This window comes from Pinus tabuliformis, chromosome J, assembly GCF_031772625.1.
Source record: "Pinus tabuliformis cultivar Carrire ecotype Pingquan chromosome J, CPIR1, whole genome shotgun sequence".
NCBI lineage: Eukaryota > Viridiplantae > Streptophyta > Pinopsida > Pinales > Pinaceae > Pinus > Pinus tabuliformis.
In genome coordinates this window covers 1,424,649,018-1,424,721,106 of record NC_142295.1, presented here as the reverse complement: position 1 = coordinate 1,424,721,106, position 72,089 = coordinate 1,424,649,018, and the positions used below count along the sequence as shown (strand labels likewise).

Sequence of the window (72,089 nt, the reverse complement as noted above, 5' to 3'; positions counted from 1 at the left end):
TTGTGCCAATAGATGCAATTCAACAAAACTGAAATTTTGACCCACAAATTGCAGTCAAACTTGGTAAAATATCCCTTGGTCAACATTTGTTAAACCCTGCAATAATCCTACCCTGAAATTCGTCCTCTTTTCCAGCCACACGTGTGAGAAGAATTCTACTACCCAATAGTTGTACGAACCAATAGGTGAGAGGTCACTTGTATTTATACAAGTCATTGAGGGTGAAGTGACCCATCCATTAGGCTTCATGAGCCTACATGATGATGTGGCCAACCTGAACAATTTGCACGTGTGGGCATAAATTCAAAAACACACTTATGCTTGTCCAAATTAGATGATGTTTATGTCAATTTTGGTCCTCTCGAAAAGAGGAAATTAATGCAATCATCATCTCCATCAAATGAGTTGTGGCAATTATCATCTCCATCAAATGAGTTGTCCCAAGGTGGAATTTGGCCCTAGTTGCCAATTCTAACACTAAGTCTCTAAAATAAAAGCCTTCCTTGAGGATAGAGTCAAAATTTATCCAAAGGTCTACAAAACAACAATAAAATTTTGAAGAGTGATGTTGGGTTTCCTCAATGATCACCCTAAGTGTAAAAATGTGATCAATAGTCTTGTACTCAGGTCAAAATCCAACATGTCCTCTAGCTCTAACTTGCCTCTACTTAAGCTCCATAGAGAGCCGCAAGTTGAGGGATGTAGCATAGAGCTTCGAGAATGCGTGGCCTACCATGATCCTATTGTAATTGTTGGGATTTGAGCCAAGGCCAAATTTGTGTACCAGATAAATGATGTGTTGTGACCATGTCATTGGGAAACTTGTACAAACCACATGGTTGAAGAGATCATCCAAGGAACCAAAGCACGAAGATCATGCTTAAAGAGCTCTCTGGAAACCATCCTCATCTACTTCTTTATTGTTGTTCATCACCCAAATGGCCTCTCTGATGTCACTATCAAAGCATAAGAAGCATGAAGAGGGCATTGAGGTAACCTGAATCTTGGGCTGTCGCACGAGGTTGTAGAGAGTGGATACATGGGAGAACATGGATATGGGGTTAATGTCCAATTTGAGGCATGCAAGCATGCGCCCCCTAGATATCTACATTCTTATCTACATGTATGCACCTAACTAAACTTAGACAAGAGAGCAATCCATGATGGAAGAAGTAATACTTAGTACTTACACCTTTGAGAAAGATGTTAGAAGTAATACTTACACTCATACCTTTGAAAGATGAGAATGCAGCAGAGATCAATGCTAAAGTGTTGATGGTTAGTAGCAGTGTTGTGGACATTGCGATGTTATCGCGATTTTTTGCGCTTTTTTCAACAGAACGATTTTATCAACCGATTATATCGACGATTTTTTCGAGATGAAAAAATCAAGAGTTGAGCGATAATAATCACCAGGAGCAGCAATAGCGAGTTTTTAAAGCAAATTTTTGGTTTTTTTTTGGCTCATTTTGCAGATAAAGGGCAAGAGTGAGAGCTAAGGAGGAAGAAAACTCATCTACAAGGGCAAGAGAGGACAAAGGTGAAAGAATTTAGCATCCCAAGCAAAAAAATCAAGTTTGGACCAAGTTTCTTCAGCAGAGCGTGGTTTTCAGATATGGGCATCAAATTTGGCCTTTTTTTTGTTTTTTTCTTGTTTTTCCTTGGGTTTCTATTACCCATTTATTTCCCATTATTTTTGTTTGGATTTGAGTGTGTGTTTTTTGTCATTTTTGTTGCATTTAGTGGAGAGGGTTTTTTTTGGTCAAAAATACAAAATCTTGATTTATATTTTATTTGTTTAATTTCTTCTTGTGCCCTAGTTTTTTTCCATCATTTTCGCTTGGGTTTGAATGTGTATTTTTTGTCATTATTGTTGCATTGAGTTGAGGATTTCTTGTTTTGTCAAAAATTCAAAATGTTGTATGTAAATGTTAATTTCATTTGTTTAACTTGCAGTTCTTCTTGTGCCCTAAGTTCAAACTTCAACTTCAATCTTACATTAAAACTCAAGATTCAACAAAGTTACAAACATGCCAAGGAAATTGGACCCTCTATGGGAATTTGGTGAACCTGATGGAGGGTTTGACATAACAGATTTGAGTTGCAAGTTATGTAGGCATCATATGACAGTAGGGGGGAGGGTATACAGATTGAAGTATCACCTTGCACAAGTTTCTGGACATGAGATAGGGCCTTGCTCAAAAACAAATCCAAAAATCATCCAAAATGCTCTCAAATCATTAGAAGAAATATAAACAACCAAATTGTCCAAGGCATCTCTGAAGATTCAAATAGCAAAGAGTAGAGTGTCAAGATTGGGAGGTAACTATGAGAGTGGTATTGGTTCTACTTCACCATCAGCATCTACACCCAACCCTGTAGCTACCCCATCATTTTTTCCTAGAACCACACTTGGTGTGCAACCATCTATCTCATCAGTTATTAAAAAAGAGAAAAGAAGAAAGAAACTGACAAGTTGTTGGACAAGTTTCTTCTTTGAAGTGATATTCCTTTCAGCGTTGCTAGGAACAATCCATTTTTCCAACCCATGGTTGATGTTATTGCATTTTGTTGGCACAGGGTACAAAGTCCCTTCATATGATGACTTTAGAGGGCACATTCTTCAAAATGAAAAGGTTGAATGCACTAAGAGATTGGAGGAGTTTAGGGAATCATGGGCACACACAAGATGCACTGTGATGTCAGATGGTTGGACCGATTAAAAGGGTAAAAGCCTTATTAACTTCTTGGTTAATTGTCCCAAGTGGGCAATGTTTATGAAATCTGTTAATACATCTGCACATATCAAAGATGTACATTTATTATGTGATTTGTTGGATGTGTTCATTCAGGAAGTAGGTCCACAACATGTTGTTCGAGTCATAACGGACAACGCTGCAAATTATATCGTCGCTGGCAAGATGCTTATGGAGAGGCATCCTAACTTATTTTGGACACCTTGTGCTGCACACTACATTGATTTGATGTTAGATGACATATGAAAATTCCTTTTGTCAAAGATATTGTTGAATCATCAAAAAGCATTATGAAATTTATATATAATAATGCCTTTGTGCTTCATTTGATGAAAACATTCACCAACAACAAGGAGTTGGTGCGCCCTGCCATTACACGGTTTGCCACCAATTTCATATCTCTTCAATCTCTCTTGAATTCTATGTGGGATGTGAAGAGAATGTTTCTTTCAAAGGAGTGGCATGCTTTGACATATAGCCGCAAACCAGAGAGAGAGGCCATATGCAGGTTAGTTTCATACCAAGAAAGCTTTTGGACAGGAGTGCATGAGGTGTGTGGCATTACTGAACCTTTGGTAAAAGTTCTTCAATTAGTTGATGGAGACAAGCCCGCAATGGGCTACTTGTATGAGGCCATGGATAGGGCCGAAGAATCCATTCGGAGCTACTATGATGATAAGGGCGATGAGTGGTTTGAGAAACAACAACTCCTATGGGAAATGATTGATGAGTGATGGAACAATAGATTCCATCGTCTCATTCATGCAACAGGGTCTACCTGAACGCTGCATTTTCTTACTCCTGTGGTTTCTTATGTGATGATAAGGCCATGGATGGATTCTTCACTTGTGTTCAAACTTCAAAGGATGGTGCCATCTCCAGCAGAACATGCAAAAATATCCAAAGAAATGGAGATATACAAAATGGCAAGTAGCACATTTAGCTTTGACATGGTTGTTGTGGATAGGAAGACTAAAATGTCAAGTAAGCTTTAGCTTGTTTCAAATTTCATTGTCTCTTCAAGTTCATACTTTGCTTCTTTCAAATTTCATTTTTTTCTTATGTTTATCTTATTTGTTGTAGATGCATGGTGGAGAAGTTATGGTGGCAGAGTACCCAATCTCCAAAGGCTTGCCATTCGAGTTCTCAACCAAACAGGTAGCTCCTCGGGATGCGAGCGCAACTAGAGTGTATTTGAAAAAATCAATGTTTTACGACTCCGACTCCGACTCCGACTCGACCGAGGATCGACTCCGACTCCGACTCCGAAACGGTAATGACTCGGCCGGCTCGATTTCAATGACTCGGTCGTTGTAAAAAATACATTAAATATTTATTTTTTTTATTAAAAAACATAATTTTAAATATTTTAAACGTAATTTTAAAGATTTTCATTCATGTTTCCAAACACACAGCATTATAATATAGATGGAAGACAACTTTGTATCCATCTGGCCCACATTTGCCAAAAGAAACCTAGCTGCAGGCACCGAGGGTATCAAACCCTATTACAAGCTTTAAAGGGGACATTTACCCTTGACGCTGGGGGTTTAATAGATTTATTGTTGTTAATCATATATACTGATATTTTATTTACAGGCCTAGAGATGAATTTTTGAGGGATTGGTGTGAGTTTACATTGAGAATTTGTCATTTGTGACTATCCCTGTTGATTTACAGGCCTGATTATCTTTCCTTACCCTGGCCACTGGCTTATTGGGCATTATCACAGGTCTAAAAGGCTTATTTCTCTTTTCTGCAGCCTTGTTCAGCCTTGTCTCCCTCAGCCACCAGCATCTACAGGGTCTCTTCCTTAATGTATATAGTACAGGGCCAATAAATTTGTAATTGCAGGCTCAGCGTTGCATTCTGAAGGGGTCACATTGCCAAATTGGAGTCCAACATTCATATCCAGGCTGATTCAATGTTCACTGTACCATATCTTAGGCCTGGTGTTTTCCTTTTGTCTCTGAAGCTCATTGTTAGTTGACTTATGCGATAGTAGATAGCATTATTTCTCTCTTTGTGAGTTATCTTTCAGATGCATTAATTTGTCAAATTGAAAAATCACTCTTAACAATAGCAATTACCTATCTCATTATATTGTGATTTCACTTGTCCTTCTTGCTGTCATAAAACGTCTAAGTGAAATTTCTACACACAGTACACATTAAGAGGCATCCAATTCCTATATACATCAGGCGGTTGTCAATTAATTAACTTAAGGACATTCGTTCATGATCATTGTTTGAACATTTTCTCTGGTCTGTTCTAACATCATGATCAATACAAAAGGCTGTTACAATATCTCAGCATTCTGAAGCTAACAGTGGTGAGAGCATGCTCCAATACGTCCAATTTGCAATATATAAGTCTCTGTTATGAATTTTTTTATCATTTACGCTGCCCAGCCGTCCCAACAGTGACTCGGCCAGCTACCCGGCCGGGTTGACCGAGTCACATATGACTCGGCCGAGTCATTGGATGACTCGGCCGAGTCATATGTGACTCGGTCAACCGAACCGGGTAGCTGGCCGAGTCACTCCCCAGGCCTTTGACTCGGTTCGACTCGGCCGAGTCGGAGTCGATTCGGCCGTTTTGTAAAACAATGGAAAAAATACACACCAAGAAGCGCAACAAATTAAAAATTAAAATATTCCAAATTTCCAGTGAATTTTTTGAATTTATTAAATAATTTTTTTTTCTAATTATTAATTTATTAATTTATGACCCGTGTACAGGTTGGAGTCCTAGCGACTTAATGACATGGTTTACATCTACTACAATCTTCGATTGAGATGGGGCAACTTGAAAGAACACCTAATGTGGAGGCCATTTCATTGGATGGGATTGACACCACTACTACATGGAGGGTTGACGCCGAGAGGCCTATCATGGAGTCAGCCTCTGATTGGTTGGAGCAGGAAGTAATGGAGAGAGTAGAGGAGGTGACACCACCTACCTTTGTAACCAGTAGAAGATGTGGTCTACCTCCTATAGCTCCTAGTTCTTCAGCTTCTAGAGCACAGCAAAGTCCACTGCCAGCCCCACCGCCTTCTTCATCTAGAGGGAAAGTTGTTACATTTTCTCGCAAGAGGGGCAGAGGAAATCAGTAGTATTAGTTATTTGGTTCATTTCATTGTATATGACATTATGACTCATGATATGAGATACATTATTATATTTTTTGTTGATATTTTGAGGCTGAGTTGGGACTCAGGACTTAGTATTCAGAACATGATTCACTATTATGTGTGATGTAGCACTAGACATGATATTGCACATCTTATATATTAGTTTTTTTTCATATTTATGTGTCAATGCATTTATTTTATTGTGGATGCTTTAAATATTAGAAATATTGAAAAAAAATTAATATTTTTATATTTTGTGATTTTTTGCCGATTTTTACCTATTTTTTCACGATTTTTCCGATTTCGGACCCTCACCGATTTAATCCCAATCACTATGTTCGCAACATTGGTTAGAGGTAAAAAATTCTTACATCTTATCAGAAATGATGAGGTAAATTTTCCATTGATTGCCAAAACCAAAAATAGTTATTACTAGCACAAAGTCGACTGATCTGCCTATAGAAATTCAAGATTTGCTGAGTCAGTCTTTTGATATTGTTGTGGATAGCTTACCTAAAGAACTGCCTCCAATGAGAAGCATCAGCCATCATATAGATCTCATTCCAGAAGCCAATTTACCAAACAAGGTAGCTTACAGGATGACTCCAAAGGAAAATGAAGAAATCGAGAATCAAGTACAAGAATTGTTGAACATTCAACATATGGCTAGTAAGAGAATGTTTGAGTCCTTATACAGTTCCAACAATGTTGAGACCTAAGAAGGATGGAGGTTAGAGAATGTATACACATTCAAGAGCCATCAACAAGATCACAATCAGATCCTTTAAGGAATTACCATTTGTCAACTGACATGACATTGTTGATAATTGGTTTGGAACATGTTGCTGCTTATTTGAAGGAAATGAACTTCTTCAGATAAAAACATCAATTCAAGGCTTTCCAACTAAATGCAACATGAAGGATGGTATTTTGAGTGAGAGCAAAGAATTTTTTAATAGGAAAAAGTGGAAATGTCTTTCATATTAGGATGTATATTTTCACAGCCATTAACTTGATGTAGATGAAATCTATAAGAAAAGCTTAATGTCCTTGAAGATGGGTGAAGTGTTCACCCAAAACATCGGACATACCAGTGATAACACAGCATTCCAGAAGATTTCATCTACATCAATGTCTTTCATGTCATGATGCTATGAAAAATGTTAACTTGGTAGAAGGAAAGGTGTAGAGAAATTAAAGAAGAAAGAAAATTACAATACTAACCATGATGTCTGTGTTTCAGGCTCTTTGCTCCTGCTGAGTAAGATGGAAAAGGCTAATCCCATCTGTGATCAGGAATTGGAAACTATAGTATGTGCTAAGGAAAATGGAATGGGTATTCCAGCATCTGATTTTCTGGTCTCTCTCCTATTGAAACAAGTTTGTCGGGAATTGTTGCTGACCCAACTTTTCAACCTTTAGAGGAGCAATTTATTAGAATTCCAACACTGGCAGATTCTGTACAGAATCACAGGGAAGATTATTTTATTGCTGATTCTGGTTTGCTGCCAAGTTCCCACAATACCTTTAGTAGCAATAACAATTCAGAGAATGCTTCTCTTCAGCAGCTTCAAATCACTACAGAACCTTAGAAAGAAAGGACAAATACAGTAGCTTTTATCTTGGAAATCAGTTCATGAGTTTCAAATACAATATAGTGGGTTGCAGTACAGTGTTCTTCATGTTTCTCCTTGATTGGATCATATCCCAATGTTAAAGGCAAACCTTTGCCAGCAAGTGAAAGCATTCAATTGTTCAAATGCAATACAACAAGAAGTGAAGTAATTGATGGACCCAATGATGTTTTCAGGAAACATACCCTTCAAATGATTTTTGTAAACCAACTCCAGGCTAGTGCAAAAGATGAGTCATCATACTGGACAGTGATACGTAATCTGAACACAAAAAAATTAAGATGTTGCAAGTGGTCCATCTAAATGTAAAAGCATGGTTTTGTAGTGGTGATTGCCGAGAAAGGACCCTCCACTTAAAAACGTTACATGGATGACAGCTTCAGACGTATCAAAGCATGGTAGCAACATTGATGAACTCGCGGACAAGAACCCATGAAAAAGTCTTTTGTTCAGGTGGATCATTAATACATGTTTGTTTTCTGTTTTGTCATAGGTAGGAGTAATTTTGGGTTCACAAGTTGAGGAATTTGTATAAATTCATTATGCACCCATAACCTCCTCCATCTCACATAATGAGCCAATGGATAAAAATTTACTTGTTTAGCATGTATTTAGGGGTGTTAGAGTAAGCCTAGGAATTGGTTTTCATTTCTCTAATAATCGAAGATCTCAACAGATCTATTGGGTTCGAGTTATCTTCCTCGTGGTGTGTAAAACGAGTTGTAAGCATTGTTTATTATAGGATGGAATGCGCACGGGTTTAGAGATAGTGGATGTGTTCAATTTTTGCAAGCTCTGTTGTATATTTGAAATTTCTTATTCTGGTTCTTGGTTTTTCTCTTCACAATTACTCTACTTTGAATTGGCTGAATAATCAATCTAACAAAGAATTAGAGATTCAAAACTCCGTCCAGCTTGTCATTCCAAGTGAAACTGAGGGCCGCTCTCTGCCCAGCTCGTCATTCCAAGTGAAATTAAAGGCCAAAATTCTACCCAACTCGTCATTCCAAGTGGAATTACGGGCCAAAACTCTGTCCGGCAGTTTATTTATTCAAAATTGAAGGTCGATCTCACCCAATGAGTTTAACCATGCGAGTTCTGTCAAGGCTGTAGACGCTTGAATGAGAAGAGAATCATGTATTGAAGAACCTGATGTAGCGGTTTTAGAGACAATGAGGGGCGCCGGCCTTCGCGAGTTCGAATGACGCAATGCTGTAGATATTTGTTCTCCTCGAAGGGAAATCAAACACCAAACCTCGTGATCAGGGGTTATAAGAGCACTGGGCCTGTATGAAGAAAGACGAATAGCCCTCCAAACTGGCCGAGAACCACACGATCTTCCTCAGATTGTCCAGGAAAAGGCTGATCCCAACAAATACCAAAGAGCTAGACGCTAAGTGAGACGAGAAATCTAGAGTACGCTTTGGAAACTGGTATGGCAGATTTAATTTTTAATTGATGTTGCTTCTATTAATGAAGGAACAGTTATTCAAAGCCACCGGAAAGAATTTTATTGTGGGTTAGCACAGAGTAGAGATTTATATGGGGTTTGTGTAAATTCAGATTCAAAGCTAAGATCAGCGCACGCTCACACATCATATATATACACCTCTGTGCCACCATTCAACCAACAAACCCCAGTACCCAACTGGCCAGTCAACCAACAGACGGCGGACATGTTATAGGAGTTTTCAGTACCAATTTATTTAACTTTATACAACAAATAACAAGTAAATATGAAAAAAGATCGAGCCTTATACACCATTAACAACTAAAGCTGACGATAAACCAGAAGCGGAAGTAGGATGCTATAGCATAAAAAAGTTCCTGTGAAAATCAAACGAAAACGTGAATCCTATCATAAACATGAGCAGGAGCTCCGCGATAAGCCAGAGTAGTTCATTCTGTCCCGGCGCTTAAATCCACGCCCTAGAACCTATTTAGGAATCAAGGATTCCCAAAACCCTTAAAACCCTAATTTACAAATGTTCACACGTTAACCTACAAGGATTTAACAGGTGACCTCACCCTAAAGCATCGACTTGTGTTGTATATACTGTGTTGATTTAAGCACAATTAAACAGACATTCATTCACACTTACAAGACCCCTAGAATCAGACGATACTTTTGACAGTGAAAGCATCTTCTAATCTCTGACAATCGACGAGATAAGCAAAGCCATAAGCGAGATTCTTGAGCGTCGACTCGTGGAAATCCTCATTTGCTGTAGCAGTTGCGTCGGTGGAGAAGAAAACCCTAAACCCTCGATTAAAGGCATCCCTGGCCGTCGTCTCACAGCACAGATTCGTCACCACTCCCGTTATAATCACTTCAGATTTGCCCTGCTCTCGCAGGTACTGTTCCAGATCGGTGTCATAGAATCCGCTGTAAGTGTGCTTGTGAACGAGTTTGTCGGTCGCCCTTTTGTCGACCTGCATTCAAACGCAAAACCATTGAAGCTTTTGTTTTGATTACAACAACAGCATATGCAGATCTGCTTTAAGGTGAGAGGATCGAACCTCAGGCATTAGCTCGGCTTCCGGAGTGCCGTCGCGAATGACACTGTTCCACCACTCTTCCTGCATCCCATAGTCGGAAGGGTCTCTATGAGAGTGTCGAGTGTAGACGACTGGAATGTTCTGAGCTCGACAGGAGTTGATCGTGCGACGAATCGCGGGGAGAATGGGAGTAGCTAGTTCCTTGAAGTAAACCTGCATGTCTATCACCACAAGGGCCGCATTGTCGGGATCGGGATTGCGCCTCCTGATCTCGTATTTTTCGTATGAACGCGCCATCTTCTGCAATACAACTCGCGAGTCGTCCCAACAATGCGTAACTCCCTGCGTTTGATTATTCCCTGCCTCCGGCATAGCAGGGATTATAGCGATCAATCGATCGTTTGACCGCTTATTAGTTGATCAGTTAGCAGGGACTATAGCGATCCATCGATAATAACAATTTTATTCACGTAAATTTTATCCAAAGTTTTAACATTGAAAGGGCTTCATGTGGCCCGATGCAAAAAAATTGCAGCAATACTATTTTATCCAAAGTTCAAATAGCCAATATACTTTGAAGCCCTTTCGAGGTCTTTTCCACATGTATATCAAAGCTCCTTCCACATGGCTATTAGCATGCAAGGCCCCTTCCAAATGGCTATTAGCATGCAATTCTGGTATGGTAAAAGATAGTCGTCCTCTGCCCAGAAGAGTCTGCAAGATTTCAATTGGAGTGTTTGGACGTGCTCTGTTATCTACATGCTTGAGTCGCTTGAGTCTGCAAGATTTCAATTCTATCCTTTCGACGTAGTTCATAGCTAGTTGCACCAGAGAAAGGCAGTGGCATTGTAGTTTGCGACCTGACAGACCTGGTATGTATCAGACTATCTTTATGTATTTGGGCAAACTTTAGATGCAGCTAACTCCAGAGAAGTACCTTACTTGTTATTTTATGTTATTCCACTAGCTGCAAGGGATCTACCTGCAGAGGATCATGGAGAACCTGTTAATTTAAAGCATAAATTTAGCACCGTGGCTTCAAGGTGAACTTACCAAAACCTTAATCAAAAACTCAACGAGAAATGCATCCATTTCGTTCTTTAATTTCCTCTGCTTTAAATGCATCGTTTTTTTTTTTACTTTAACTGTTTCTATTTACTGCAGGCGATATTAATGATATTGAACATGAAAACCTTACTCAAAAACTCAACGGTAAATGCCTCATTTAGTATTCTCAAGATCTTTAAGGTCTCTGGGAAATTTAAGATAGCAGATAAAGCATTTTGACACTCATTAAACTCAACCATGCCCCGGCCCAAGACTGATGTCATGTATGATATTCAAATATCAGTGAACATGAGAAGAATACGGTGTTCTGGTGCACTCGAGAGAATGAGCCGAAATATTCGGCAAAACTTGGAAAGTATAGTTTTTATTGAATTACAATTCTGCTCATATTTTATTATAATTTAAGTTTTATTTAAATTGAACAAAGCTGTTGGGTGCTAAAAAAATTGATTATATTTCGACCATAGTTGGGATTTCTACCCAATTCTTATCAAATTTGTAACTGACAAGAAAATATATACCGTAGAAAAGTATGTTTTCTACATCTGTGTATAGTAAACTGTAACAAATAAAACATCTTTCAAATCATTAATTAAATGCAGATTGTAATTAGGAGGTTTTTCAATCACATACCTGAACTGCAAGCAAAGGAAGAGACCGGCCGTCTGCACAAATAGAATGGTTCAGAGGAAACAACAGTTCCTGAATATAGCGAGGACTTTTGTGAAGGAGAATCTGGTCAAGAGTGGCGTCTGCAATGACCTCTGTAAATTGGGCACCCTCGTCATTGCATTCGATATTTAGAAAACCGTCGGGAGAGTCGACCAATCTGCCAGCGAAAGGGTAGAAATGAAGGAGCACCTTTTCCAGGCTCCATTTCAACCGCTCAATTGTTACTTCATGCGAATTATTAACAAATCCATGTTGGAAGAAGAGTACATACTGAATGTAGTTGGCCTCTGCTAGCTGAAGATCAAATGGAGAAAGCGAGCAATGCTTTTCTTGTGTTGGATTTGCAGGACAGACTGTGGAACTACTCACTGTGCTTACACTGCCCATGGAGAATAAGTTTTCTACTGCACAGAGGGAAAATTATAGTGCAGATCCAACCGCAGAATTATAGCCAAACCTGAATGGGTCTAGGTTTTATAGCTTCATGTGCCTCTGACTAAATTCTGATCTACCGAAGGTTCAACGAATTACTTTAGCTTTTGGTGGGTTCTTCAATTCACACACGGCACCAACCAAATCCAGAGGTGCTACACATCTATAACCTTGCTAACGTTGCTCCTGCACCGCAAATGAAATCTGCTTCCAGAAACATGTGTCATACATGCAGAAGGGTCACACATATGTAACCTTGCATGGCAAAATGGGGCCACGTAGTATTTTAGAGACTCAAATAAAAGATGGCGGGGTGTCAGTCCTTGATGTGCCCAAGACGTGCAGGTTCCATGCATGTGCCTATCTACTGAGAAGTTGAAAATTGAAATAGGAAATACCCATGCTAATCCCATTCTAATTGTGGTAGAGCGTAGATAGTGAACATCCAATTCTCAGTGCAGTTCCTCTGAATCTGGTCGAAAATCAAATTGTTGTTCCCATGGCAGCCACTACGGCATTTTCATATATCTGCATTCTGACCTACTCTTGTAGCAGGATCTTGCTATCGCCTTATGATTCCGTCGTAGAATCGTCTCCTGTTGCTTGTCAAAAATAGGGGATGGGAATTATCAGTTTACTGGCGTCAACCAGGCAGATACAGACAATATAAGGAATCAATGGATTAGATATATGGTTTCGCTCCACTCCCACCCAGATTCTATTTGAGCACTAGGCTCCTTTTGTGGCCTACTCCTCCACCCCAAGTGCCATTTTGAAGGGTTCAGTCTTCATGCATTTCAACAACAATGCAGCAAACGACAACGCTTACGCATAGGGAGAGAGATTTATGAACCAGTCTCGAATAAAAGTGAACAACATGCTCTTTTAAGTCCAACTGCATGAAAAATATAGGAAATGTGGTAGAGTCCTTTTGACAAATATAGGAAAGTGGCACAGTGTTTTTGAGGCGTGATATTATCATCTTCACATTTGTTTGTATTGACTTGCTTCAATTACAAAACTTTAAGGAATTTTATTTTATTTTTTGATTTCATAGATTTAAAAATAATCACTGAATGCACAATTAACATAGCTTTTATTGTGAATTTGCTTGCCACTGGAATACCTTGGCAGGGACTACAATCTATTCATTGTATTGATGGTATGTTATTTTTTTACCTTTTTAATATTTTATTTCAATTATTAACATTTAATATTTTATTTTATTTCAATTATTAAGATTTAATATTTTATTTAAATAAATAAGTAAATATATTAAAAGATGTAAATATATATTAATTTATGCTTATGAAGTTAGGATTTCCTGACATATTAACGCGATAGCATTTTTGTTTGAGTGGTTACAGTGTAATCTACAGTAAGTGTCTATCAACTGCATTACAGAAGGGGCCATTTCTAATATCAATTCTTGGAGGTTTATTGCTTATCGAAGTAGACCAAGTTTTGCTCTGCGATGAACAGGTATGATGATAGTTTCTAATTATTTCCCATTTATCCAGCTATTGTTATGCTTTGTTTTCTTCTTATAGGGTCATTGAGGTTGCCCTTGCAAAAATTGCAGGTTAATCTAGACTCTTTTGTCCCTGTTGTTTTTTAACTAACTTGGGTATTGGCCCAGATTATATAATTGCCCTGAATCTCAAATTTGCGCAGGTGGGTCTTTTAGTGATGCCATTAGGGTTCGACCCTTCGAAGGGTTTCCCAAATTCAGGATGCTGAGTAATACATGAAACCGGTGATTTGAGAATGGGAAGGTTTCCAAGGAAGAAAGGTCATTGGAATCCAGCCATCGTTTCCTTAGACATTTTGTATTAATATTGGACAAAGATAAAGAATGACTATAGATAATGAAATGTATTTGAAAAACGCGCGAGAGAATAAATATTTCAACATTTTGTGTAATCCAATTATTCTTAATTTTGGTCCCTTTTATTTGTAGCTCTGACTCCCGCACGCACTTACAACTTCCATGGATTACAATTTCTCATAAAACCATTCTGAAGGGTATAAAACCATGTTGAAGGGTATCAAACTTCGGGCTATAATGCTTTGCTAATGAAAACATGAAGAACAAAGCTTTTATGCAACTAATTATGACTCAAAATTTTATATTAAGTGATTTAAAATAGCTTTATATGTATTGAAACAATGACTTAAAATAATAATATTAATTATTTGCGAAATAAAAACTTAATAGAATTTTCATTTGAAATGACTTTTTTCAAGTTCGAATGAATTATATTGGTTAATATAAACCAATACTCAACTATGTTGCATCCTATGTTGAAACATGACACTTTATCTTCACTATAAATCATAGAATTCTTCATTATATTATTCACTTTAAATTCAATGGCTAGGTTTCTGTCAATTTCCCGAACAAATTTTCTGCAACAGCAAATCGCTGGGGGTGGGTGCGAAATCTAAATCAACAAGATTGCAATGCAGTGGTATACCTGCCGAAAAAAAAACAACCATAAAATCAAGAATGAAACTAGCAGCAAATATCATAAATCTAGTATTGGCATTTGAAATTTATGGTAGTTTGAATGTGCAGCATAAATCTGTAAAAATCCAAGGCCCAACGCAGACGTAAAACACTATCTTTTCACCATAGTTGTGGTGACTGAATGGAGCTTTTGCACCATCTCTTGTAACTAATCCTCCTATAGCGATGATTATGGTAATGATTCTGAAAGCAAAAGGTTTCTTGCATTTGAGCACAGCAGCAATATTGTTGTTCATTTTCTGGACCCCGGCAGGGACCAACGCTACAACAGTGGCACCCTTGTTATTTTTAATCGCGTAGTCCTAGAAAGGGATTTTGGGTATAAGTCAAATACAAACACTCTCACTGACTTTTACTTTTATTATCCACCCTTCGCTGTTTAAATTTCTTATTCCTATTTAATGAAAATCAAATCGAATGTGATGTAAACGAAAGTCTTGTAATGGGCTTGTTTATTGTGTTTATTGTAAATTTATCCATCATGAACTTGTAATTCAACGTCACTAAAGTTCCAGAATATGTTCGTTTTATTGTAAATTTATCCTTTGTTTAAAAACTAATAATAATGGTGGGTTTATTGTCAAAAAAAAAATTAATAGGGATTTAATCATATTATTAAAATTGATTTATATTGAAAAAAAAAATATTTTAATTCGGTATTTATTATTATATATATTATATATGTAAGGGATCAAATTTATGTTTATTTTAAAACAGATTTGATTAGTAAATTTGGAATTAAAATAGATCTAAAGCAATTTAATTTTTTTAAATTAACAGTGATTTAATCAAATCATTAAAATTGATTTATACTATTTTTTTTTTGAAATTAGTCTAAATCTATCTTAATTCTACGTATATTACACATTGAAAGGGATCAAATTTATTTTCACTTTAAAAGAGATTTGCACTTCAAGATTTGATATTTGTAAGCACTTAGTGAATTTAGGATTAAAATGGCTCTAAAGATTTTTAATTATTACTTTATTATAATTATAATTATTATTTTATTTTATTTTATTTTTATATAATTTGACTGAACCAAAATGCTTCATAGGACAAGATAGACATAACATTACATCTCTTCCATTCTAATCTAGAGAGTGCCTCTCCTCTCCATGTAACAAGTGCTATATAGTAGGAGAAGTACATATGGACATAATCATGGAAGACAAAAGGATCGGCACTGTGGAGTACTTATTTCCTAGATAGACTTTTGCATAATGGTTCGTATCTTTTTTTTGTATAACAATTTTTTGTTTTTTTTTGCATGTTACAGGAACGGACATTATATGGGGTCTTAAATCTGTTATAAGAAATACCATGTATATGGGTTGTTATGGTATCATCACTAGCTATCTGTCGGAGTTAGTTGATTGGAATTATCTTCATTCCTATTATTTTCCCTCATGGAGTTCATAACTGGTCTTCTTACATTGTTATGTACCTGGTTGTATATGGTTTTTATTTGGGAACTGGCTGAACTATCACACAGGGTTATCTGGGTTATTGACTATTCAATCATGCTGATATTATGTACATGGCCCGTCTAATTAATATAAATATAGCTTTCATGCTCGACCAAAAAAAAAAAAAAGGAAGAAGAAGAAGAAGAAAGTGTTGCATAGTTACATGACATTACATCTCTTCCATTCTAACCTAGAGAGTGTCTCTCCTCTCCATGTAACAAGTGCTACATAGTAGCTACATGACATTACATCTCTTCCATTCTAACCTAGAGAATGTCTCTCCTCTCCATGTAACAAGTGCTACATAATAGCTACATGACATTACATCCCTTCCATTCTAACCTAGAGAGTGTCTCTCCTCTCCATGTAATAAGTGCTACATAGTAGTTAATCATTATCACTTAATTTAAATGTAGCTAAATTAGATGGAAAGAATTGCACACATTAATAATAAATAATTATATACAGATTGCCAATTGTAAATGATTTTACATTTACATTTTATTTGAAGGAAAAAAACAAATAGTATTATAATATTAAAAAATAATTTCTCATCAATATTGAGGGAGACATGGATTATAAAAATAAAAATAATTTGTTTTGATCATTTTTCAATTTGAATTTATCATTTGTTCCTCCAATAATAAAACTGTGTACAAGAAACTTAGCAATCAAAGTAAAAAAACTCCTCAAAGCTTCAAAGCTTTTGCATAGATCGCAGATTATGCTTATGATGGTGCCAATATGGTTGAAAGGAAATGTAATAATGTCGTTCAACATGCAAAACAAGGACGTCTTTAACAAAATAAAACGTCTACCATCGTTACCCCACTATAGTTCTAATTGATTCCCAAGATTTATATTCTTAGCTCTATGCTCGTGGAATTTATGCTGCTTTTATATTTTCTGACGCTGATATTATATAGTCATGGAATGTATATTGCCTCACACAGATCATATTTCTTTGTTTCATAGTTGGACGAGGAAATGTTTGTCGAATTAGAAATCGAAGAGTCAGCTACTAAGTAATGCTTTGCCTTTCACCATTACTGCATTTGACGCCAATCATTGTCCAAGTAAATCTCAGGAGTTTAAATCTTAGTTCTTTGACCTATGATAAGCGTTTAACATATATTTGTTTATCACACTTGCTGGATTTGATTGGACATTGTGCGGCTAGGGTTTGTTTAGTCAATTACATGGATTCCCTATGGGAATCCTTGAATACATTGTCTACCAATTTAAGCCTGATAAGGAATATTTCCTTATAAATTGTACATCAGTCCTCTAAGTTGGGATTGTTCAAATTTTATTTTATTTTGAGTTAGTAAAGCTCAGTGCTCAAAGATAACTCCATACGTAATTCATAACCATGTTCTCGTCGCAAATTATGAGGCCTTTATTGGTTGTAGGTGAATTTTTTGATCACACATTTCTTCACCACCATTATATTTTGTTGTTTGGTTTTGTTCTTGGAAGTCGCATTTGTTTTCGGTGTTGCTAGCAATTTGGTGGAGCCCCTCGCTGCAACAGTGACATAAAAGGGTTTCTTTAGCAGAAGATTTAGCAGTGGAGAGGCTTTGTGTGTCTTGGCCTTGGGGTTAGAAATGGTGGCGGAGATTGATTTCATAGTTGGAGGCAAGAGTGGTTGGAGCATACCCACTGGCTCCTAACACGAGATCTTTAATCAGTGGGTCGAGAGGCTCAGATTTCATGTCGGAGATTCTCTTTTGTTTAAGTATCCAACAAACCATGACTCGATGCTCCTCCTTTCTCGAGATGCCTTCCAAAATTGTAACACGACAAGCCCCCTCCAACTTACAATGACAGGGACACAACCTTTAAGTTCCCCTCCCTGGTCCCTATTATTTCATTAGTGTTGCTCAAGGCCACTAGAGAAGGGCCAGAAGATCATCGTCGTTGTTATGACTCACTGTGATTGTCACTCTAATGTGGCACCCTTATTAGAAATCGATAATTGGAAACTACATGAGATAGGTACAGAAAGGGTCCAAAATAATGGAAAAATTAATGTAGCCTTGGAAGGGGTATCATCTACATGCTAGCTAAAACGCCCTATCCTTGCCAGAATTTGTCCAACAAAAAACATGCAATTTGAATAATTGGTTATTGAGATTGCAATTTTGATATCCTAGGTTAACTTGGAGGCTGAAAAATCTTTAGTCATACCTTGGAATATATGAAACTGCAATATTGTTGTGGTCAGATTATAGGGTTGAATTCAAACAGAGGAAAAAAAAGGTCTTTGAAATGTAGAAAAAAACCATCTGAATATGGGGCGTTTTACTTAACCTTTATATCATGGCATGAAGTTATGAATAAAATGTAACAACACTGGTGAAAATTCCATGTAAAAATATATAAATACCGTAGATGAATGGGACAATTATTCCAAGCTGAATGGTGGGCAAGACATCCTAGTGGGTGTTCATTTGGTTATTTATGGCTAAGGAAATTGGCAAAGGCAATGGCTAAGGCATTAAAGAGACAAAAAGGTATTTTGGTACATTTATTTATAAAAATAATGGAAATTAGGAGAAAATGAAGGTGAAAGGTCACATGTTGCATATGAGGAGGAAATTGAAGGGAAATAATGAAAAATGAAGAAAATAGAGGCCTCATTAATAAAAAGGCTTCTGAGGATCAGTGGGTAGGACTTGGTGAGTTTAGCTTTGGAGCTCTTTCATTATTATCTCTCCCTCTCATACTCTTGGACACTTAGAGTTTTCTTGGAGCACTTTGGCATTAGAGCAAGAAAGGCAAAGAAGGAAAGAGGAAGCAAAGATCAAGCAGGGAAAGGCAGGATCAAGCAACTACATCAGGCTTCATTGCAGGTATCGACTTCCATGTGTATTTTCCTTTGCTAGATTTGGCATGCATGGGATTGCATGTGTTTCTTTTCTACCATGGCATGGGTTTTTCCAGGTGTGATAGTATTTTCAGTCTAGCCTTGCCATTTCCTGATAGCTTTCATGAGATGGGTTCTCTCATTCAGTTTATGTGGGATGGTCGGATTGGATTCGAAGTTGAGTGGGGTGGATCTCCGAATTGACAAACACAAGGTGTAGTGGTCCCTGAATCAGACTGAGGATGCACAAAGCCATTGGCCTAGTAACCTCTAAACCTAATTGTGGGTTGCGATAAAGCCAAATTGTGTGCCTCGATGGGCCTAGGAATCCTTGCTGGTGAATGGCAGGATATACAGTAAAGCCAAGAGGTGGATTTTGTTGACAATGCAACAAGATGATGGAGTTTAGTGGAAAGGAGTCGCCTTCACTAAGTGGGCCCGCAGGCAAATTATGGCGCAAAGTCTATTTTTAGACTATGTCTATTTTTAAACATATGGATCATGGTCTATGAGTTGCAGGATGTTGTTTATGGATGATTGGTCATGTTGGGAAAAATAGATGGACTTCTATTTCTGGTTCACAGCAGGAGTGATCAAAGTCTATTTTTAGACTGCCAGGTTAAAAATAGAAAAGTCAAATATTATTGTCTCATAATAATATTTAGACTATAAACTTTATCTTATCCTCTTGGAGCACTTCAGTTTGAGCTATAGATGTGGCACATGTAGCTGTCAGAAGGAAATACGATTTTCTTATGAGTCAGTTGAGCTATTGCATGCAAGACATCAGTTAGAACTCATGCATGTGAGTTCTGTGGAGTTGGATGTGGAGTTGATGGAGTTGTGTTCAGTTTGACTTGGTTAAACTAGTTGTAATTAGTCTAACTGCAAATAGACTAATGATGAGTTATGTGAATTAATTATTAACTCATAATGCAACTGAAGAATACATCAGTTAACTCAGTGCATGTACAGTTCAGTGGAGACAAGTGTTAGAGGTTGAGATTGCTATTAGTTGTGACTATAGTTGTGCATGAGGATTTGCACAAGCATAGATTGAGTATGCCAATGAGTATTGCACAATATATGCCCAGTAGAATAGCCTGTGCTCACGTGATTTCCAGTGTGAGTGATTCTCAGCAGGGAATGTGCAATAGAGGCAGGCAAAGCAGTGGAGGAGATTTGAACCTGTGACTTGTTCAAGTCTGAGTTGGTTTGTGTGTAACAGGTGGAGATAGTACTGAGTACTTGTGAGGAGTATTGTACTATGTAATGTTACATGTTCTCAATCATTAATATACAAATAGTGTGGGGTTTTCAGCTGTAAGCTTTCCCTGGGATACATACTGTGTTAATGTGTGCATGCGATTGATGTTTCATTGTTTTTGATGCTGCTAAATTGTTGATCAACGTAGAGGAGCTTATGTATTGTGCATGTATTCCGAAATAGTGCATGATCAAGATAATCTCTGTTGAATATGTGTTTATTATTCAAAATTTCTACATGGTATCGGAGCTGTTGATCATCAGATCTACTATTCAGGAAGTGTTTACATTCTATTTCTTCAGGCAGAGTCTGTAATCGGGCCAGGTAGCCTTTGGATTCATCCTTCCTTTGGAAGGTGAGATATCTGATAAAAGCCCATACAGCCAATCTCTGTACGAGAAATACTTTGTTCTCACAAATTCTAGATGTGAGGCGGTTGAGTTTGGAGCTGGTGGAATTCGAATTTGCAGCAGTGTTTTCTTGGTGTCAACGTTGCAATGTCTTTCAATGGATTGCGATTGGAGTATGCTCTTGAGGGCAGCTCGAACTATATTGCATGGAAGGACAGGATGGAGGCGGTGTTAGATGATAATGGGCTGAAGGAGTTCATAGAGGCTGAGGTCCCAAAGCCTACTGATGTTGCCGCAGCTGAGGCTTGGCAAAAGAAGACAACAAAGTGTCGAAGGATTCTGTTGGAGGGCGTGAAGGATCACATTGTGTCCAGCCTGCATGGAAAGGCTTCTCCATACTTGATGTGGAAAGCGTTAACAGATCTATTCCAAAGCAAGAGCGATTAGAGGAAGCTGGTGCTCAAGGATAAACTCAGAAACATCAAATGTGAGAAGGGTGACAGTATGCCCAAGTATCTCACGAAGTTCACTCAGTGCAGAGATGAGCTGGGAAGTGTGGGGGTGACTGTCAATGATGAGGACTTGGTGAGCTTGGCTCTACTTGGTCTTCCGAAGAGTTGGCATTCCTATCAGGACTATGTCAATGGTCGGGATAAATTACCAGGATGGGAGAGACTTTGGTCGGATCTTGTGCAGGAGGAGATCAGGCGGAATACCAGGGACGGATTTTCATCAAAGGGACCTGATGAAGAAAATTGCGCTTTGGCTACCAAAGCAAAGAAGGGGAAGAGCAAGAAAGCTTCTCAGTCTGGTGCAAAAGGCAATAAGGAGGACATGTCCATGGTGAAGTGTTTTCACTGTCACCAGCACGGACACTATGCCACTAAATGTCTGCAGAAGAAGAATAACAAGCAAGATGTTGGATCTGCAGCAGGAGAGGCTCTAGCCTCGCAGTTTGAGCTTGATTTTTCATTGATCGCATGCTTGCTTTCAAGTGTGATGGGATCGGTGTGGTTCTTGGACAGTGGTGCGTCTTTTCACATGACAGGAGATAGAGATTTGTTTTCTGATCTGGAGGACAAAGATCTTGGAGTGCACATCAAGATGGGCGATGATGGTAGATACAGTGCGATCAGTATCGGTACCATTTCTTTTGAGAGGGAGTCTGGTAAACCCTTCGTATTGAAGGAAGTGATGCATGTTCCAGGATTGAAGAAGAATCTTATCTCTGTGGAAATGTTAGAAGACAAGGGATATGATGTTGTTTTCAGTGAGGGAAAGGCTTTCCTGCGCAGTAAGATAACTGGAGAAACCCGGAAGATAGGGGTTCGAGTAAGGAACCTCTATCAGTTGCATGTAGATGGTTGCGCAACAATGGCATGCAAGGCAGAAGGATTGGTGAGCCGGGATGATGGCGAGCTGTGGCACAGGAGATTGGGTCACCTTCACCATGGAGCCTTGAAGATACTGCAGCAGATCACTACAGGGCTTCCTAAAGGCACTCTTGCGCAGTCAGATCAGTGCAAGGGGTGTACTTTGGGAAAGTTTGTGAAAGCCACCTTTCACGAGAAGGATAGTCACGCCACAATGATCCTTGAGAGAATTCACACAGACGTGTGTGGACCTTTCTCAGTAGCTTCGACAGCAAAACACAGGTATTATATGATTTTTTTTTATGATTTCTCTAAAAAGTGTTGGATCTTCTTCATGCAGAAGAAGAGCGAGACATACTCAAAGTTCTGTGAGTTCAAAGCATTGGTCGAGAAGGAGTCGGGGAAGAAGGCGAAGGCTCTTAGGAGCGATAATGGTGGTGAATACATCTCTGGCGAGTTCAAGGATTTCTACAAAGCAGAAGGGATTCGAAGAGAGCTCATAGCTCCCCATAACCCACAACAGAACGGGGTTGTTGAGCGAAAGAATAGAACGATCGTGGGTGCTGCACGGGCGATGTTGCATGATTAGGGCCTACCCCTTCACTTGTGGGCGGAAGCATGCAATACAGTAGTTTATGTGCAGAACCGTTGTCCTCACTGGATACTTGGCATGAGTACACCCGAGGAGGCTTATTCTGGTAAGAAGCCTGATCTTTCTCATTTGAGGATTTTTGGTGCTAACGTTTACATGCATGTGACGAAGGATGCCAAGAAGAAGTTAGAGCCGACCGCAGAGGTTGGGATATTTGTGGGGTACACTGATACGCCCCACAACTATCGTGTGTATTTGCCAGACAGTGGTAAAACTGTTGTGCGATGGGATATAAAATTTCAGGAGGAGAAAGCCATGAAGTGTTCGCTTGAGAGGGAGCCTCACTTGCATGCAGATGAGGAGCTATTAGTTCCTAAGGATGAGCTTCAGGACGTAGATCAGCCACAGGACGAAGTTCATGGAGTGGAAGAGACCACTCATGCAGCGCCAACCATCAGAGGGCGAAAGCGCTTGACAGAAGCTGAGCGACTGGCTCAAGATGTAGAGAAAGTTGTAGGACCACCTACAGCCCAATGCAGGCAGAGACAGTCACCTAATCGGTACACTGGATACATGGCTCTTATGAGCAAATGTGTTGTGACTGAGCCATCCTCTTTCGAGGAAGCTGTGGAGGATCCCACATGGGTAGACACCATGGTGGAAGAGTATGATTCGATTGTCAGAAACAGTGCATAGGAGATTGTTCCTAGACCGGAAGGGAAACCAGTGGTGGGTTCGAGATGGATCTACAAAGTTAAGAAGGCAGCTAATGGGAGTGTGGAGAAGTAAAAGGTAAGATTTGTTGCCCGAGGCTTTTCACAAATAGAGGGGATCGATTATGAGGAGACCTTTGCACCTGTCGCAAGGTATTCTTCCATACGGACGATTCTTGCTCTCTCAGCGCAGATGGGATGGCACATTCATCAGATGGATGTGAAGACTGTGTTCCTCAACGGAGTCATTGAGGAGGAGGTGTACATTGAGCAGCCTGAAGGTTTTGAGATCTTCAGCAGCGAGTCGCATGTGTGCAGGCTCAAGAGAGCGTTGTATGGGTTGAAACAAGCACCACGTGCTTGGTACACACGGATAGACAACTATTTCACCAGACTTGGATTCTCCAAGAGTGAGGCGGATCCTAACTTATACCAGATTGTGGTGGAGGGTAAGTTGCTTATCATTGTACTTTATGTAGATGATTTGATTCTAACAGGTGATGAGCTGTTGATACTTTCATGCAAGGATGATCTTGCTAAGGAGTTTGAAATGAAGGACTTGGGCCTCCTTCATTGTTTCCTAGGATTGGAAATTTGGCAGCACAGTGATGGACTGTTTGTTTCTCAGGGTAAGTATGCTTGGGAGATACTGGAGAAGTTCAACATGCATGGCTGCAAGCCTGTTGATACTCCTCTTCCTGGAGGTTGGAGGAAGGAGGATGCCACTTTGGCAGAAGAAGTGGATGCCACTATTTATCGATAGTTGGTGGGGTCGCTTATGTATCTGGTCAATACACGACCCGATATATGCTATGCTGTTAACCAGCTTTCACAAGCTATGGTTAAGCCTACCAAGCTCTTCTGGAAGGCGGGCAAGCATGTATTGCGTTATTTGAGAGGCACATCGGGATATGGTTTGTGGTACAGACAGGAGGATGAGGTGAAGCTATGTGGCTTCACAGATGCAGATTGGGCAGGGAGCCTAATGGACAAAAAGAGCACATCAGGAGGGTTCTTCAGTATCGGGTCGACAACAATTTCTTGGTACAACAGGAAGCAGAGATCCGTGGCACTCAGTTCAGCAGAGGCCGAGTATATGGCAGCAAGTTTAGTTGCATGCGAGGCTATATGGATGAGGAAGATCCTGGTCGGTTTGTTCGGTTCTTACTTGGAGCCTACTGTGATTTACTGTGATAACCAGAGTTGCATTAAACTCTCGGCTAATCCTGTATTTCATGATAGATCTAAGCACATTGACATCAGGTACCATCATATCAGAGATTGTGTGCAGCGGAGAATCATGTTACTTTCATACATTCCAACGGAGGATCAGGATGCTGATATCTTGACGAATAGGAGCAAATTCGAATACCACCGAGGCAGGATAGGGGTTGCTGCTAATCCATATCTTGTTGAGAGGGAGTGTTGAGAATGCAACAAAATGATGGAGCTTAGTGGAAAGGAGTCGCCTTCACTAAGTGGGCCCGCAGGCAAATTATGGCGCAAAGTCTATTTTTAGACATACGGATCATGGTCTATGAGTTGCAGGATGCTGTTTATGGATGATTGGTCATGTTGGGAAAAATAGATGGACTTCTATTTCTGGTTCACAGCAGGAGTGATCAAAGTCTATTTTTAGACGGCTAGGTTAAAAATAGAAAAGTCAAATATTATTGTCTCATAATAATATTTAGACTATAAACTTTATCTTATCCTCTTGGAGCACTTCGGTTTGAGCTACAGATGTGGCACATGCAACTGTCAGAAGGAAATGCGCTTTTCTTATGAGTCAGTTGAGCTATTGCATGCAGGACATCAGTTAGAACTCATGCATGTGAGTTCTGTGGAGTTGGATGTGGAGTTGATGGAGTTGTGTTCAGTTTGACTTGGTTAAACTAGTTGTAATTAGTCTAACTGCAAATAGACTAATGATGAGTTATGTGAATTAATTATTAACTCATAATGCAACTGAAGAATACATCAGTTAACTCAGTGCATGTACAGTTCAGTGGAGACAGGTGTTAGAGGTTGAGATTGCTATCAGTTGTGACTATAGTTGTGCATGAGGATTTGCACAAGCATAGATTGAGTATGCTAATGAGTATTGCGCAGTATATGCCCAGTAGAATAGCTTGTGCTCACGTGATTTCCAGTGTGAGTGATTCTTAGCAGGTAATGTGCAATACAGGCAGGCAAAGCAGTGGAGGAGATTTGAACCTGTGACTTATTCAAGTCTGAGCTGGTTTGTGTGTAACAGGTGGAGATAGTACTGAGTACTTGTGAGGAGTATTGTACTATGTAATGTTACATGTTCTCAATCATTAATATACAGATAGTGTGGGGTTTTCAGCTGTAAGCTTTCCCCGGGATACATACTGTGTTAATGTGTGCATGCGATTGATGTTTTATTGTTTTTTATGCTGCTAAATTGTTGATCAACATAGAGGAGCTTATGTATTGTGCATGTATTCCACCAATAGTGCATGATCAGGATAATCTCTGTTGAATATGTATTTATTATTCAAAATTTCTATAGATTTTCTCTTCGTTTGGCCTAGTGATTCTAGGATGGAATGCACAGTAAAGCCTGAGAGACTAGGAGGCACTCAAATTCTTCCCGGTGTAGGAAGAGAACTTCGGTGGCATCCACGTTGATTGGTGTTTTTTGTGTTCTATGAGTCCCACATTTATGCTTGGAATATGGCACAGGGGTGATTGGTTGAAGAGAGACTTGGTTCAGCCAGTCTATGGTCGAGTGGAATGTGGTAGTCCCATCACCGGTTGGTTCATTGCATTGATTAATAAGAAATTCACTCCATTGATTTTCATGTGAATATATATAGGGATTCTTATGGTTGATATGTTTATTGTATTTATGTTCCTATTATGTTGGTTATATGCACATTTTATGACAATAGCTATGTATGGCTCTCAGCATGTTTTTACTTGTATATGAATGGATAATGTGTCTATGACCTAATAGATGAATATGCAGCAAATGACATGAGGGAACAATGGTTTATAGCGATTCTCAGATAAGTATGAGATCCCTACACTTAATTCTGTTGTTTACACCTATAGGTTACATGTCGATGATATGTTTGACAAAATGCCTGTCATGGCTAGTAGGGGTCTGGTTAAGGTATTGTTGAGCTTATTGATTTTGCATCATTGTTTCCCTGTACTTTTATTGATTTCAAGCTTTCATTCCATTATGGGCAGTGGCCTGGGCTTTGGGCCTAAAAAAGTGGCTTAAATCTCGAGGTCACTGGCACAGAATTGGCAAGTTTGGTCCACAGTCGCTGGCATGCAGGCCTATGAGAGTGACTTTAGGTCTTTGGTCGCTCCCTTGCCCATAGCATGAGAGCAACTATGGCCTCAAAGGTCCAAAATAGTAGTGGGACCCAAGGATAGGCTATCTGAGTGGTTGACTTGTCTCCTAAGGGTTCTATTGATAATGTTGGATGATTGTGTGTGATGTTCCGTCGATTCCACTTCCTTAAGGTCACCTAGGAGGTCGAATCTGATCATAGTAGCCTCTCGTCTCATGTTCACCCCAATTGGCATGGTTACTTGGGTGGATGTGGAAGGAGGGTGTTACATAAAATTTGAAATTTAAAAATTGAATTTTCCTAGTTTTATTGTAATATGAAAAATATAATTTTATTCTTTCAATATCTTCCCTTCAGGATTTAGCTCCAAGTTAATATCAATTCAAATGAAAAGACTTCAATTTCAAAATAATATTGCTAATATTTGACATCAATTTTAAGATAGTCATGCTTAATATCTGGCAGTTCTAAAGGAAATCTTCCATATTTGAAATATATAGAAGAGTGAATAAATATTAGGAATCAAGTCCAATCTTGACAACCATAATCTATTCAAAACATAGAGAATTGATTTCAGAAGTACCGGTCGTATGGGTCAGGCAAGGATTTAATGGATACGATAATCTGGGTATGTGCAACATAAGCTACAAAAGAAGAAAGACACTTCCTCCTTAACTCTCCAAGCTATAACCTATTGGAAATAAAATCAGAGGCATAAATGGTTATAATTCTCTCCAGATACCTTATTTCCCATTAAATTAAAATGAAGCCAAAAGGTTTCATAAGCAAGTCAAAATTTTCAACCAAATCCCTGATTAAATTGGATGTTCAATTCCGGTTATTGGAGAAAAGGTCCTATAAACCAAGTAGGTCTTAGAAAGATGTTAAAAACAAAAGGTAGAAATCAAAAGTGCTTGCCTTGATAGAGGAGATTAGCACTAGAGGTGGTTACTGGTTATGTGGTCATTTAAGTTTTTGGGACACATTTGTTACATAATATAAATTCAAGATAGATGGTTTAAGGACAACAATTGGAGATACATGGAACATGATGGGAAAAAAACACTAAGTACACCTTTGTTTTGGGGATGGAATGTTCTATTTCATTTTGAAAATGATTAATACAATTTATAAACTTTGTTATTATATGAATGTGCATTTTCAAATTTGATTATATCTATTTTCTACCGGTTATCTAGTTTTGATTGAAAATGAAATGTTGAGATCATGTATCGTTGTCAATTGAAAAATGTTTTGTTTTTAAGCTTTTCATTATGGAAGAACTACATGAATATTTACCCTTCTAATTGAAATTAAGACCATCCCTTCAAATTTGATCATTGCCTCTAATCCAATGGCTTCTATGCACTCCAGATACCACGACACTATACACTGCAATACATTTGATATTGTGTCCCTAGTGATTAGACACTGCTAACGACTTTCAAAGATGGCTATCAATATATAATGCTATCAATTCATTAATGAGTGAGGCAGTATATGCCACCCTTTGGATTTAAGCAAGTGCAAAGTCCAATGAGCAACATATACTGCCCCCACCCATTAATGGATTAATAGCATTGTATATATTGGTTTGCCTTCAGAGACACCCAATTGCAGTGTCATGGTGTTTATGAATTAGTAGCCTAATTTTTAATTTTATTTTCGTAATTGGGGTGGGGTATTGAATACGATAGCCATCTCAACTTCAAACAAATATATCAATAGAACCAATCACGACTTCAAACAAAAATTTCATAAATTTAAAATAATTATTGTTATTCATATGAGTGGCTTAATAATAGTTTCGTAAATTTAAAATAATAATCGTTGCTTATTTATTGAATTTGTAAGCATCAAAAGGTGATTTATAAGATGAAACCCAAGATTAAATTTGTAATGACTCAGATTTCAAAGGCTAGATTGTGATATTTCATAGAAAAGGATTCACCATTTTAACAGTTGAAATTCCATCAATTTACTTAGAACTGGATGCATATTTTAGATAACCATGAAATTTATCATTTCGCATCAATGCTTCAGATGATCACATCAATCTACGGAAATTTTGCAAGGAACATGCATGTTGATTATCAATCTCAAGTTTTGATCACTGATGCAAACTTAATGAACATTAAAACTTGTGAAAACTTTGTTGTCTGGTTTTGTGGTTTGTGTTTTCAATATCAAATTGAGATTTGTCAAAGAATCACATGGTGAAGTGCCACAAATATTTGGTCATTGATGCTAAGTTGAGGAGAGCCCCCTGACTTGGGCAGAAAAGATTGGTGCTTTGGTTGAGGGTTGGGCCCACTAGTTGCAGATGCCACACACCATGGATAAGTAGAGTAGTAGGTCGATGTGTTGGAAATAATACTGAGAGGGGGGGGGTGAATCAGTATTATCTAGCAATTTAATAAATCTTCCTTTTTTGATCTTTGAATTATTTTAGCATGTCAGTACCATAAAATAATGAGCATGAAAAAAACAGATAGTCACACCAAAGAACACAAGATGTAAGGTGGAAACCCAATGTGGGTGAAAACCACCTGCTGCAATATGTCTCTATCTTCTTTCAATTTAGAAACTTCTTTTACAATGATTTTGTACTGGTGCAGTCCTTTACCAGTACGCAGGCTGCAACCTTCAGAGAGCTACAACTCTCTCTCTCTCTCGTTTTCCAGTCTACTCCTGGAAGGGAGCTACAACCCCCTACTTCTTTTCATAAAGCATTAGATAATCAACAAGTACATAACAGATATAGATCACTACAGATATCAGATCAGCAACAACAGAACTAACCCAGAACACCTTATCAATAGAGAAATTCAATCAACAGAACATCTTAAAACAGAGACGCAGTTTTTCTTTCTGTGGCCTGCGACCAGACGCCGTTAACCTTCTGCTACTCTGCGTCCACACGCAGATATCCTTCTGCTCCGCTGCGTGCCCACGCACTGTTCCTTTGACTGCTCTGCGTTCTGTTGCTTCAGGGACGCACCCAAAGATACTATCGCGCCGCGTCTTTCGCTACAGAGACGCATCTGAAAACACTATCGCGCCGCGTCCTTCTGCTTCAGAGACGCACCTGAACCTTGATCGCCCTGCGTCCCCACGCAGGTCTCTCTCTACTGTGCTGCGTCTCGGCGCACTTGCCCTTTACAGTACCTGCGTCCCGGCGCACTTTCCCTTCACTGAACCTGCGACCCTTTAGATATAAATGATATGAAGGCTTCAGGACAAACCCAAACAGTCAGATCTACAGATCTGATCATGCGCCATAGAGATCACAGTCCATTAGAAGATTCGTCCTCTTAGATCTGGACTAGATCTCACCAAATAAGATATTCAACCAAAGACAATGCTCAATCCAAATGAACTCCTTTGCTTTATATAGGCAAGCTCCTCCCCAAAACATGGAACAATACCACGAGCCGACACCATAGAAACACAAAACCGTCGGCTAGATACCACACAAGAAACCCCCACATGCTTTTTCTCTGCCTTGAAATGTGTGCACTGGGTGGACGCACCCCCTGAACGGCTGGCCAGCGTCGCTGGACGCGGACCCTGCATGGTGTACCTGCGGGTACGCACCTCCTGAACTGGTTTCCTGCGTCCTTCTTAATTTTCAACAAACTGAGAGCCTTGCCACTGGAGTTGCCATCAAGTACAACATCTGTAACATACAGTCATACCAGAAAACATAATGCCAACAATCTCCCCCTTTGGACTTGATGGCAACCTTACAAACTTCAGCTTCATTCTCCCCCTTTGACATCAAGGGCAAAGGGTATGCTCCCCCTAAGCTCATGCTCCTCCAGATCTGCAACAAATAACCAGAGATCCACCATGAAAGAGATAGAGACATATTGCAGCTATTTCCAAGATCTCCTTCTCCATAATGCCAACAATGCATTATGTGCTCCCCCTGAGCCTGTACCACCAATAAGAAGATGTTCAACAATAAGATGATGCATCAACAACCCCCAGCTTTTGCCTGAGGTATTCAAACGTGTCCCTGGGCAATGGTTTGGTGAGAATATCAGCAACTTGTTCCTTGGAAGGAACATACTCCAACTTGACTTTCTATTCAAGCACTTGTTCCCGGAGAAAATGGTACTTGATTGGTATGTGCTTGGTTTTTGAATGCATAACAGGGTTCTTTGAGATGCTGATTGCACTTGTATTATCACATAAGATGGGGATTGGTGGTGTACAAGTGATTTGAAAATCCTGCAAACTCTGCATCATCCAAAGAAGTTGGGTGCAACAAGATGCAGCAGCAACATATTCCGCTTCAGCTGTAGACAAGGCGATCGAACTCTGTTTCTTGCTGAACCAAGATACCAGTCTGGAACCCATAAAGAACGCACCACCACTTGTGCTTTTCCTGTCATCCACGCTTCCGGCCCAATCTGCATCTGTATAAGCATGAAGAGTAAGATCTGTATCTCTAGGATACCATAAGCCATAATTTTGAGTCCCTTGAAGATATTTGAAGATTCTCTTTACTGCCTGAAGATGAGTCTCCTTCGGATTTGCCTGAAATCTTCCAACTATTCCAACTGCATGCATGATGTCCGGTCGGGTACCTGTCAAATATAGTAAACTTCCAATCATAGATCTGTAGGTTGGTTGATGTACTGCTGTAGATTCATCATTTGCACTGAGACTACATCATGTGACCATGGGTGTACATACTGGTTTTGCATCTTCCATGCCATATTTCTTCAAAATCTGTTTGAGATACTTGGTTTGAGATAAAAAGATTCCTCCTTCCTTTTGTTGGATTTGCAAACCAAGGAAATATGTCAGTTCTCCTAGCAAGGACATTTCAAATTCTTTCTGCATGACCGAGGCAAAACTTTGACTCATAGCTTCTTCATTGCTGCCAAAAATAATGTCATCTACATACACAACAAGTATTAGCAATTTGTCATTTTCAACTTTTATATACAGATTGCTATCTGCTGAACCTTTTGAAAAACCTTGTTGATGAAGATATTTGTCCAACCGGTAGTACCAAGCCCTTGGAGCTTGTTTGAGACCATAGAGAGCCTTTTTCAATCGGCATACAAGATTTGGATCATTTCCAAGAATGAACCCATCTGGCTGTTCAACGTACACTTCTTCTTCCAAGTCTCCATTCAGAAAGGCTGATTTCACGTCCATTTGAAATACTTTGAAGTTTTGAAAACTTGAGAGAGCAAGGAACATTCGGATGGCCTCAAGTCTTGCAACAGGAGCAAAAGTTTCTTCAAAGTCTATTCATTCTTGCTGCGCATACCCTTTACAAACAAGTCTGGCTTTGTTTCTAATTACTTCTCCATTTTCATTCAATTTATTTTTGAAGACCCATTTTGTTCCGATAACATTCTTATCCTTTGGTCTAGGAACCAACTCCCAAGTGTTGTTCTTTTCGATTTGCTCAAGTTCTTCATCCATTGCTTTTACCCAACATTCATCTTTGCATGCTTCTTTCACATTTTGTGGTTCAGTAGAGGATAGTAATGCCAAATAGCTTGAGGCTTCTGCAACTGTTCTTCTTGTTTGTACACCTGCTTCTTTCTGCCCCACAATCTGAGATTCTGGATGATTCTTCTGAACATATCTGGATGGAGTTTTCTCTTCTATTCTTGTCTGCTCCTCTGGTTCTTCTTGAGGTTCTTCTTCTTCATCATTCTGTCTTTGAGGGTAGCCTTCATCTTCTTCGATATCTTCCCGATGTACTTGCCTAGGAATGTATCCCTTCTCATCAACCACCACATCAATGCTGTCAACAATTCTGCCAAGTCTTTTATTGTAGCACTTGTATGCTTTGCTATGTGGAGAGTAACCAAGAAGAATGCCTTCATCTGCTCTAGGTTCAAGTTTACCAAGCTGCTCATCAGTATTCTTGATATAGCATTTGCTCCCAAAGATTTTGAAGTGCTTTACCGAAGGAGTTTTACCACTCCAGAGCTCATGAGGAGTTTGAGTGCTGTTCACCCGGACATTTGTCTTGTTGAGAATAATAACCGCAGCATGTGCAGCTTCACCCCAGAAAGTTGCGAGAGTTCTTGATTCATCAAGCATAGCACGAGCCATTTGTTGGATTGTTCTGTTCATTCTTTCAACAACTCCATTTTGCTGAGGAGTTCTAGCTGTAGAGAATTCTCTCCTTATGCCATGTTCATCACAGAAATCGAAAAATTCATTTGAAGTAAATTCCCCACCTCTGTCGGATCTGAGGCACTTAATTTTGTGACCTGATTCATTTTCAACCAAGGCTTTGAAGGATTTGAATTTTTCGAAAGCTTCATCTTTGTGCTTCATAAGTCCTAACCAGACAAACCTGGAGAAATCGTCAATAAATAATATCAAGTATTCCTCTCCTCTAGGTGTTCTTTTCCTGAATGGACCACATGTATCTGTATGTACTAGCTCAAGAGGCATGCTAGTTGATCCTTCCTTCTCTGGAAAGTTAGTCCTGGTTTGTTTTCCAAACTGACATGATCTGCATATGGTGTTGTCAGGAATTTTGATATCTGGAAGATCGCGAACTGCCTGATATTTGCATGCTTTCCTTATTTGTGAGAAGCTTAGATGTCCCAACCTTCGATGCCATAACCAGTGCTCTTCATCCTTGCTCAGATAGCATTGTTGTTGTCCTTCTTCAAATATGTACAGATTATTTGGAGTTCTTTTGCCTTTGAGTACTGTTTTACCTGTATCAAGATCACGAACAAGACATCCATTCGATCTGAAAATAACCTCGGTTCTTTGATCACACATCTGGCTGACACTTAGAAGATTATGCTTCAATCCATCAACATACAAAACATTTCCAGCTTTGACCTTTCCTTTTAACTGAGCAATGCCTTTTCCTTTTATAGTTGCAGGAGTATCGTTTCCAAAAGAGACTTTCTTTCCTTTTTCTAGAACAGAATAAGATTCAAGTTTTTCTTTATCACCTGTCATATGCTTCGAACATCCACTGTCAATGTACCATAGATTTTCCTGTCCCTCTGCATAAAATGCTATTCCACATCTTTCTGTTTGAGGTTCCTTTATTCTCCATGTTTTGGTGCTTGAGGCTTGCTCCTTTTTCTGCTGAAACCTGCTCCTGCATTCAGATTCTTCATGACCAAAGTTATTGCAAATAGAACATTCGACTTCATTTTCAAGAACCGAAAAGTTGTTATAGGTCCTTTTTGTCATCCCTGTCATACTTCTTTGTTTTTGAGCTTCCCTAGTCATGATTGTTTTATATGCAACACATTGAGCTGCTTTGTGACCAAAATTATGGCAAGAAAAGCATTGTCCATTGAAGAAGCTTATGCGGTTATTGAATCTACCTGCCAACTGATTGTAATTTCTATTTTCATCTATTCTTGAACCAAACTGAGAAGATTTTACCTGTGGCTGGTTGTAGCTTTTGTTCACCCTTAAGATGGATTGCCCCTGATAGTTTTTGTTTGTATTTTGTCCCTGCTTTACCTGATTATCTTCATTGTTCTTCTGCTCATTTCTTCTTGCCGCATCAAGATAACTTTTTGAGGTGGATGCTTGAGAGGTTTCTCCATTGTAACCCAAACCTGTCTTGTTTAGAGGAGACCGCTGCACATTGATAATCTCATCCAAAGTTTCAGATCCTTTGACAAACTTAAGATTAATAGCTTTTGTTTTCTCAATTTCTTTTCTGAGACCAACAATTTCACCTTCTAGTTTTTCAAGATGTTTTTCTTTTTCATCAATTTGAAATTGTAGAGTATCAATGATCACATTCTTTTCTTCTATACATCTCTTGAGTCTAGTAATTTCATCATAGAGGTTATTCACATCTACAGCATCCTCATAATCATCATCTTCAAATGCCATTAACAACTTATATTTATTACCTTGTTCATCTTCATCACTGTTTGATAAACCATCACTATCTTCATGGGTGTAGTAGCTTTTCTTATTTGCACTTTGTTTCTTGTTCCATCTAGCAGGTTCCTTTCCTTTATCCTTATAAGGACATTTTGCAGCATAATGACCTACTCTTCCACAAGCAAAGCATTTGAAAGGTAGCTTACCTCTGAGCCTTCCAGAACCCCTTTGAAGATTTCTGACAAAATTTGATTCTTCTTCCTCTTCTTCTGGAACATGGCTTGCTTCATAGTAATCTTCTTTGCCTGATGCCTTAAAAGCAGCTTCCCTTCTGTCTGATGGACCTCCCTTTCTCATTTCATAAGCAGTTAGAATTCCATGTAGCTGAGACATAGTGAGAACACAGAGATTTTCCTTTTCTTCTATTGCAGATACTTTAGATTCAAACTTGGGGGATAATGATCTTAGAATCTTTTGAACTACTATAGCCTCTTTTATTTCTTCACCCAAATTTTTCATACAATTAACAATCTCATCTACCCGAAGAAAATAATTAGCAACACTTTCATCATTATACATCTTGAGAGTCTCATATTGAATCCTGAGAGTTTGAAGTTTAGCTTGTTTTACCTGTTCATCTCCTTCATAGCTCGTGACCATTTTGTCCCATATCTCTTTTGCTGATTTGAAGTGCATTACCTTCATGAATTCTGTTTGGGATATACTTCCTAATAGAGTACTGACTGCTTTTGCATTTGTTTCATACTTCCTTTTCTCAGCTGGATCTGTAGGAGTAGCTGAAGGAAAAGCATAGCCTGTTTCTACAATGTCCCAAACTTCTGTACCAAGAGATTGAAGATATGCAGTAACTCTTACCTTCCAATAATTGAAGTTTGTCCCATCAAAAATCGGTGGCCTGATTGATGCTTCTCTCTCGTAGTTGCTCATGATGAACGATCTACCTTCAAGCGATCAAGCTTCTCTGAAGGACCTGCTCTGATACCAATTGTTGGAAATAATACTGAGAGGGGGGGGTGAATCAGTATTATCTAGCAATTTAATAAATCTTCCTTTTTTGATCTTTGAATTATTTTAGCATGTCAGTACCATAAAATAATGAGCATGAAAAAAACAGATAGTCACACCAAAGAACACAAGATGTAAGGTGGAAACCCAATGTGGGTGAAAACCACCTGCTGCAATATGTCTCTATCTTCTTTCAATTTAGAAACTTCTTTTACAATGATTTTGTACTGGTGCAGTCCTTTACCAGTACGCAGGCTGCAACCTTCAGAGGGCTACAACTCTCTCTCTCTCTCGTTTTCCAGTCTACTCCTGGAAGGGAGCTACAACCCCCTACTTCTTTTCATAAAGCATCAGATAATCAACAAGTACATAACAGATATAGATCACTACAGATATCAGATCAGCAACAACAGAACTAACCCAGAACACCTTATCAATAGAGAAATTCAATCAACAGAACATCTTAAAACAGAGACGCAGTTTTTCTTTCTGTGGCCTGCGACCAGACGCCGTTAACCTTCTGCTACTCTGCGTCCACACGCAGATATCCTTCTGCTCCGCTGCGTGCCCACGCACTGTTCCTTTGACTGCTTTGCGTTCTGTTGCTTCAGGGACGCACCCAAAGATACTATCGCGCCGCGTCTTTCGCTACAGAGACGCACCTGAAAACACTATCGCGCCGCGTCCTTCTGCTTCAGAGACGCACCTGAACCTTGATCGCCCTGCGTCCCCACGCAGGTCTCTCTCTACTGTGCTGCTTCTCGGCGCACTTGCCCTTTACAGTACCTGCGTCCCGGCGCACTTTCCCTTCACTGAACCTGCGACCCTTTAGATATAAATGATATGAAGGCTTCAGGACAAACCCAAACAGTCAGATCTACAGATCTGATCATGCGCCATAGAGATCACAGTCCATTAGAAGATTCGTCCTCTTAGATCTGGACTAGATCTCACCAAATAAGATATTCAACCAAAGACAATGCTCAATCCAAATGAACTCCTTTGCTTTATATAGGCAAGCTCCTCCCCAAAACATGGAACAATACCACGAGCCGACACCATAGAAACACAAAACCGTCGGCTAGATACCACACAAGAAACCCCCACATGCTTTTTCTCTGCCTTGAAATGTGTGCACTGGGTGGACGCACCCCCTGAACGGCTGGCCAGCGTCGCTGGACGCGGACCCTGCATGGTGTACCTGCGGGTACGCACCTCCTGAACTGGTTTCCTGCGTCCTTCTTAATTTTCAACAAACTGAGAGCCTTGCCACTGGAGTTGCCATCAAGTACAACATCTGTAACATACAGTCATACCAGAAAACATAATGCCAACACGATGCACTATCAATGCCCATAACTATTAGTTTAGGACTATCATTTTATGATGGGACTCAGGTATCCTGGCTCATTAATCAATAAAATGACTAATAACATGTTTAATTTGACAACCAATTAAATTTGGAAAATTATGACTTGGATCATCCACACTATTATGTTCATCTTGTTGATGTTTTGAATCCCAAAGGGGATCCATCTTCAGGACAAAATTGTCAAATAATACTAAATCTATAGAAACTTTGCAAATTTTTTGGTCAAACACAACTAATATGAATTTGACAAAAAACTCAATGCAATATCCTACTACTGCCTAGTAGCAAAGACAATAAGAACAAAATAATGATTCACAACGAACATGCGTTTCTTTCTTAATTATTCTTGACTTCATTAGTGTGTAAGGGTAGTTTTGGTCCACATATCCAAGGCTACAATTTTATTCAGGGATCTATGTAATTCTCGAAATCGTTTAGAGATATTTTGAGTATTTCTACATGGATAATTTATGGAAGAAAAAAATTTATTTTTCTTATTAACAAAAGATATTGTTTATTAATTGTTGTACTTTGAACATATCGGATTTTTTTTGCAATTATTGGATTGATGTCATTGATGATATGAAATTGACCAAGCTATGACAACTCTCTACAAAAGTGGTTAGTATAGAACGTATCCTTCTCCCCTGAACCACCTCATGAATTGGAAATAATATAATGTAGCAATAATAATACTAGCAATTTCCCCTAAAGGTGCAAAGATACACCGAAGGAATATAAGATTTCGAGGAAAGATTTGGGAAGACCATCTCACCACCAATAGAGCCCATTCTTCAATGGATGCCCATAAAGTTTGCCAAACTTTCCAATGCAAGTCCCATGAGGCACTCTTCACGCCTAACTATCTATCTTTTTTCGCCACAAGGTGATGTTAGGGTTTATGCCAAGGCGCGAGAGTGATCCCCTTCAAGGTCTTAGAGCCTGGCTACCCATTCCTAGGCCACACAATGAGTCCTCCTGCGAGATTCCACTAGTCATAGGTCATGCCCCTCCAATTTTGAAAGAATTACGAACAACTCTTCATGCACTTCCATTTTCTTCTCCTTTTGAATGATGATAGTGTAACCGCCCTTGAAGTTAGGAATGAACTCTTCCTTGTAGCTTACTTCCTACCCAACAACAGTTAAGTCCCAAACCAAACTAGTACCAATATGGTTATACAACAATATATATTGAAAAAGCAACTTTAGAATATAAATTCAATTACCTTGGTGGTTGTAAGAATTGAAATTACAAGATTGTGAAGATTGCATTAATTCAATAGTTGGAGTGTTTATAATTTACTTGGTTCCTAACCATAATGCCATATAGCAATTATCGATATTGGTTGTCAAGGAACTTGGGAGTAAAATCTACTTTCTAACTACTCGAGGGATTTAATCTCTACACGTCGGACCTTGGTAGAAATAGCTGGCATATGCAATTGCTAAGCCAGCGTTACTCTAAAAACTAGTGGGATAGATATAAATGAGCGGGCTAACAATCCATCTCATAGTGTCATGAACATGAGGGTGTTATTGGCAAGGGAGTCTAAGTGGACCCCGGTTAGCACTTTATTATACTCTTTCTCGTATTTGTGGATCCATATCTGTGGCCCCACGAAGCAACTATCATAACACGTGGCAATTCAAGGTTCCATTGAGTCAAACTCCCAACTATAGCTGGTGCCTGTCATGGAGCAGATTGGAGCTTTGCTGAGACACAATTAGGTTACCGTCTGCGGCAATTTTTTCTATGAAATGTGGGTTTGTTGGGAATTTTACAAAAGCATGATTGGCAGAGAAGAATAGCAGCATGTATCTCTGTGTTTGGCTTGCTATGATGTATTAGTTGTAGATGGGGAACACAAGGAAACTTTTGAATGGTTTCTTGATGTTGGTGCCAGTAATGGTCATGGTTAAGGAGAGCCAACGGGCAATAAACATGCCCCCCATGTGCGAAGGATGAACTGGAATGCCAATAGCTTAGCTTGTACTTAGGCTGGAGTGACCTGCAATAGTACCAAGGATCATATCTGGGAAGTTAGATTGTCGAGCGTGGGACTCTTTGGATAGATTCCCCCTGGCACTCTAGAGCGTCTCACGGAGCTCAGAGTTCTTTTGCTCAGTCGTCCTCTGCCTTCAGAGCTTGCAAATGCCAAGGCTCTGTTTTCTGCGCCAGTTCCTCCATTTCTGTCTCATTGGGGGCGCATCGATCTGCCAAGATGGGTACAATCTATGGTTCGCCAGGAATGGACAACAGAGGTTTTCGGCGTGGAGTTAATGAGGTACCAAAACATAGAAGAAGAGATGGTCCAGTTGCTCCAGATTTCCATGGCCTGCATTGCTACAGTGCTTGATCAGAGGTCCAGAATGCAAGACGTGGTGAACATGATCGAGGACATGAGGCAGGTCGAAACAGACGATAGAGAATCCTCTGGTGATAAATCAAAAGAATTCAATGGACAAACTCCTCCCCAGAAAGCCACACCAGAAGCACGCACCCCCACAACAAGAACATCTTGACAACACCCCCTCAACAAGCACACCTTGACAGTCAAAATTCTTCTGTTTCTGTCCATATTATAACATAGTTTCCAGTATCATGGGTTTTCGTGCTATGGTTCTTATATATGTAGTCTTGTACAAGTAACTGTATAATGGATTGGAGTTGTTAATAATTTATAACATGCATGTTGGTATTTATCGGTGCCAATTGATATTCTGATGGATCTAAATATTAAAGGAATTTTCAACCTGACGCATTATCAAGTAAACTGAATCCATGTTCCGATGGTATAGCCATTGCTCGGAAGTGAAATGGATGAGCTTAGTTTATCCTAACCTCTGCTGGAAAAACTCTTGTTTGCGTCATGCATATGCCCAAAATTTATGTTCTGAAAATTAATGGGCATCATGTAAATTGCTAATAATGTTGATGTTGCCAGTAATTGTGACTCGAAAACTCATTGAGGAATATACATGAAGGAAAGTCATCACGACTTCAATAGGAAAATCTGAAAAAGACTCTTTTCACTTCTAATTTCTCTACAAAGTACAAACTTGGAAAATTCCCAGCACATATCAAGAAAACTAAATTATCTGGTACCAGTTAATTTCGTAAATTAAATTAGTAATGTGTTAGGTAAACATGAAAGAGTCAAGATTGTTAAGTCAATAATAGTAAGATTGTTAGGTCAATAACAGTATTTTCAGGTACTTGGTATTGGTGACCCATGATTATATGTAGTTAAAGCCTTTAAAAGACAGTGATTCTTCATTGTAATGTACCAGAGTTGAGGGAAGCTCACTTAGCCAAGGCCAAGGTGTTGCTATTGTGTTTTCATAATATAGTGCGGCTCTCTACCAAATCCAAATACATCAGTTCAATATGAAATGACTTCAGTCTATTTAGAATTTTCTACTGTGCATCATTTAGAAATATCAGCCTTGTATCAAATGTTGTTTTGGGGTCCTTCCAGTTTTCCATTTCCTTTTTTAAATAGCTATGTTTTTTATTCCCCCATTAGTCCTCTACCTACAGACAGGCAAAATAGGAATGATGGATGGCAAGAGGGCCATGTTTTGAGAATCTATAATACTTTCGTCATGTAATCATGTTAGTTGAAATAATTCCGACAATAATTTCTCTTCCAGTCAACAAAGGACAGGTTTTTGGTTCATGTTAACTTTTCTTGTTCTTACTTTTTGAAGCCAGGCGTCATAAGCAAAGTCTGCAACTATTGTTAACAGTAAAGTTAACCATGGGAAGCTCAGTAGTTCTTTAATATATTTGAATTTCTTATCCTTTGTTGATGGGTATATGTATCGTTGTTGTGTTGAAACAGTGCATTCCCGAGGGCATCAAATCCTATCTAAAGCTAGGACTTGTGGTACAAAGCTTCTGATCATGGAAACTAACTATTTTTTTAAGCTTTGGTCAAGTTAGTAATATCTTATTTGAAAGGTTTCTTATGGAGGATATGAAAAATATGTCTATTGGCCTGTAGTTGGATGGTAAGTAGGAATGCTTACTACAAAGGAACAAAGGCCTAATTCTGATAGACAACTTACCTACCCAAATAAACAATATCTTCAAAGAAAAGATATGAGAAAAAGCTTTAGTACATTGATAGAGATGACAGAATAAGAAGGTAGAACCAAGTCAATCATGGTAAGGAATTTCTTTTGTGCGAGATATATCATAGAATCTTTACTAAGATGGCGGAGAAGGTTGAAGAATGGGCAAAGCAAAAGGGCACTTTCTTGTCACTACACTGGGAAAATGGAGTGTCTCTGCATCATGTAATGTATCTTTAGTTGTTGCATTTTGCAGGTGATAATTGATAAGTATTGTCCATATTATAAAATGATATTTCAATATCATATATTATATCTATTTGGTATATTATGTTAATTTCAGGATATATCGATAATGCCAATCCTATTCATGTTGGTTTTTTTATATATTTAAGACAGAACACCTTGTAATATGATAATAATCATCCATAATGATTTTGGATTTGAGCCAGTTTAAAATTCAACAACTGAAATCCAAAATCATTGTGGACAATCTCCCAGCTATGAAAACCTAAATTCTATCATAGTCTGAATTTTATGAAGCTAGCAGACCCTGCAATTTTATCCCATAGGACCCATGGCTCCATGGATGGGCTAACAAACAGGGATACCAGTCAAAATAAAGCAAGAGGGATCCTGATCATCTAGGCTTCAAATCATATCTCTTTTGAATGTGGTTTAGGTGTTGTTATCAACAATTTTTGTGGAAGTGAAGGTTGCCATCATCCCCATAAGTGTTGCAAAAGGAAGATAAAAAAACCTACACATCTTTGGGGATTCTAGACCTGTGATGCACTGGATGTAAGATTCCAAAGAGCAGAGAAACATTAATCTTCACAGAAGGATGTAATTTAAGCATAATTTTTCCCTCTTTTAGCAAGCTTGCAAAGAGGCCAGGATCTCTCTGGATCAAGATGTCGACCGAAGGAGTGGAAGAATCTCTCGCTTGTAGAATGTTTGAGTTGTAGATGTTGTTTTGTCCTCCATGGACTTGGGGCTGTCCCAGGGCAGCTTTGATTATGATGACTGCCATTACGGCTCTTATATTGATACTATAAGGGTATTTCTTTCTGTAGTAAGACCATACTCAAAATCAGGAAAATTGTTGATTTTATTTGAGGATTAATGTTGATATCAACATTTTATGCTTATATAGAAACATTTTATGTTTATACGAGAAAAAAAATTTCCATTGAGTGATTTTTATTTTCTTATTTAACTGTAAAATTCCAAAAATACTTCCCACATTTGTGAACAAATCTGCTCATAGAACCTATTGAGCTGTCTCCAGTATGGTGAATGAATTTGAGATCTGAACGATCAGAGAATCGCAATTGAGAAATCCATTTCGGTACTCTATTTCCACGGGCCTACATGGAAGATCAAAATATCAAGAACAAGACAAAACAGACCTTCATGCAGCCGAATTCAGACTATACCAAATGACTTTGACTCCAGGACCAAAAGGGACCTTCATGCGCCCGAATCTATATCTCATTTGACAGTTATGTTCATGTTTCTAGAACTCATATTGAAGAAATGGTCATCTGAAAACAAAATATTGAAGGAATGTATCAACCCCAATTTGAAGAGTATAAAACAGAAATGAAGCAAGTAGGAGAGCGTGTTGTTTGAATTTTGGGTTTCAAAAAGACGTGAATTATCTAAAGATTGTCTATCTTAGGCAAGAAGAAAGTTTAAAGACTACTTTTTAAAATGAGCAAAGCAACTTACTTACCCATTTCTGGGGAATGAAGTAACAAGTGAAGGCGCACCATTCTGGTCTACTCCCAAAGCACTGGCCTTAACTGCTGCATTGTTCCACCTTTGTAACATTGCCAACAATTTTAATTCTATGAAATTGTAAATTGTAGACTAAATGAATCTCTTAACTTAGTTGTGGATCTTCAATGCATATGAGAAGAATGCTACAAAATGAAGGGCAATCTTTAAAAAGTGGTATGGAGTTAATTCTACAAATTCAAACCTAATGGCTGGTCCGCTTTATGGATTTGTAGCAAGAACACCTTGACAACAGCCCCTCAACAAGCACACCTTGATATTCAAAATTCTTCTGTTTTTTTCCATATTATAACACAGTTTCCAGTATCAGGACAACACCCCCTCAACAAGCACACCTTGATATTCAAAATTCTTCTGTTTTTTTCCATATTATAACACAGTTTCCAGTATCAGGGTTTTTCGTGATTTATTTCATTATATCCAGTATTTAACTAAGGTAATTTCACTGCGTAATTGCTTGATTTATATTCCGGTTTTCGTTCCCCTTTTCTTGTCTCGCGGGTGATCTTCAAGCATTCTTAAAATAGGCACCACACTACACTGCATTCGTGCGCATTTGGGGACGGGAGATGCAAAGACGGTGTTGAGGATTTTGGCCCCTCACTTGGACGGTGCATAGGTTCACTGATGAGGTAATTTCCTCCAATAAGATGAATCTCGACGCCTCCAAGGTCACGCGAATCCTAGTTGATCACATCCAAGAGGGCCTTCGTGTTGTCCGTGGTTCCGGTGGGATCGACGCCATAGATTATAGTCTGTAACATAGAATAAGCGACCATTCAACGGGACCTCCGCACCACCAACAACCAAAACAGTCAAGAAAAATTCTTCTCGTTGTTCGAATTGCTAAAGAAAACATGTGCTATCTCCATTAATTAACTTGGCGTTGTCAGTCCTGGGATAGCGATCGAGGCTGCATGAGCAACCGATACCCTCTCTCTGCTTCAGCCCGATTGAAATACCTCTACTGTTTTCACCGTGCTTGCCTGTGGCTCACTAACAGACGCATAAGTCTCGTCCTTGCCTGTGGCTAGCGGCCATTAATGAAAAGAACGCGAGGAAATTCATTGTAACGACACTCATTCCATCGCTATCGCCACGTGTTTTAATTTGTTTGGATGAAGGAGATGAAAATAAAGAGTTCTTATTGGCTAGGAGGACGAAAATGAAAGGCTCTCATTGGCTAGAGTGAATAGTATTTACCCAGCCAACTTCATAAAAGGAACACTTTCAGTCTCATTGCCCAGAGTGAATAGTATTTACCCAGCGAACTTCATAAGGGGAACATTTTCAGTGTAATTATACTAAATTTGTAAGAGACTATCTTAGGACTTGCGGAGTAGTCATTTTAATAAGCATGATTCTTTCTATTCTTATTAGAGCTAATAATTTTTATCCGAAAAAGTGTCAACAAAGATTAAAATTTAAAAATGAGAATCCACTACCTCTAAGGACCAATTTTAAAGAGCTTGTTTTAGTTTAGCAAACTATGAAAACTTTTGTTCAAGAAATTCTATGAATTATTGAATAGTGAATTGCATCACATGTTTAGGAGCTATGTAGTAACTTTGGATGAGAATGAACATTAGCATTGACATTAATAATTTATAAATTTTGAGGCATATTGAATGATATATTTAAACAAGGGTGGCTGCTAACGCAACAAGTCCCTACCTCATGAGGCGCCTCAAGAGAAACTATGTGCTTACGTGCGCTAGCTTGGAAGATGGCCCGACGATGAAGCAGAAAAGACCGTGTAGCAACTTGATATAGCTAACACGCGCCGCTTGCATGCAAGCCACGTGCCTTGATTGACTTTAGCATTAGATAAAACATGTTCGAGAATTTCTTGGATTAATAATGGGGGATTCGACGTCGACCATGAAAGTAATGAGGGAAGGCAAGACCACAGCTAAGGCATTAGATAGACATGGACAAGGAGGAGGCAGAGCTCTACAAATCACAATTGAAACCTGGGTGAATGGAGCGCTTATCTGTTCTTGTTTTATAGCTTTGAGCTATGTCAGCGTCTCACTGTCCATAAACACATAACTCTGACTTTGCTATATGGAAGAGGACCAGGCCCTCTGCCTCCACATCTTGCACTATTAGAGGAGAAGCGTGTGGCTCAGTGTCAAGAGATTCAGGGATTGCTTGTGGAGAACTAGTGGCTTGTTGCCACTCATGTAGCTTTATGACAAGAACTTGCTGCCGCGCAACAGGAGTTGCAACACTTGAATCATGTAGCTGGTAACATGCAGGCTGATAAAGAGCACCAACTCAGAGAGTTGTATGACAAATCCATGAAGCTAGAAGCGGATTTGCATGCGAATGAGCCAATTAAAGCTGAACTTATGCAGCTGCGTGCAGATAATCAGAAGATGGGTGTTGCAAGGCAAGAATTGACAGCTCAAGTGCAAGCACTCCCACAAGATTTGGCAAGAGCACGAGCTGATATGCAGCAGGTGGGTGCAATGAGGGCAGAGATAGAAAGCTTGCATCAAGAGCTACAACGAGCAAGGTAGTAAACTTCTTGTAGTTCTTGTAGCTATTCAAATGTTCATTTATAATATTATGCAACTGCTCATATGCATGTCATACCTATTTTGCGTTTCTTACATTTGAATTGCCAAATTGTTTTGAAAAGTTCTTTTTTGATTTGTTTTGTAATTCTAACCTGCAAAGCACTCCTAACATGATGAGTGTATTTTTGCATTCTACTGTTGAATGTATAATTACAGAACTGCCATTGAATACGAGAAGAAGGCACGTGTTGACCAGCTACAACAGGGTCAGGCCATGGAGAAAAACTTGATTTCAATGGCCATGAAGCAATTCCAGAAAGGTGGTAAGAAGGAAAGTTTAGTTCTTGCAGTAACTAGGCGTGAGATAAACGACAATAAGATCTGCTTCAGCCCAGTAGCAGCGAGGTACATGAGGTACATGATAGGGAGGGATCATAACAATCCTCAACCTACTGCAGAAAGGAATGAGCCTACAATGGCGCTGATTTGAATTGGATCCATAAAGAGTGATAAACAGAGCCATGGTTGTACCAGGTAGGGATAGACTTCAAAGAATTTACAACAGTGATTGAAAACACCTCTAAACTAGTGGCAATGGCAGCCAGCGTGGAACGACGAGGACCTTGGTCAAAGCACGCTGACCGAGGCCCATGGAGACTGCGCGGGAGGCGAATTTAGCCCCTGGGAGGCTCGAATCGGGAAACAGAGGAGGTTTTTGATGCGCGATTAGCGAATACCCTCAAAAGGGGGAAGCCCCGAGCACTTGGTTGCATGGGAGTCGGAAAACCGTGGGAAAAAAAGGCTAAGCGCTAAAGGCGGGACCCGCTCCAAAACCGGCGGTATTGATCGGGGGCATCCATGGGCGGTAAGCAGTTTTGATGGAAAAGGAGTGATTCCACTTAGTGCTCGATGCGTGGCAAGCAGAGGAGAGAGAAAATTGCTGCTCATCGCGCGCTAACGGTTGAGCTAGTTAACCGCGCGGGACGAGTGAACGACATCGGATTTGGGGGGCTCCAGATCTAACGGCTGAGATCGCGCCCAATGGAGAAGACAGATTTAACGAGGGAATAAGCCGCAATATGAAAGAATTTGAAGTCTGGATTGACCGCCATGGTGGCAAAAGACTCATTCCACGATGTAAACGAAGAAATGAACCGACGACGCAGGCTGGCGCAGTTCGCAGGAGGACAAGTGGCCACTCCTTGTGAGCCTGATGATGACGCCGAGAACAGGGAACTCCAAGCGTAGCTGCAAGCAGGCAAATCGACGGAGGTGGAAGAGGAAGTGAACCACCATGAGCCCGAATGGCTTAAAAGCCATGAAAAAAAAAAATAGGAAGAGTCGGGAACCCAGAGAGGAACACCGAAGACAGAAGATAGAGAAGAGAAAGAATCAGTGAAGCAAAAAGCAGAAAGAAGACAGAGGGCCGAGTTGACCAAAGGCAGCATCGAGCACCAGAGAGCTTGGAAGATTCAAGCCATCCCTGAGAGGATTTGTTAGACCAGAGAGGTCAAAGAGTTGGTAGAGAAGAGAGTCTGTGTACTCCAGTGGTTTGGGGAATCCAAGAACCACCCTGCCAAGCCAATCTGTTTCAGGAGACTCATATTGAGCTCCTTCATTGTAATTCTCTGCTTCAAGACACAATAAAAGAAGGCCACCACTGAGAGTTGGACCGAAGATGTAGCCCTGGAGGATAGGGTGAACTCCTTATTAATTTCTTGTGTTCTTGTATTTGCTTACTGTATTTCTCTACTGTTTTCCATTTCAAGTGTCTGTGTATTTGCAATCTGATCGATCCGTTGCTTAAATAACATAGACACACACCAACATATGAGTCTGTAATACCTTCATTTAATAATCTTTAACTGAGGTCACTCATAGGGTGATTATTAGATCAAGTGGTATCAGAGCTTTAGGCTGTAAGGTTAGACAAGCTTGTGTTGGTTTAGCTGTTGAATGCTCACTAGATCAAAGCTCAAATTAGGAGAAGGAGAGTTGGTCGAAACTAATCCTGAAATTGGGAGAGTCTATCCTCGGAAGACAATGTCAGAGGAAGGTTCTGTGGGGCCAGACCCTCAATTCATAGAGAGTTTCCTAGCTATAAAGTCTATGGTAGAAGAAATGTATAGGGACTTTAGAAAGCATAAGGATGAAGATTCATCAGGTTCTAAACAAGATAAAGAAGAAGATGAGTCTCATTCCCATGACCACTCAAAAGGAAAAGGGAAAGAGGAAAACTTTCTCACACCTCCTAATAGCCCTGTGCATAATAAGAAAGCATCTTTGATTAAGCTAGATGTTAAATTTGACTTGCCTATATATGATGGAGAGCTAAATGCTGAAAAGTTGGACAATTGGATTAGACAAATTGATGTGTATTGCAGAGTGCAGAACATCGATTCAGACAAGAGCAAAATTCAGCTGGCAAGCCTACGCCTAGGAGGCACTTCCTTGGTTTGGTGGGAAGGCAGAACCCAAGTTGACATGAAAAGACATGGTAAGACCATCTCTGTCTGGAGTGACTTTGTTTCTACAATTAAGAAGCAATTCTATCCATTGGCCTACGTGCAACAAGCCATGATGAGTTGGCAAACTCTTCGGCAGTTTAAAGGGCAAAGTGTGCAAGGGTACACTCAAGAATTTAGAAAGAGAGCATTGGTTCTAGAGTTCTCATTAGACTCACCAGAGACTCTTTTGAAGTACATTGGAGGTCTACGCAGCTACATGAGGCATACCATCCTCATGTTTAATCCCACTAGTATAGATGAGGTATCTGTACAAGCTCCTCATCTAGAAGCTAGAGGAAAGAATGGAAATCCAGAAGTTGGGGGACCATTCCAATCCACTGCAAGCAAGAGCAAGGAGAAAAGAAAGCAGAAGTGGAAAGCAAGGAAGGCTAACATTGCACAAAAAGGCAAAGCTTCATGCACTCACTGTAAAAAGGATGGGCATGATGATGAGCACTGTTGGATTCTGCATCCAAAGCTGAGACCTAAGAAGTCCGAGGGCAAGAAGAAGAAGATTGCTGCAGCCATTCAAAAAGATTTGGGGTCAAACTTGGGAGATGAAACAATCATTGCAGCCACATGTATAAAAGGTAAGAATTCTGAAGCATCTACTAGTAATTTTGCTCAATCTGTTATTGATGAAGAACATGAGAGAAAAAGACATGAGCTTTTCCATATTCAAGTTATTTCCAAACATTAAAAGATTGATATTTTGTTTGATAGTGGCTCACAAGTAAATTTGATTTCTGAAGCAATTGTAAAGAAATTGAGATTAGCAACTACACCTCACAAGAAACCATACCCATTAGGATGGTTGAATGATAGAGCACAACTACAAGTGACTAGACAATGCAAACTCAAGTTTTCTTTTGGGTCAGCATTTGTAGATGAGGTTGAGTTAGACATAAGTCCTTTGGATATATGTGGAATTGTTTTGGGAAGTCCTTACTTGTATGATAGAAAAGCTATTTTCTATAGAGCTAAGAACAAGTATCTACTTGTTAAAGATGGAATCGAATACTTTGTAAGAGCTCATAAGCTCAAGAATAATTATACTCTCATAAACTCAGGGCAGATGAAAAGAACGATAAATTCATGCAAACAATTCTTGCTAATGGTTGTAAAGGAAAAGAAACCTGATAAAACCAATGTATTTGAGGGTTGTAATGCTAAGAAACAAGCTGATATAGAAAAGATTGTTTCAGAGTATGATGTTCTGTTTCAAGAACCTAAAGGTCTGCCACCCAAAAATGAAATAGTACACGATATTATTTTGCAACAAGATGTTTCATTGCCTAACATTGGAATGTATAGGTTATCTGCTTTAGAGAATGTTGAAATCAAGAAGCAGGTGCAGGAGTTGCTCGAGAAGGGGTTCATCAGGCCTAGCACATCACCATGTGGGTCACCAATCATTTTGGTGAGAAAGAAAGATGGCTCGTGGAGAATGTGCATCGACTATTGAGCATTGAATAAGATAACAATAAAAAATCGTTATCCCCTTCCTCGCATAGATGATCTTTTAGATCAATTAAAGGAAACTGTTTATTTCACCAAACTAGATTTGCACAGTGGATACCATCAGGTCAGAGTTGCAGAGCAAGATGCATGGAAGACTGCTTTCAAAACAAAGCAGGGATTGTATGAGTGGTTGGTTATGCCTTTTGGCTTGACCAATGCCCCTGCTACTTTCATGAGATTAATGAATGATGTAAACATGCCTTTTCTTGATGATTTCGTTATTGTGTATCTGGATGACATTCCGATTTTTAGTAAAACGTGGGAAGAACACTTAAAGCATGTTAAGCAGACATTAGATGTTTTGAAAAGAGAAATTTTTTATGTTAAACTCTCAAAATGTGAATTTGGCAGAACATCTCTAAGTTATTTGGGTCATATAGTAGGGGGTGGTGAATTGAAAATAAATCCCTCTAAAGTGGCAGTCACTGTAAACTGGCCTAAACCCAAGTCTGTTATAGAAGTGAGAAGCTTCTTAGGAGTAGCACAATATTGGAGGAAGTTCATCTCTAACTTTTCCTCAATTGCAGCTCCCTTACATGCTTTGACAGGATTGAACAAGGTGTTTCAGTGGGGAGGCAAACATCAGAAAGCCTTCAACACCTTGAAAGAAAAGATTAGTACAACACCTGTACTAGCACTGCCTGATCTACAAAGACCATTTGAGATCCAAACAGATGCCAGTGACTATGCCATGGGAGCAGTGTTGACACAGCACGGTAAACCCATATGTTATCATTTTGAGACTTTTAATCCTACAGTAGTTAACTATCCTACATATGATAAAGAATTGTATGCATTAGTTTAGAGTGTGAAAAAGTGGAAACATTACTTAATGGGCAAAGAGACAGTAATACATACTGATCATCAACCACTTCAATATCTACACTCCCAAACTAAGTTGCAGCAATCAAGACATTACAGGTGGATGGGTTTTCTACAACAGTTTCATTTGGTCATCAGATATAAAAAGGGCATACACAACAAAGTTGTAGACATGTTGTCTAGACCCATTATAAATGCATCTACTATACTTAAGCATAATTCTGTACTACATGAAAGCTACATTGAACAATATGCTCAAGATATAGACTTTAAAGATGTATATGCAACTTTGAGTCAAGGCAAAAAGGTAGAAGAATTGGATTATCATGTGAAGGACCGACTCTTGTATCATTGTGGGAAACTCTGCATTCCACAAACAGAGAGAGTAAAGATAATTAGAGAGGCACACACTTCTCTGATATCAGGTCACTTTGGGGTAAGTAAAACAGTTGCACAGCTGCAAAGATTTTGTTATTGGCCGAAAATGAATGAGATAGTTTCTAGATATGTAAGAGGGTGTACTATGTGTGCTAAAAGCAAGCTCAGCAACAGAAAACTAGGCTTGTACACTCCATTACCAGTTCCTTCTCACCCTTGGGAAAGTGTTTCCATGGATTTTGTTGGAGGACTGCCTAAATCTAGGAAAGGTCATGATTATTTGTATGTGGTTGTGGATAGGTTCAGCAAAATGTGTATTTTGATACCTTGTAATAAACAGATTACAGCTGAACAAACTGCAAAACTATTCTTTGAACATGTATGGGTTCATTTTGGATTACCCACTTCTATTGTATCTGATCGAGACACCTGATTTGTGGGGAAGTTTTGGTCAAGTCTGTGGGAGCTGATGGACACCCAACTGAAGAAAAGCACAGCTTTTCATCCACAAACCAATGGCCAGACAGAAGTAGTTAACAGGACAATGATCCAGTTACTCAGAGGATATTGCAGCAAACATCCTAAGCTTTGGGATGAACATTTGTGTTATGTGCAGCATGCTTACAACAGAGCAAAACACTCTTCTACACAAAGATCTCCTTTTGAGACCTGTTTTGGTTTCATACCCATGTCTCCTTTGGATTTTGTCTTTGGTAAAGATACCACAGTTAATGGACACAGTGATGTGGACAAGGCAACTAGGTTCATTAAACAGATCTAGGAGATCCACCAAGCAGTACAGGAACAACTGGAAAAGAGCTAAGCCAAATACAAGGCAAGGCATGACAAGCATCGGATGGAGATTAGTTTTCAAGTTGGAGACCAGGTCTGGCTGTATATCAGCAAGGACAGGATGCAAGGTGAAGGTAAAAAGCTAAAGCCTATTAGGTATGGACCTTTTAGGATACTTGAGAAGATGGTAAAAATGCTTTTCGCCTTGATCTACCAGCTTACATGCACATCTACTCAGTCGTAAATGCAGACTGCTTGAGATTGTTTGAACCTTCAATGATTGAGGATCCTGAAGAGAAAAGTCAATTGCCTTCTATTGATGACCTGCTACCTGAATATCTGAATGAATTGCAGGAAGACACAGTCTTGGATAGGAAGGTGAGGACAACGCGCAGGGGAGATGTTGAGTACCTCAGAATTGGACTCAAAGGTTCGAAGCCGAGCAATGCAAAGTGGATTGAGATTGGGCAAGTGAGATAGCAGTACCCTCACTTAGTCAATGCTTGAAAGAAAACCAACTTTTGGTGGTCCAAAAGCTTTTCAGTGGGAAGGCCGTGATCCGAATTGGATCCATAAAGAGTGATAAATAGAGCCATGGCTGTACCAGGTCAGGACAGACTTCAAAGAATTTACAACAGTGATCAAAAACACCTCTAAACCAGTGGCAATGGCAGCCAGCGTGGAACGACGAGGACCTCGGTCAAAGCGCGCTGACCGAGGCCCATGGAGACTGCGCGGGAGGCGAATTTAGCCCCTGGGAGGCCCGGATTGGGAAACAGAGGAGGTTTTTGATGCGCAATTAGCGAAAACCCTCAAAATGGGGAAGCCCCGAGCACTCGGTCGCGTGGGAGTCGGAAAACCGTGGGAAAAAAGGCTAAGCGCTAAAGGCGGGACCCACTCCAAAACCGGCGGTATTGATCAGGGGCATCCATGGGCAGTAAGCAGTTTTGATGGAAAATGAGCGATTCCACTCAGCGCCCAACGCATGGCAAGCAGAGGAGAGAGAAAACCATCACTCATTGTGCGCTAACAGTCGAGATAGTAAACTGCGCGGGATGAGCGAACGACGTCGGATCTGGGGGGCTCCAGATCTAATGGCTGAGATCGTGCCTGATGGAGAAGACAAATTTAACGAGGGAATAAGCCGCGATATGAAAGAATTTGAAGTCTGGATTGATGGCCACGGTGGCAAAAGACTCATTCCATGACGTAAACGAAGAAATGAACCGACGACTCACGCTAGCGCAGTTCACAGGAGGACAAGTGGCCACTCCTGTGAGGCTGATGATGATGCCGAAAACAGGGAACTCCAAGCGCAGCTGCAAGCAGGCAAATCGAAGGAGGTGGAAGAGGAAGTGAACCGCCATGAGCCTGAATGACTTAAAATCCATGAACAGAGAACAAAAAAAAAAAACAGGAAGAGTCGGGAACCCAGAGAGGAACACTGAAGACAGAAGACAGAGAAGAGAAACAATCAGTGAAGCAAAAAGCAGAAAGAAGAGGCCGAGCTAACCAAAGGAAACGTCAAGCACCAGAGAGCTTGAAAGATTCAAGCCATCTCTGAGAGGATCTGTCAGACTAGAGAGGTCAAAGAGCTGGTAGAGAAGAGAGTCTGTGTACTCCAGTGGTTTGGGGAATCCAAGAACCACCCTGCCAAGCCAATCTGTTTCAGGAGACTCATATTGAGCTCTTTCATTGTAATTCTTTGCTTCAAGACACAATAAAAGAAGGCCACCACTGAGAGCTGGCTTGGAGATGTAGCCCTTTGAGGATAGGGTGAACTCCTTATTAATTTCTTGTGTTCTTGTATTTGCTTACTGTATTTCTCTGATGTTTTCCACTTCAAGTGTCTGTGTATTTGCAATCTAATCGATCCGTTGCTTTAATAACATAGACACGCACCAACATATGAGCCTGTAATACCTTCATTTAATAATCTTTAACTGAGGTCACTCATAGGGTGATTATTAGATCAAGCGCATAGTGAAGTTGGGGTGGTTCGACGAACGAATCAGTTAGCCATGTGAGGTTCAACAATAGAAAACTCACTTTCATACCCACATTCTCGCTTTCACCCATACATGTCTCCTCGGCCTTGGTTAAGAGCTCTCCTCAGCCTTGGTTTACTGTGCTGGTTAAGAGCTCTCCTCGACCAATGTTGCTTAAGAGATCTCCATAAATATGCATAGATTTCATTAATCCCCACAGCCAGATGTCACTGGTGAGCAACTGTCACCAATAGCCAGATGTCACGAAAGCCAACATCCAGATGTCACGAAAGGCAATGAGAAGGAGTTACTTGGTAATCTTAGCAAGTAATGCTAGTCTCGATGATTCCAACAAGCCACACCAACAACAAGATGTCACTTCAATAGCCAGATGTCACGAAAGCCAACATTCGGATGTCACGAAATAGCCAGATGTCACAAAAGCCAACATCCAGATGTCAGGAAAGGAAACGAGAAGGAAGTAATGCTAGTCTTGATGATTTGAGAAAGCCAAAACAATCTCGATGCTTTGAGCAAGCATGAATGATTGAAGTGGTGAATGGCTAATATATCTACCCATATCGCTGCTAAACTATAAATGATACAATCTTATTTTTCTTTATAATTTAAATAACTAAATAACATTTAATACGTGAACTATTGCTAGCATTAATTTGCAGTTGTAAAATACGAATAATAAATATGAATAATACATACGAGATAATATCCATGCTTATTGCCTCCCCACCTCGGGAAGAGGCCAAATAAGATGGCCAAAATTTTTATTGGTCCTCAAAAATAAGACGACGGAAAAACTTAAATAAAACGATAAAATACTTAGTTACTTTTGACATCGACTAATGTTAACCAGACCATTTCAATTACTATAGTCTTGTGCCTAACGGCGGGGACTAATAATGAAAACGTTTTTGAAAAATACCAAATCATATATGATACTAATTTTTTTAAGTGGAGTGGATATCAAAGTTATTATTATTAATATTACATTTGATTCAAAGTAAATGTCAAACAAAATATTTACATGGATATAATTTAGGTTATCAAATGAAAAGCAAAATTAGAAATATGAAAGTAGTGGTATTTATATAAAAAATAGTAATGTATAAGTAACTTGATTTGTTATCCTATTACATAATTTCGTAATGTCGTGTGGCATCTATATATATATATATAATTTTATATTGATTAATATTTTATTAATTAATAAGTTTTTTCCGGGGAAAATAGAGTTCGTAATTTCTATTAAAAAGTAGATAATAGAGATTACATGCTGTTGATGCCAAGGCATATGCAGTAGTGTGGCGTAGCCACTGTTCAGTAATATTTACATAAAGCTGTCCTGTAGGTGTCACTATGGATACGATGGGGCTGTATCCAATACAAAAATATATAACAGTATTACATAGAGGTTCAAAAATATGCAGAGTTTTGAGGTGTATAAACCTCGAGCCAAGAACTAACAAAATAACGTCGATCAGAGCCATGCAGATATATACAAAAATTGACAAGTGGATCAAAAATTTCAGATGGGGAGGATGTCCCCATGTTGTAGACCATCAATATAGGGACGGTGGTAGAACCTGTGCATCCCCACTGGACTGTATTCTTCAATCATCCAATCGCCTAGAGGCCGATCCGCCGCTTCTTTCGAGAGCCGGTCAGCAGTTGTATTTCTTTCCCTGTAGATATGAGAAACAGTGATCCGGTCAAAATGTGTTTTGAAAAAAACAATTTCTTCCAAGATGTGTTTCAAAGAATATGTATGACAGATAGATTTATTATTTTCCCAATCAATCACTATCTTTGAGTCCCCAAAAATTTGAACTTGTCGACAATTTTTAGATAGTGCAAAATATAGTAGATGTCTCAGTGTAATAAGCTCAGCATGATTATTGGTACCCGGACCGAGTCCCAATCTCAGGTGGAAATAATGTGTTTCTGTTATATGAAATAGAATACCCCCTCCACAACCATGAGCCGATGCAGCCCCATCGAAATAGGCCCAAGGCATATCCCTGTTAATAATTTCGGGCGTGATATGCCTGGGAGGATTTATTTTGTTTTCAAATGGAATTTCTGTGTAAGCTGCGCAAATGGAAGGCGGAAGAAGCTGCCAGTTAACCCTGCCCTCCTCAAATATGATGTCGTTGCGCTTGTTCCAAATGTACCATGACACCACTAACGGAAGATTTCTTGCCTTTTCCGAAGTCACAGCAGTCCACCAATGCGCCCAGGCTGTGGGAATATCATCTGCGTGCCAAGCGGTGGTGATATTGAGGGACTGTTTGACCTGCTGCCAAATGTCTAAAGTGACTTCGCATGTGAGGAATAGGTGGGACGTAGATTCCTCCGCCTTTCTGCAGAGTACACACCAGGTAGGTCCAGCAAAAGCCCGGTTTTTGAGGTTGTCCCCGGTTGGTATTTTATTCGCCAATATGTTCCACATTAGAAGTCTGGCCCTAGGCTGTGCTTGAAGCTGCCAGATATCCGACCACCAGTTTTTGTGAATATCAGGCTTCTTGGCCTCAATGATCTTTAAGTAGCCGAGCTTTGGTGCATATATTCCAGATTTAGCAGGTGCCCAAATGAGTTCATCTTCCTGCTCATGTAGCTTGATATGTGTTTCAGAGAGTGCCTGAATGTATCTTTGCCAATGTTCGGTCCATTCATCTGTCAAATGCCACTGTTGATCCGTTACCCATGCCTGAGTGAATATGGTAGATCGATGTGGGTCACCAACCTGTGCTAGATATTTGATGCCCCTATTGTTGAGGTGTCGGATCAGGTCTTCCGGCAGGAGGTGAGCGTTCCCTGACCCAGGCCAAGGGTCTAACCCTATACGGACTTGTGCTCCATTACCTATTTTCCATAATAGGTTATCCTTGATGAGTGGCAAAGCTTTTAGAGTAGCTCTCCAGATCGCAGATATGCCCTGATAATTCCATGATGGTCTGCGAAGCCAATCAGTGATATTGGAAGGCCAAATGTATTTTTTATGTATAACTTCGGCCCATAAACTGTCCATCTTGAGGAGTGACCAGCCCTGTTTTGTTGTTAAAGCTTGTGCAAATTCTGAGAGGGATTTAAGCCCCCACCCACCCCATTCCTTTGGCATGGAGACGAGGGACCATCTTGTCCAAGCAAATATCTTTCCCTTTTTATTACCATTCCACAGGAATCTGTTACATATTTGTTGTATTTTTTGTAAAATGCCTTTCGGAATCCATGTGAGGGACATCCAATAAACTGGTGTGGCCTCAAGTACTGATTTGATCAGCTGTAACCTGCCAGCTTTTGACAGTAATCGGTGGTGCCAGCAGGTGATCCTTTTTTCAATTTTGTTAATAAGCCACACCCAGTGTTCAGTTTTATATCCATCCGGCCTTAATCTGAATCCGAGATATTTGATACCTTCCAGTAGATTATTTTCCAGGAAGGGAAAGAACTGCATAGCCAACTGAGTTTCCTGTTGTGTACATCTCATCAATGATCTGGTGGATTTGTCCCTGTTGATTTCCATGCCCGTAGCTTTACAGAAAAGTAGGAGGATATTATATAAAGCAGTGCTATCTCGGACGCTACCATTGAGAAAGATAAGTATGTCATCTACGAACAATAAGTGGGTAAGGGAGAATTGATCAGTAATTTTGAGACCACTTAGCTCCCCATTCCTTTTTGCATCCTCAATGAGCCTACTCAAGCCCTCCATAACAATAAGAAAGAGTAGTGGGGAGAGTGGGCAGCCTTGCCTGATTCCCCTGTTGATGTAAAAACGATCTGAGGCTGCGCCATTTATGAGGATGGCAAAGGAGACAGAAGATACACACCCCATAATCCAATTTATGAACAGATGAGGAAAGCCCAGATGGATAAGAATCATTTTAAGGTATAGCCAGTTAACCTTGTCAAAAGCCTTAGCAAGGTCAATCTTTAAGGATACACCTTTGAGGTTTTTCAACTTGATGGAATGTAAAGCTTCCTGGGCGGTGCCTATGGCTTCTTGGATATGGCGATTTTGGAGGAAAGCAAATTGTTCAGCAGATATATGAGAGGATAGGATCGGTTTAATACGGTTGGCTATGATCTTGGCAATGATTTTGTAGAGGCAATTACAGAGGGAGATAGGGCGAAAATCATTGAAGGATGAGGGGTCATCGGATTTGGGAATCAAGGCAATGAAGGTCTGATTCATAGGCGGATGAATGTGCCCCGAGATCCTGCTTTCCTCGACAACTGCTAAAAGGTCCGCACCCAGCAGATCATAAAAAGCCAGGTAGAATTCCACAGGCCAGCCATCTGGTCCCGGACTCTTGTCTTTCTTAAACCATTTAAGTGTACTTTCCAGCTCCTGTGTAGTGACTGGATTTGTGAGGTCTTCAATATCTTCCTGTCCAACAAAACGAGGGAACTTTTCTGCTAGTCTAATGATATCTGGTAGGTTTACAGCATTTGGTGCCGTGAAGAGACTCTTGAAGTGTGTTACCCCCAGGCTAGCCAGTTGCTGGTGAGTAGTAGCCCATCCATCTGGTTCCCTTGGTAGCCTCCAAATGGTGTTTGATGCCTTTCTGCCATTGGCAAGGTTGTGAAAGTATTTTGTATTACAGTCCCCCGCTTTGAGCCAAATGGCTCTGCTTTTAAGTCTCCAATGCTCCTCCTTTTCTTGTAAGATTTTTGCTTTTTGCCCAAGCAATTGGTTTAGTAGTGCTTTGGAAACGTCGGAATGATAACCAGTCCCTCTCTCATCAGTCAATGAAGCTATCTGAGCTTCAGTATCTTTCAGAATCTGTTCATCTCTGTTCCTCTTAGATTTCGCCCAGTTCTCGGTCAATACTTTGAGCTTTTTGAGTCTCTCACAGAAATCATGCGCTTTCCTCTGTTCCCGCAGTGGGGGCAGTGATGCCCAGAAGTCCGTGACCAAATTGATATATTCCGGTTCTTGGAGAAAGCCGACAAAGAATTTAAAGGGAGACCGCGGCTTTGAATTGTTGTCACTAATCTGAAGAAGAATCGGGTGGTGGTCAGAGAGCCCCCCTGAACTAACCCATTGTCTGTATAAGGGGCAATTCTGAATTAGTTCCTCATGCATCATAAACCTGTCCAGTCGCCTCCCCAGAGCAGCCTCACCAGTGCGCTGATTGTGCCAAGTAGGTAGCTTCTTATTCATGGGAATATCCACAAGATGATGTGAGTCTAGGATCATTTGCATTTGATCCGCGATAGGATCACACTGAGCATTATGTCCCCAGGATTCTCCAGCTCCCAATGAGAAGTTGAAATCCCCCCCTATCACTGTATTCCTTGTGATATGGTTACCATTGAGGAAATCTTGCCAGTAAGGTAGACGATTCTGGTTAGGCCCATAAATATTGATAATTCTGATCGGAATACCCAGGTCACCCAAGATTATATCCATACCGAGGAATCCTCTGCCCCCCCAGGCAGAGAGTGGCCTACATTTCCTTGGGTTGATACCAATGAGTAGTCCTCCAGATCGACCACACGCATCCAGACCATGTAAAATCCATCCAGGAAGCAAAGCTTGTAGACATCTCACCGCCACCTCAGATGTGCACAGAGTTTCTTGAAGAAAAATGATATCACACCTAGATTCATGTAGGAGTCTTTTCAGAGCCAATCGTTTTTTGGGGTTGGCTAGTCCCCTACAGTTGAAGGAGAGCCAGATCATGGGACACCACAGGTCATGGGCTCAATAGCTCTAAGTGCCCGTTCAATAGTAACTTGTCGCCCCATGGCGACATCTGCAACAGCATTTAGCTTTGCTGAAGAAATTTGTGAGGGTCTGCCTCGCTTTTGTTTACGGTGGCGTCCAGGGGATGAACCCAGACCTAATATACGAGGCCGTGCACGAGGTCTCAGGTGATAATGATGTGAGCCGGATTCACCCGGAGAGGATGGAGAGTCAGAACCGCCCAGAGTCAGATTGTGCGAGGGAGGGGTGGTAGAAATGGCGGGTGGAGGTGGGGCGATGGTGCAGAGTATGGAGGGGAGGGACACAAACTCAGAATGGGGTGCATGCAAAGAAGAATTTACAAATGATTGCATATCAATAGAGAAAGATTGAGAAAAGGTGGGGGTGGAAGCATTACCCGGACGAGAAGGTGCAGCCTCCGCCGGTTTAGTAGCAGCCACAGCGGTCTTTGAGCGTGTCCGCGGCGGTCCTGGAGCAGCCGATGCCTTCCGTCGAGCATTCATTGAAGCGCTATCCCCCTTCTTCTTGGATGGGGTCTCCTGTTGTGTCTGTGCACCTTCCATTGGTATATTATCTCCGGCATTTTGATCCACAGTGGTCTGTTGACGAGGTCCTTTGGTGTCCTCAGAAGTCACCCCCGAATTCAGTGGACAATCCTTGTAGAGGTGACCAATTTTGTGGCATCTACGACAACGGAATGGTACGCCTTCATAATCAAGTGGCTGTTTGCGGGAGACATGGCTGTGGTGCAGGGTGATCTTTTCCTCCAATCCAGGCCTGGTGTCCAAATGGACTAGAATTCGAGCCATTGTCCTGATACCCGATTTCTCGTACGTCCTGTCGTGCTCCAGGTAAGTGCCTAGAGTGTCCCCAATTTTTTTGAATGTATACTGATTCCAAAATTGCCATGGCAACCCAGGAAGACGAACCCAAATGGGACCTGCCCCCAGTTGTTCTCGTTCCGGGTCAAATAGGGGATCCCACCGTTTGAGCAAGACTGGCGCGAGCTCAATGTGCCAATATTGGGTAAGGACCCACTGAGTGTATTCGGGCCGGTGAAAATGCAGGGCGAACCAGCCCCTTGTAAGTACCATAATATCTGGAAGTTCTTTAAAGAAAGACCCCCAAATCTCTTCCACCCAAAGCTTGAGTCGCTCCGCAGAGTATGTTCGGCCCCGAACTCTGCCAACCAGGACCTTACGAGCAGCGTCCATTACATCCGGAAGTGGTGCTTCAGGCCCAAAATTGATGTTGAAGTCAGAATCAATGGCCCGGAGGCATCGACCTTTTGTCACCTTCTCAGAGCGTTTGCCAAATGGAGTCCCCTTCAGTAGTTTGCGGCACGGGTCGGTGGAGCTGTGCTGGGCGGATGCAGCGGAGCGAACCGGAAGCGGCGGGGTAGTGAAACACCCTGAGCGAATCGGTGTGCGAGGGGTTGAATAGCTGGTGCCGGGGAGAAGGGATACAGTGGGGTGAATGGAGGGCTGATGTGCCTGCGGCATAAATGAAACTGATGGTGAATGAGAGCTCGATGGGGGCGGAGGCGGAGGGGGCGGAGGTAATACAGGGCGGAGATGGTACTGGAGCGGGGCGTCAAGGAAAGGCGAGCTCAGAAAACATGAGCCCAAGAGCTGTGCCGTCGCAGGGGAGAGGGGTGGACAGTCGAGGGGCGAGGAGTCCGCGGGAGTGAGAACCGGAGATTTGTTTTTACCTGTAGAGGACAAGTGCGGCTGTTGTGACGAAGCACCTGTCACTAAACCCAGCGCAACGCTCCGCGGTATCATTTGAGGCCGCCTAGTATGAGCCCATATATCTTGATGCGGCATGGGGTCCGCCTCATAGTCGACCAACTCCTCATCACCCATTTTATCTTGTCGGTAAGAAGGCGTAAACGGGGTTCGATCGGGGGGCCGGTCTGCGGGTTGTATGGAAGAGTCAGTGCGGCAGAGAGAACCCAGGGGGGGACCGCAGATGAGAACAAAACTCCGAGTAAACCGATGTAGATGCCGCGGTTCAAGCCGACAGTTCGCCCATAAACCGATAGCCAAAACTGCAAACCGCCATGGGCAGAGGTTCTGTAACAAACCCTAGTTAGGGTTCCACCATTGTCGCCTTCCTCCGCCAAGCTTCCTCAGTCTTCCATCTACTCATGAAAAATATAATTAATTAATAAGTTGTTTATATATGTTGGTTAATATATAATTTTAGAGGAGATTTTAAACTACTTTTAATTTGTTAAAAGTTTGTCCTTTTCATATGTAAGGAAATAAATTAACAGCTCAAGATTTATAAGCAACTGGCATGAGTGGAAGTCTACCTCCTTGTGGACCACCAGTGGGTTATTCCAAGTGGTGAGGCTTTTGTAGAATTCAATTATGTGTTTGAAGACTTTAAAAAGTGCCAATGAGATTGATATATATATATATATAATTCCTCATTCCAAAAAAAATGTTAATTATTTAATGACATTATCATAAATATATAATGAAGCTTATTGCATTGGAAAATATTTTGTTGATCGACATATACAACACAAAGGTAACAATTTTGGAGCCTCCATACTTCTTCAAAGCCAAGAGTACACTTTGGATTTCATTATAGATGCCATGTCTTTCAAGCCTTGCCACAAATCTTTGTTGAAAATGTAGCGAGCAAGGTCTTTTCGCATATGCCTTAGTTAGTGAAGACCTTGAATTGTCTTCATGAGTTAGACTTTGGTTAGGATGAGTTATTTCCAGTGTTCTGGAATAATCATCAAGATAGCATGTGTAGAGTTGGAGCTTCAGTTAAGAGGAAGTCTTCATCAGTTTGACTACAAGATTGGGAGGCAGTTACATATTCAATTATAACAAATTAGTCTTCAATTTTGATTGAAAAAAGGATGAGTTAAGAACTCCAATGTTGATTGGAGAGAGAACCAATTCGACATATTCAACTTGGCAATCACAACTTAAGTTCTAATTTTGTACTTGCCTAATTTAGCATGGATCAAATCCATAAAGAAGAAGACGAAGGCATAAGGAATGATGAATTGTTTTTGTGCACAAAGTTTTGTGACAAGACATAGCTCACAAGTTGTGAGAGAGACTTGTTTGTGGAGAGCGCAGAGAGCTTGTGTTGTAATTAATAGGAGATCACAAGTACACTAGGATTTATGAGTTGGGACCTATGAAAAATCCTACACTGAAGGAACCCTACTACAAAAAATATGAATCTACTTCACCTATTTGACTTTTAATTTACATTCATCAAGTTATTCTTCTGAATACTGAAGCAAATTACTTCTGCAACCTACACTAATTAAATATTTGATCTCATGAAACATAAAATAGAGCAAAGAACAAGATACATAGGACACTTATTTTTGGACACAATAGTTCCAGGAAAACCCAATGCGGGAAAACCGATGCAGCAGCTCTGGGGGTTTATTATTATGCAGGAGAAATATCTTAATACAAATCTAGGATTCTCATCTAGCAATCCTTTACAAAGAAAATACTAGCGAAAAATCTAAGTGATTTTTACCTTACTTCACTCGACAGAATTCCAGTTGATCTGACACAAGACTGGTTAACCCTGGCTATTTTTGCGTTGGCTCTGTGTCACCTTCTCTGCCCCCTGCGTTAGCTCTCCCAGCTGTTTCGACAGTTCTCGGCAGTTCTATATTCTGTGTGATAGGCAACTTTTCTACGTCAGCTCTCCCATCTACTGTGTTTCCTCTGTGTCGTCTCTCCCGGCTATTTCGACAATTCCCGACAGTTTTAGTTGTTCCGATAGTTCTGGATTCTTCGTGGTAGGCAGTGTTTCTGTGTCAGCTCTCTCGGCTATTTCTGCATTGCCTCTCTGTCAGTATTCTCTGGAAATTCCTTCTCTCGGATTCTCACTGCCCCTTTGTTGCAAGATATCCCCAATCAATTTTCCTCCTGAGAATTTCTCACCTCAGAAAATCGATTTCCTCAATCTCTGTGTGTATGTTTTCAAATGAACCCCAAGCCTTCATTTTATACTTTTCCTGTTGAGTCTTCAACAACCGAGATTAAGTCTCTAATCAACAACTAAGATTAAAACATGACTTGGTCTGTCTTCTAGATCATTCTCACCCATAATTTGATTATTACCCATTAATATTTTAATTTCCCTAAGTTTAGACTTAGGAACTCCATTAAAAATATGAAGTATTTTAATAAAATCAATCTGGGTGGCATTTCACCAAACAGTTTTTGGGTTCTTTAGAACTCATGTGCCTTAGCCTCTCCACCAATTTTCAAGGCTAGATCACTTCTGATGCTACCAAAAACTAACACTTCCTCTTAGCGAGGAAAGTGCTCTAGCAACAATGTCCACCTGCATGCTGCTTTGTTTCTAAAGCACCTCCTTTCTGCACTGCTGCTACCACCAACATTATGTTGCTACTGTTATTGTATTGCTGCCCATGACACTTCCACTATCACTGCTACATCTTTACTACAACTCCCTCTCAAATGTTGCATATGCTATGCTGCTAGCACTGCCACTGCTAACACTGCATCCATACTGCAACTCAGTCGCTGAGAGAAGCAACCTCTAAATCTTCTGCGCTGCTGCTGACTTCTGAACTGTGCCATCTCCATTGCTACCAACCTTTCTTTGTGTTGATTAGTCTTTGGTCCCAAGCTATTGCATATGTCCTCCAAACACTCCACTGCATCATTTGACATGAAGTCCATCTCGCTACTGCTGAATCTTGGGCTCTCGTAGCAAGGAATTGATCCAAGAAGTGGACTCCTCAAGAATCCTACCCACATGTAGTCATCCTGACTACAGCTCAATATCGCCCCATCTCCCCCATGGAGATGCATGGGTACTCATGGCATATTCTTTCTCATCTATCTTAGCAGCTGCAACCTTTCGATCATGCTTCTCATCCTTATCCTTTTGCTTCAAAGTACACTGAGATGCAAAGTGACCCATATCACCACGTCTGAAACATTTCACCTTCGAAATGTCCTTCTTCCTCTTCGGATTCTGTAGTCCCTTCGATGCTAGAGCTGCGTTTTCCTCCTCCTTCATCTTTGTGCCACTCCCACTACTGCCATTGAGGTTGACCTTCACTAGGTCCCTCCTTAACTCATCCTGTTGAAGAGCGGCCCACATCTCCTCCATGAAGGTATTTTTCTCTGCTCAATATGCTTTGGACGAAAACATGCCATTCATCTGAGACTCCATTCAGGGCTATCCTCACCACTGTGTTTGGCTGAGGAGTGGACCCCACTGCAACAAGTTGGTCTCTAGTGTCCTGAAGATGTTGAAGATAGAGGTTCACCCCTTCTCTTTTCTGCATCAAAGTCCGTTGCAACTTCTGCTCTAAATACATCTTCCGTTGTTTGGAAGAGCCTTCATACAAAGACAACAAGGCTTCCCACATATCTTGGGCTGTATCCTTTCTTTGCAAGTGTGAGACCACATGATCTCGAACTCCATTGAGAATGAGCCTCTTTGCCTTCTCCTGCTTGGCTTTGTACTTCTTCTTTTGATTGTTGTCAGCGGGAACAACTACAACACTTTTAACGTAGGCCTCGAGATCATATTCCTCCACAACAACTAAGATTCTAGTCTTCCATATGACATATTTGGAGGCCCTGTCCAACATGTCCTGATCTCTGAACCTATGCGATGCCATCTCACACAACTGTTGAACTAAATCCTCTAGTCACTGCTTAACACTGCTCAGCTTCTCAGTAAGTGAGAAATAAGAACTTTCTGGCATAGAGTTCTCTAAGGAGAAAATTCCCCTTCTACGTGTCTTTGTTCTTTTCTAGCGGATTTCTGCCTTGATAGAAACTGCACCCTTCAAGCACTGTATTGAGGTTCTGTGCCACTCCCTCTGCCTCTGCAAACTCATGAATTGGAAATCGTCCTCTCTGTCATCTCACTCAGAGAGAGATTTCCTTGGATTTGCTTCCCGACAAGGACTGCACAATCCCTTCAAGGGGATTCAAATTGCTGCCAAGTGCAGCGTTCAACCTCACTACTCAACACTTGATATTCTCTTCCTGTTTCAAAATCAATGCTCTGATACCATGTGAAAATTCCTACACTGAAGGAACCCCTACCGTAGCAAATCTTAATCTACTTCACCTACTTGATTTTTAAATTACATTCATCAAGTTATTCTTCTGAATACTGAAGCAAATTACTTTTGCAACCTACACTAATTAAATATTTGATCTCATGAAACACAAAATAGAGCAAAGAATAAGATACATAGGACACACTTATTTTTGGACAGAATAGTCCTCGAAAAAAACCCAATGCGAGAAAACTGGTGCACCAGCTCTAAGGGTTTATTATTATGCAGGAGAAATATTTGAATACAAATCTAGATGCTCATCTAGAAATCAATTATAGAGAAAATACTGGTGGAAAATCTGAGTGAGTTTTACCTCACTTCACGCGTAGAATTCCGGCTGATCTGGCACAAGACTGGCTAACCCCGACTATTTCTGTGCTGGCTCTGCGTCACCTTCTCTGCCCTTTGCGTCAACTCTCTCGGTTATTCTGACATTTCCCAATAGTTCCAATAGTTATGACAGTTCTGGATTCTGCGTGACAGGAAACTCTTCTGCGCCAGCTCTTCCGGCTACTGTGCTACCTCTGCATCAGCTCTACCAGCTATTCTGGCAGTTCCCGACAATTTCGGTTGTTTCGGCTGTTCTAGATTCTGCGTGACAGGAAATTTTTCTGCGTCAACTCTCCTAGTTATTTATGCTTTGCCTCTCTGCAAGCTCTCTCCACCTCTCTGTCAGTATTCTCTAGAAAGTCCTCCTCCCGAATTCTCACTGCCCCCCTGCTGCAAGATCTCCCCAATCGATTTTCCTCCTGAGAACTTCTCACCTGAGAAAATTGATTTCCTCAATCTCTCTATGTATGTTTTCAAATGAACCCCGAGCCTCCATTTTATACTTTTCCTGTTGAGTCTTAATGGCCGAAATTAAGTCTCTAATCAACGGCTAAGATTAAAACATGACTTGATTTGCCTTCTAGATCATTCTCACCCATATTTTGATTAATACCCATTAATATTTTAATTTCCCTAAGTTTAGACTTAGGAACTCCATTAAAAATATTAATTATTTTAATAAAATATAATCCAAATGGAATTTCATCAAACGGTTTCAGGGTTCTTTAGAAATCATGTGCCCTAGCCTCTCCATCAGTTTTCAAAGCTAGATCATTTCTGATGCTACCAAACATTAACACGATCAAGGGTTGGCAGGACAAGTGTAGGCTATATCAACAGGTGAACAATCTAGTTCTCAAGAGACAAACTGCTTTGTATTATTTGATCTATTTTATCAATCAATAAAAGACCACATCAAGGAGACAAGGTTTTCCCAATAAAAATCATTGTGTTACTGTGTGATTGTGTTCTTTATCTCTGTGATTATCCTGTTGCTTATGTGTGTTGAGAAATTTTGTGTCTAGGTGAAAAGAAATACCATACTAGTCAATGTCTCTCTTACCTTCAAAAGGTGCCTAAAGGTGAAGTAGTAGCTAGTAAATGTGTTCTTTGCAATACTTAGTAGGTCTAACTTATATTGATTCCAGAAAATGTAGAGCATGACTATGATTGGTAATAAAATTACCATTCTCTTCCTTTTCTTGTGCAATGCATCAATCCATTTATAGTCAAACATCTTCAACTTAATAATATCATGCATCAAGGGATTCAATATATGAAACAAACAGTCAAACCAAAATATGTTAGGGTACGTATCCTCAATGAACGCTCTTCTTGCTTTACAATTAGTACCATTATCAACAATGACTTGAATAACATTGTATGACCCAATCTCTTGAACAGTTTTAACCAAGGGTTCTACAATAATAATGTCAGTCTTGTAACAATCCAAATAGTCATGTTTTGAAAGGAAGACCACACCACCTGCAAAGATTTCAAGATTATTTATCAATGTTTGTGTTTGATATTTGTCTAACCATGAGATACAACAGATACCCCATATTGTTGACCCGAGAGCTATTTCCCGCATGCCAAGAGGTCTCCTAAATCGGCCTCGAAAAATTATGGAAATTAAATTAAAATAAATTTATTTTTTATGGGTTTCATGTAGGCTCAAAAGGTATAAGTCGACCCCACCATGCAAGGGTGTGTCCCTTGGGGTAAATGCACCCATTCAACTTGTATATATACACATGATATTACACTTCATTTGATTTACTCACTCGTCGTCTCTCTTATATAAAAGACACTTGTGGGAGATGAAAAGGGATGCAATGGCTAAAGTTTGGACTTGGTTTTTGGCATAGATTTCTAAACATTTTATTGTAAACCTTGTTGAAGAAGAATTTCTCCTTGAAAAAGAGTTGTTGGGTTTTCTCCCAAGTTTGTGTGTCCATGAAAAAAAATTTGATGGCTTTATTGTGCATGGTTGTCTCTTTATAATCTTATTTGTTTCTATTGTTATTGTTGCATTATTGAATTTTTTGTGTGTATAATTGCTTAATGATATCAGTGGCATAAGAAGAATTAATTGAAGATCATTAGAAGTAATTATCATATCAGAAAATTGGTTTCTATTGTATTTAGTGTAGAAAATTCAATATGGTATCAAAGCAAGGTTAAGAGAATAGCCACAGAAGACAAGAAAAGGAAGAGGTATTTTTTTGTTTGTTGGACAAAGAGGAGAAGTTGGTCAAGATTCTATTTTTTCCTAGGAGGGTTGAATCCCTAGAAGGAGGCTAAAAGGCCTTTGGTTTGTAAATAAGGAGGTCAAAAGGATTCATTTAGTGAAAAAGGTCAATCGAGGCATCAAGGAAAGGCCGCATCTTATTCTAAGGCTAGGTCCTAGGCCTAGAAGGAGGCCAAAAGGCCTCAAACCCTTGAGAAGCAGGGCCGAAGTACCTTAGAATTGTTGAGAGAGCAACGAAGGTGATGAGGTTGTTGAAGGGTGATTTGTTGAGTGTATAAAGAAGTTTGGTTGCAGAAGGAAGTCTAAACAACAAGATTCTGTGCTAATAAAATACAATGAGCTCTGAGTATCATCAGAGTTTAGTATATTGTCATCAGTTCTTTGTCATTGGGTTGTGGACTCTGCTAAACTTGTGAAATTTTGATCAGTTTGATCAATATGCAACCCAAATTATTCATTTGTGCATTGTTGTTACTCATCAGAGCGTGGGAAGGAGATCTCATCCTTTGATTTGATTTGATTTGCTGTGGGTGCCTAGATTGATCATGTATTAGTAAGATGGGGAACACAATAGAGGATAATAGTTCTTTGTTTCTGATCTTCATACTGTCGATTATGGTCTTATCATTGGTGCCATACACTATACATCAAATGGTGAATGTGACATGGAGGAAGGCCAAGGGAATTCATTGCCATTGTTCTATTTGCTTACGCCTTGGAAAATACCGCACATTCGTGGCCAAGAAGATCTCAAAATTGTCAACAACTTGATGCTCATTCTGTTGTGAGTGATAATTCTTTTTCTCTACTATGTCAAGCATATTACTCACGAGAATGTTCTTTTTCTTGGACATGAAGTATAGTTGATCTGTTAACTGGCGAGTGACTAAGAATATGTTCTCGTGAAGAAAATTTATGGTAAAACAAGAATTGGTTTTGAGTGCTTATGGGCGCAAAGAAGTCGTGCATTGTGTTGTCTATCACGTCTGTGGTTTTTTCTAGCAATATGTCGACACAAAGATCGGGCACATATGTGCATAAGTTTGATGGAATTTTTAAGGGTTCAAAGTGCATTGTAAAGTGACATATGTTGTTGGACATATATTGAAGCCTACATATGCAAGAATTTGTAGCATGAAGCACAAGGATGCGATTACTTAATATTGTGGCTTAATTGTGATCGTAAAGACAATATGTTTTGAAGATTGATTATTTTTGAAGCGAGCCATGCATATGCACTATTGGTAGAGGATTCAAAAATGCTTCACGAGAGTGAGGTTTTCCTGGTCTTTATAAATGGGTGAGCGGGTGTGGAAATGCTTCGCAAACACAATTTGTCACACTGTACATATCCAAGAACCTTTTAGTGTGCAGTAGAGCGAAGTCAGAGCACATCCAAGCACGCTCTTTCTATTTATTTAGTGAGTGTGAGCTTTTAATATCAAAAAGGATATGTACATGCTAACGAGGTTTTTTGAATCATGGCGCATAAAGTAGCTTGGGTAGTGTGTAATTAGACACAAGACCAAATATGTTTTCCTTTTTTGAGAAGAAAATATGGATATAGAGTCAAATTCTCAAGAGAGAGAAAACACACCCTTCCTTCTGTTGGAAGTTTGACAACTAATTAAGTAAATTTGGGTAAAATGTAACAAGTTAGGTTTATACCGAATCATCGGTTATGTAACTGAGGAGGCACATATAAAACCAAATGAATGCCCAAACTGTTGTATGGAGAACCATTGTTGATTGAATAGAGATTCCAATCCCTTTCCCCGTGGATGTTGCCTTGACACCCTGTCAAGGTTTTACCACGTAAATCCTGTGTTGTTTCTTGTGTGTGCATTCAATTTTCAGTTAGCTATGAATCTTTCTTGGTCAATGTATAACTAAATTGTTTTTCCTTCTTTACTCATTCACCTATTCGAACTACAAATGGTATCAAAGCCTGTTAGTTGAGTTTGGGTTAGCAATCTGCCTGTGCGTGAGCCTATCAGAGAAATCTGCCTGTGTATGAGCCTGCCGCTGTTTGAGGAAGTCTTCTATGTGTGCATGAAGCATGGTTGAGCATCGCTGTAGAGGAACCCATTGCTGGTTGAACCCCATTTCTGCGTGAGGAGGAACCGTGGAGCAGTTGCAGCTCTGCATGTAAAATCAAGCTCCTGTCCAGAACCTGCGTGGTGCGTGCGTTGAGGAGTCTGCGTTGTAGCCAGAGGAACCTGTGTCTTTTCTTCCAGAACTGGCAGGCATCGGCATGGAGAGAGTAGTCTCTATGTGCATCGAGGGGCCTTGACATCTGCGTTAAGGAGGGCACCACTGCTGCACACCCATCAGAGGCGCAATGAAGAGTGTTGCCTTTGCGTGTGAAGTGTTCCCCCTGCGTATGAAACCCCTCCGTCGTTGACCCTGCTGCCACTGTCGAAGAGAAAGGAGGACGCAGAGTGTGCCAATTTTTTTTTGTCTACAGAAAGCCTGTCTGATCCGCTGAATTATCTGCATGCTGGAGCAGAGAGGAAGTGCGTGCTGAAGAAGACCCTCTGCCTTGCTTGCTGCTAGAGCCTGATCAGGTTACGTGAATCCGGGTATTTTTTAAAAGAAAATTTTGTCTCAAATTTTTTTTTCTCAGAAAGTTGTGAAAATAAAGGGGTGGATGTGTGTAAATTGAAGGAAAAAAAAGACAAAGTTTTTTTCAATTGAAGGAAAGGAAAAAAGTTTTTTTTTTCAAAGGGTTTTTTCTATTTAAATTGAATTTTTTTTTGGAGAAATAAGGAAATATAAACCCTAGCTAAAAGACTGAAACCCTAGGAGAAGAACAAAATGGCCAAGATGTCAAATGCGAAATTCGAGGTGGAGAAATTCACTGGAAAGAGCAATTTTTCTCTTTGGAAACTGAAGGTTAGGGATCTGCTGGTGAAACAAGGGTTGCACAAGGCATTGGATGGGGCAACTAAGAAACCTGCAACTATGACTGGTTCTGACTGGGACGACTTGGATGCCTGAGCTCTCAGTACCATTAGGTTATGCCTGGCGGATGATGTTCTCTTCAACATTGTTGAAGAGAGTACAGCTTCAGGATTGTGGGAAAAACTGGAAAAACTCTATATGACAAAGTCATTAACCAATAGAATTTATCTGAAAAGACAGTTGTACAGTCTTTGAATGAAAGAAGGTTCAAAAGTTGCAGAACATTTGAATGTTTTTAATACACTTATATGTCAATTAACAGATATGGAAGTTAAAATTCAGGAAGAAGATAAAGCCATAACCTTGCTGTGTTCTCTACCCGAATCATGGGATCACTTCGTAACTTCAATCAGCTTGAGCACTGCTGATTCTTTGAAGTTTGAATCAGTCGTGGGAGCTCTCTTGTCTGAAGAAGTATGAAGGAAATCCAGTACTGAAACAGCTGCGTCAGAAACCATGGTAACTAGAGGACGCTCAAAGGAAAGAGGAAAAAAACCAAGGGGGTCTTCCAGATCTAAATTGAAGGGAAATAAGTGTAAGGCAAAATGTTGGCACTGCAATAAAATTGGACACTTGAAGAAAGACTGTTGGAAACAAAAAGAATTTGATAACCCGAAGAAGGAAGCGAATCAGGTCGATTCAGGTATGATAGATGAAGTTTTATCTGCTGAAGAATTATGTATGATAGATGAAACTTCACCTGAATGTAATGTCTCTCAGGGTTTAGAAAGATGGCTATTAGACTCTGGTGCTTCTCATCACATGTGTCCACACAGAAATTGGTTTACTTCGTATGAAAATGTAAATGGTAGTTCTGTGTTTATGGGTAATAATGTGTCATGTCAGACTGTTGGGATGGGGAATATCAGGATTAAGATGTATGATAACATAGTTAGAACATTAACTAGTGTTAGACATGTACCTGATTTGAAGAAAAATTTGATTTCTTTGGGAGTGTTGGATTCAGATGGTTATAAGTTTACAGGTTAGGGTGGCGTCTTGAAAGTCTTTAAAGGAGCCCTAATGGTTATGAAAGTAGAAAAGGTCAGAAATTTTTATAGGTTAAAAGGAAGTACTCAGGTCAGTGAAGCAGCGATTGTGTCAGAAAAGGAAGAAGCAGGTACTTGTCTATGGCATCAACGATTAGGTCATATGAGCGAGAAAGGTCTTCAGATACTGATGAAACATAAATCTCTTCCCAATCTGAAATCCTTGAAGTTAGATTTCTGTAAACATTGTGTGTATGGAAAACAGTGTAAACAGAGATCTAAAGTCAGAAATCATAATAGTAAAGATATTTTAGACTATATTCATTCTGATCTGTGGGGACCATCCCCTGTTGTG

General features: G+C 40.0%; 3 protein-coding genes across 3 annotated transcripts; 1 reads left to right on the top strand and 2 right to left on the bottom strand.

Moving 5' to 3' along the window:
• Positions 1–9,308: 9,308 nt before the first annotated feature.
• Positions 9,309–10,462, bottom strand: LOC149232696 (nicotinamidase 2-like). The gene is made up of 2 exons (XM_089379479.1): positions 10,045–10,462; positions 9,309–9,957 (listed from the first exon to the last, which is right to left on the bottom strand). The coding sequence occupies exons 1-2, from the start codon at positions 10,393–10,395 to the stop codon at positions 9,640–9,642; spliced, it is 669 nt and encodes a 222-aa protein (XP_089235605.1). The 5' UTR covers positions 10,396–10,462; the 3' UTR covers positions 9,309–9,639.
• A 29,784-nt stretch (positions 10,463–40,246) lies between these two features.
• LOC149232695 (protein FLX-like 3) lies at positions 40,247–45,842 on the top strand. The gene is made up of 3 exons (XM_089381974.1): positions 40,247–40,254; positions 44,893–45,348; positions 45,569–45,842. Exons 2-3 carry the CDS (start codon positions 45,083–45,085, stop codon positions 45,840–45,842), a joined length of 540 nt encoding a protein of 179 aa, XP_089238100.1. The 5' UTR covers positions 40,247–40,254; positions 44,893–45,082.
• Positions 45,843–54,732: 8,890 nt separating this feature from the next.
• Positions 54,733–58,794, bottom strand: LOC149232694 (uncharacterized). The gene is made up of 3 exons (XM_089381973.1): positions 57,633–58,794; positions 55,341–57,164; positions 54,733–54,749 (listed from the first exon to the last, which is right to left on the bottom strand). Exons 1-3 carry the CDS (start codon positions 58,792–58,794, stop codon positions 54,733–54,735), a joined length of 3,003 nt encoding a protein of 1,000 aa, XP_089238099.1.
• Between the last annotated feature and the right edge of the window lie 13,295 nt (positions 58,795–72,089).

Coding starts and splice junctions, on each gene's coding strand:
- LOC149232695 (XM_089381974.1), top strand. CDS start 45,083: ATGCAGGCTGATAAAGAGCACCAACTCAGAGAGTTGTATGACAAATCC. Junction 45,349..45,568: donor CAAGAGCTACAACGAGCAAG/GTAGTAAACTTC, acceptor GTATAATTACAG/AACTGCCATTGAATACGAGA.
- LOC149232696 (XM_089379479.1), bottom strand. CDS start 10,395: ATGCCGGAGGCAGGGAATAATCAAACGCAGGGAGTTACGCATTGTTGG. Junction 9,958..10,044: donor AAGCCGAGCTAATGCCTGAG/GTTCGATCCTCT, acceptor GTTTGAATGCAG/GTCGACAAAAGGGCGACCGA.
- LOC149232694 (XM_089381973.1), bottom strand. CDS start 58,794: ATGGATATAATCTTGGGTGACCTGGGTATTCCGATCAGAATTATCAAT. Junction 57,165..57,632: donor GGCTTTTTATGATCTGCTGG/GTGCGGACCTTT, acceptor TAAATGGCGCAG/CCTCAGATCGTTTTTACATC.